The sequence below is a fragment of the Sminthopsis crassicaudata genome, chromosome 5 (genome assembly GCF_048593235.1).
Source record: "Sminthopsis crassicaudata isolate SCR6 chromosome 5, ASM4859323v1, whole genome shotgun sequence".
In the NCBI taxonomy this organism is placed as follows: domain Eukaryota; kingdom Metazoa; phylum Chordata; class Mammalia; order Dasyuromorphia; family Dasyuridae; genus Sminthopsis; species Sminthopsis crassicaudata.
The window spans coordinates 204089222-204149496 of NC_133621.1; the positions used below are offsets into that span (position 1 = coordinate 204089222).

General features: G+C 37.0%; 2 protein-coding genes across 3 annotated transcripts; one reads left to right on the forward strand and one right to left on the reverse strand.

Moving 5' to 3' along the window:
* Window positions 1-20445: 20445 nt before the first annotated feature.
* On the forward strand, window positions 20446-25623 carry LRRC10 (leucine rich repeat containing 10). The gene has a single exon (XM_074269648.1). It carries the CDS (start codon window positions 22842-22844, stop codon window positions 23688-23690), a length of 849 nt encoding a protein of 282 aa, XP_074125749.1. The 5' UTR covers window positions 20446-22841; the 3' UTR covers window positions 23691-25623.
* A 9917-nt stretch (window positions 25624-35540) lies between these two features.
* CCT2 (chaperonin containing TCP1 subunit 2) lies at window positions 35541-58446 on the reverse strand. Of its 2 annotated transcripts, none has more exons than XR_012482522.1 (16): window positions 58209-58446; window positions 57145-57219; window positions 56985-57050; window positions 56578-56689; window positions 55527-55603; window positions 54933-55045; window positions 54597-54799; window positions 54019-54119; window positions 53806-53933; window positions 52881-52984; window positions 50090-50209; window positions 46528-46656; window positions 46201-46304; window positions 45836-45957; window positions 39492-39664; window positions 35541-35838 (listed from the first exon to the last, which is right to left on the reverse strand). XR_012482522.1 is itself a non-coding variant. In XM_074269630.1 (16 exons), exons 1-16 carry the CDS (start codon window positions 58209-58211, stop codon window positions 35808-35810), a joined length of 1608 nt encoding a protein of 535 aa, XP_074125731.1. In that variant the 5' UTR covers window positions 58212-58446; the 3' UTR covers window positions 35541-35807. The 2 variants fall into 2 exon arrangements, 1 of the variants encoding a protein (XP_074125731.1); XM_074269630.1 differs by having other exon boundaries at window positions 39492-39633; window positions 45858-45957.
* Window positions 58447-60275: the final 1829 nt, after the last annotated feature.

A 60275-nucleotide genomic window follows, 5' to 3' on the forward strand; every position in this document is an offset into this window, starting at 1 on the left:
TGTTGCTTTTAAAAGAGACCAGATGAATTAAGACCAGTGTGCGTGCATGCATGTCTCTAGAAAAATGTTTATAAATAAGTGTTTTATGCATGCCATCAAAGTGTGGATAAAATAAAATACATTAGATTGTAAAGAAAGCCAATTATATTGAAAATATTTGTCAAAATATTTTTTTAAGTTCATTGATTCCAGATTAAGAACCTTAGAGATTATTTAACATAATTCTTTTATTTCATAAGTAAGAAAAACAGAGGCCCTGAGAGGTTAAGGACTTGTCCCAACCTAATTAGTGATAGATAGAATTAGACTCTAGGTTTACTGGCTTCAAATCCAGTTGTTTTTCTATTATACCATACTTAAAGAAACTTTACAATAATCTCCCTCCCTTTCTCCCTCTCCCTCTTCTTTCCTCTTTCCCTCTCCTCCCTCTCTCTTCTCTTTTCTTCTCTTCCCTTCTCTCTTTTTTTCTTTCTTCTCTCTCTGTCTCTCTGTCTCTCTCTGTCTCTCTCTGTCTTTCTCTCTCTCTCTCTCTTTCTCTCTCTTTCTCTCTCTTTCTCTCTCTCTCTCTCTCTTAATATATATAATTGAAAATCATTCTCTTGAGCTAAGTGTATTAACACCATAAATTACAAATCAAACAAACCTATGAATTTATTAGAATTAGATCAGCATATTTTTATACATTTGCTACTTTTGGTCTTAAATTATAGAATTTTACAGGACATAAAAACACAATGCCAAGTATTTAACTTAGGGATTTATTTGTACCCATTCATTTGCTGATGCTAAATGATAAAAATCTGACAATTTGTATTGTAGTTGAATTGAATAAATATGAGAATAAAAGAATAGGTGTTTTTAAGTGGGAATTCTTAGGGGACAGGAATTCTTTACTGGTTTTTTTTTTTTAATAGTCTGGTGAAGCCCATGAACATCTTTTCAGAAGATCACTGAAGTCCTTGACAACTCTAAAAATTATATGAAGGTGCTTTGATACCAATGATCATATTGCAATAATTAATTTAGAACTAGAAGAGACCTTAGAGATCATTTTGTCTAACCTCCTCATCTTAAAGATAAGCAGTCAGATTGATGAGATGCAAATGATGAGGCTAATGGTGTAAGAATTGGGATGGGGAATCCCCTCTGGTCAGCTCAGGTCCAATGCTAAAGAATTCACAAATCTGAAAATTGTGTGGCAAGAAAGGGGAATTTTATTGTTCACTAAGAAACCAGCTTTGTTAGGAAGACAGACTTCTCAGTGGGTAAAAAGGTCCTGTTAGGAAAATAGCAAAGGTTAACACTGAGAAGAAAATATCTTCACAGCGGGTAAAAGTCCTGGCAGGCAGACTTGCCAAGGAGAGAGTTTCTTTAGAAAGCATAATTCTGTTTAGGACTTCTGTAAAGATCCGGAGTTCAGAGTTGTCTTTTATTATATGAGGCTTGGCTATCAATGCTATTAATGCTATCAAGCTATCAATGTCCTGGGCCTAGATTTCCAATTGAAAAGAAAGTATTTATTTTGGAGTTTTGAGACACTCAATAGGATTATCAGGCTGAGATCTCCAACTGAATGAAACCTCTTAACTTGGGGAGGACATTGTTTGGGAAAGGTATGCTTTTCCCAGGGGAGAGCCTAGATTCTGAATCTCCCTTCTTTTACAGATTAAAGGGGACACAGTTTCAGGGTTCACCCCATCAAAAGCAGCTAGGTGATATAGTGAAGAGAGAACCAGCCCTAGAGTCGGGGTACCAGAGTTCAAATTCAGCCTCAGACACTTACTAGCCTTGTGACCTTGGACAAGACACTTAAGCCAGATCTCCTCAAAAAACAAAAACAAAACTCAAGAAGTTAAAGGACTTGCCCAGTTTCACCCAGGAAGAAATATCAGAGGAGACATTTCACCCTATGTCCTGTCTGCAAAACTAGCACGCTTTCCACCAGAACATGTTGCCTCTCTAATCTACATGACTTTGGCCCAGAAATGGCTCCCAAGGAAAGAACTAGTGGTTTTGATGTCTAGCTACTTTGCCAAGTAAACAATTGTGAGTCATACATAGACAATCTAAATTGTAAATAATTCCTCACTGTCCTCAGGCAGAATGGAGAAATAGAAATCTGTTTCCATTTATCTCATTCATTCACTTTGTGTTGTATATGTACTTATTCAGCAGGAAGGAAAACACAGGCTTCTACACCAACTCCTGATCCAACATGCTGTCAAACACCAACATAGCATCACCCCAAAACAGAGGTGGATATCCCAAGCTGAGCACACTACCAAAGTGTGCAAAGGCAACGGTCATACCAGGCTCAAATACAAACTCTCCAAATTCCTATCCCATGATGCTGATGTTTCCAAGCTGTAGATTTGTGAGAGATTTTTTTTTAAAGAGAGAGAAAGAGAGAGAAGATTAAAAAAAAAAAAAGCAAAGATTCTGATTGGAGCACCTCTATACCACATACACTAAGCATTCAAGTTCTTAGTTTGATGTTGCACTTAAAAGGAGCACCATCATTCTGGGCAATGAATGGACAGTCATAATTTTAAATTGGCCATAGAACTTTCTCCCTGCCCAAATGTACTTCATCTCCAGGCTTGTGACCTGGGTATGTAGGACAGTATCGACTATAAAAACAGAGACTCTCAGAGTAAAAAAAAAAAAAAAAAAAAAAAAAGCAAAAATGAATTTATTACTATCTCCTGAGAAAGAGTATCTCTATCTGACAAGGTGTCTGTCAGTAAAAGGAGTTCAAAGCATAAAATGAAAAACACCATATTAAATAGAACAGAACCCCTCCCCTCCACTTTGACCTTTCCTCCCATTGTTTGGGGCAATCCATGTTTACACCCTAAACCCAAAAATCTATCCCAGAAACAAAAGAATATAATTTAATAATAATAAATTCTTATTAATTTAAATTTTCCCAGAGAACTGCTATATAAGCAGATATCCTGAAATAAGAGAAATCAAAGCCATCATCAACGTTAAAAGAAGTACTTAAATGCTAATTAAGAAATGGTGGGAAATAGAAAGGTGTAGAGGGTCACAGTCAGTGGGGAAACTCTGAGTAAGGTATAAGACCCTTCAGTCCAGAGGGAACCTGCTGACAATGTCTGGTTCGGCTTTCCATCTCCCCTAAGGACTCTTGGCCTTCCTGAGAAGTCAGGGGGTGGTGACAACTTGTGTTGTGATTGAAGCAGAATGACACCAGGTAGCAAACTATGTTGTCCCACATGCTCAGAGTTGTTTTTGTTACATTATAAACAGGAGAAAGTCCTTGAAATAAAGGGACTCCATTTTTCCACTGTCCTCAGGAGTCCTGCCTCAACACTTCTCCATTAGGAAGGTATGTTTAAATCACCCCAGCATGGGGGCTCTAGAAATCAGGACTCAATATTTTAATCATCCCAACTTGGGTGTTCTAGGAAGCAGGACATAATAGGAGGGGACAAATACCTGCAACTTTTTAAGCTATAGCTCTATTTGTTATTATAAAGTCTCAAAACACAATTAAGGTATAGTTTAAGGCTATGCTCCCATAAGAGTGCCTTCACTCAGTTAATTCCACACATGGGCCATCCCATCCTCCTCTAAGGATTTGCTCAACCTGATAGCCCATCCCTGTGGAGTCTTGGGTAATCCCATTTTACTGTATCCAGTCAGCAAGCCAAGCTATGATGTCAAGCCCCAAGATGAAATTTCCTTTATAAATCTGCCCATGACCTATGATATCTTTGCTGAATCTCTTTTGGGTTAACCTGCTGGGGTGTCTTGCCTTCTGGTATCTTTTTTCCCCTCCCCTTCCCTATGCCTCATAGTGTCCTTCTTCTTATAGCTAATCCTTTTAGGATACTTAACTCCTCTATTGATTTAACCTTCCATTTTAATGGCATTCTCCCATATCATGACACATTCCACTGGACAACTTATCTTTTCAATGGTTAATTGTTAAAATTCTTCCTAACTATATGTTTTCCAGATCTATTTCATATTTATCCCTCCTGATATCTATTGTACCTTTTCAGAGTGTCCATAGCCTCTTCTCATAAATAAACCTACCTTTTGACAAAGGGGAAAACCATTGTGAATTCTTCACCTGCGAATTGCTACTGACAACTATCTTGGTTCCAGTTGCTTTCCTCAATCTCATCTCATATTTTATTACATTAATCTGAGGAGTCCAGAGCCTTCACCAGTTAATCAGTCAGTTGATAAACAGGTATTAAGCAATTACTACATGCTAAGCATTGTACTGGGGACACAAAAGGAAGCAAAAGACAGTTCCTGCCCTCAAAGAGTTAAAAATCTAATAGGGGCACAGCAAGCAAAAAGCTTATGAAAAAAACAAGCTATATGCAGAACAAATAGGAAACAATTAACAGAAGGAAGGCATTAGAATTAAGAAGGATTGGGAAAGAATTCCTCTAGAAGTTGAGATTTTAGTTAGGATTTGAAGGAAGACCAGAAAATCAGGAGGTACAGATGAGGAGAGGAGAGCATTCCAGACTCGGAGTATAGCCAGAGAAAATGCTCAGAAGTGAGAGATATTTGCAGAACACCTGAGAAGCCAGTGTCACTATGTCTAAGACAAGAAAGGTAGGGAGGAGCTGGGTTAAAAAGAGCTTTAAATGCCAAACAGAACATTTTGTATTTGTCCTGGAGGTGATAGGGTCTACCTAAGCTTTAGGAAAAAAATCATTTTGGTGACCGAATGATGGATGGTCAAGGGCATCCATGACATCCAGAAGAAGATTAGGGTTCTTGACCCCTCACTTTGCCTCCTATTCTCCTCCCTGGCATCCTTCAGGATTCAACTCAGCTCCTACCTTCTGTAGGAAGCTTTTTCTAGTTTACCATATGCCCCCAGCTCCTGAAGCCTTCCTTTTGACATATTCTATGTATAATTTATATGGTCCTGGATATCTCTCTTGCCCATTGGAAAGTATAATCCCTGAGAATGAGAACATGTGTTTAGGATTCAGAGGTTTGGATTTTTTTTTCTTTGTCCTTCAATGTATGTATTAGCACAGCATCTGGTATATATTGTTGTTCAGTTCTGTCTCTTTGTGACCCAGTGGATCTAATCTTGGCAAAGATACTAGAGTAGTTTTCCATTTTCTTTTCCAGTAGATTAAGGCAAACAGATTAAGTGACTTGCCCAGAGTCACACAACTAGAGTCTAAGGCTAGATTTGAATTCAGGCCTTATTGACTATAGATATTATTCTCCATTCCACTGCTGTCTCATAAACAAATAGAGGTTAAACATGATTTGCCAAGGTCACACAGCTAGTAAGTATCTAAGGTCAGATTTGAACTCAGTAATTATTGACCTGTCTCCTTAGCAAGTGCTATTGGAGAGAGAAGGTTGAACCTCAAAAACATATTGGGGTTTCAGGCTGGTGTCACTAGGTGTCCTAAAATAATTTGTAGGATTAGACTGTAATGTTCTCTGGTTTAGTTTTCCTGGGGGTCTCTGGAAGCAGCCTTCCTTTCAGTTCAGTAATCATCACAAGAGCAGCCAGGTGTTAAAGTCCAAATCCTTTATTATCTCTTTCAAAGTCTTGTTTCCTTTCCTGGGGCCCAGTTAGCTTTCTTAGAGGCTTATCTCTCTCCTTGATTCTGAGAACTTGAGCTCCCACCTGTCTTCTTTGCCTTCTGAATGCTTCTCCTCTATCTTTTTACCTACATTGAGCTCTCAGATGCCCAATTTTTCCACATTGAAAGCATTGGCGAGTTTCTTTAAAAGTCCTTTGCCAAGAGGGACCCTGTCTCCCCATGTTTTGCATCATAATCTGGGTATAATAAGCATTTGTGCCCACTGTGGCACAGCGTCTTATGATCTCCTCTAAAGGAGCATCTTTGTGTAGTCCCCATATAATTCTTCTGCAAACTTCATTAGCATTTTCCTTAGCCAGTTGTCTGATCATAATTCTTGTAGCTACATTTTCTCCAATGGTTCTTGTGACAGTTGTTTGCAGACGTCCCACAAAATCCACAAAGGGTTCATTAGGACCTTTCTCTATTTTTGTGAAGGCTTCCCCTTGATCTTTTCCTGGGAGGGAGCCCCATGCTTTTATTGCAGCAGTGGCAATTTGCTCATACACTGCTATGGGCAAATTAATTTGTGCTAAATTGTCTGTGTACTGACATTCACCTGCTAGTTGGTCAAAGGTGATTTGTATATTAACTTCAGTTTGCCTATTTTGTTGGGCTTCTTCTTTGTTGACCTGAAGAGTCAAGCTCTTCAATCACAGGGTATGCATGTATTACATGTATTACAGATACATCCTGTCCTTCTTTTTTAGCCTTAATTAATGCCTTTTGTAATCTTATCATAGGCTGCTTCATAGGTGGTGCTGATTGTGTTACTACCCCTTCCCCTCTTCCTTCTCCCTCCACTCATGAAGGGTTAATTGAGGGAAATAGGTCAGGGGATGGGGAATGCCCTAATGACTTCTGCTGTGAAGCACCACACTCAGAATTGTACCTAACTCCTTTCCTGTCTAATTCTTCATCCTTTTCACCTAGTTTGTCTGGATCTTTCCTCTCCTGCTCTTTCTTCTTTTTCCTTATTCTATAACTTATATAATTTCCTAAAGCCAGTTGTATTAAGTTATATGTATAGAGTATTTCTTTAGAAATTGAGTCAGGTCCATTATCATTATAGTATTCCCATAGTTGTTTTCCTACTAATTTCCACTTGTCTGGATCCAATTCTTTTTCCTTAAAGAACCAAGGAGATATGGACTGTACTATTTCCAAAAGTTCAATTATCTACTCCCAAGTTACAATCAAACCTTGGCTTTTAATGAGTTTAAGCAAGCTTTTGACAAATTTTCCTTGCAGTAGAGAAACCTCCTTTCTAAACATTTGTCCCATTTTAACTGGAATACCACTTTAGCCCTTTACAAAGTTCCCTTCTTGTACTCACCCTAATTTCTGGGTCAGGGAGACTTTTCCTCTGAAATCAGTATCAGAGGCTTTTCTACTGAACTTAGGATCGTGTTAGCCCCATGTTGGGCACCAAAATGTAATGTTCTCTATTTTGGTTTCCTGGAGTAGAAAGACTGAATTCCTTGGTGCAAGGTCCTGACAGAGAAGTAAAGCTTCTATCAGAGAAATCCCGATAGAGAGGTGTAAAGTCTTGTTAGGGAAATAGGTGAGGAAGATAAAGAGAGAGTAACGCTGAAAGAGAATATCATTTCAGGGGGCAGAGGTTGCTGCTATGCCAGGGAGAGAGAAGTTCCTTGGCATGTTAGATCCACTACAAGGACTGAGCCCCAACAGCCCTCTTTGTAATGGTCAGAAACTGGAAACTAATGGATGCCCATCAATTGGAGAATGGCTGAATAAATTGTGGTATATGAATATTATGGAATATTATTGTTCTTTAAGAAATGGCCAGCAGAAAGATTTCAGAAAGGCCTGGAGGGACTTACATGAACTGATGCTGAGTGAAATGAGCAGAACCAGGAGATCATTATAAACTTCAACAACAATACTGTATGATGATCAATTCTGATGGACATGGCTCTCTTCAACAATGAGATGAACCAAATCAATTCCAATAGAGCAGTAATGAACTGAACCAGCTACATCCAGCGAAAGAACTCTGGGAGATAACTATGAACCACTACATAGAATTCCCAATCCCTCTATTTTTGTGTGTCTGCATTTTTTATTTCCTTCCAGGTTAATGGTATACTATTTCAAAGTCTGATTCTTTTTGTACAGCAAAACAACTCTTTGGACATGTATACGTATATTGTATTTAATTTATACTTTAACATATTTAACATATATTGGTCAACCTGCCATCTGGGCAGGGGTGGGGGGTGGGGAAGGAGGGAAAAAATTGGAACAAAAGATTTGGCAATTGTCAATGCTGTAAAATTACCCATGCATATATCTGGTAAATAAAAACTATAATTAAAGAAAAGAAAAGAAAAGAAAAAGGACTGAGCCTCAAGTTGGCTCATTTTATGGCTAGAAGTTGGGGACAGTTTTTGATGGGAGCTGGGTACAGCCTGGTCTGGAAACAGATTAGAAAATCTTAGAACTGAATGGGTGTTTCTCCATTCAATGGGGTTAGAATCTCCAACTCTGGACTCAACTAGCTCCACCTAGATAACAGAATGAAGCTGTTTGTCCTGTTTCCTTCAGGTGGGGTCTTTTACAGAGGCCAGAATTCAAGGAGGAGGTCCAGGCATTCACAATGGTCATTCTCTTTGGCAAAAGGCAGGTTTACTTAGGGAAGGGGTTACAGACAAAATTATGGGATACAATAGATACCAGGAATGTAAATATGAAATAGAGTTTGGAGAGCATAGAAAGGGGTTTTAATAATTAATGATAGATAAATAATGTTCACCAGGAGAAATAAAACACCTCATGAGATTGGGCAAAATCTTTATGTGGGACAGTATCAAAAGGGTCTTTCATATGGGAAATGCTCTTTCTTGCAAAGTTGTAATAAATCCCTTTTTTCCCCATCTGACAAGGTTGTTTTTTTTTTTAATCAGTATTAAGAGAGCAAAGTAAAAACTGTAAAACATAAGATTAAATAGCATGAACTCATAAGCCCCCACTTCCCAGAAAGACCTTTTCTCCCATTGTTTGGGGGAGTCCAGGTTTACATTCTAATTCCAGAAATCTAACTCAGAAACAAAAGAATAAATTGCCTTTAAAAGGGGGTACTTAAATACTAATTAAGAGACAGTGGGAAACAGGAGGAGACAAACACATGCAATTCTTTTTTAGCTATAGATCTGATGAAGTTAGTGGTAGTTGTGATAAGGTGTGAGAATTGGGGTGGGAGATCCCCTCTAGTTAGAGGCACAGGTCCTTTCAGAAAGAATTGGCAAACCTGAAATCTGTGTGGCAAAAAAGTGGTTTATTGGTATAGAGAAGCCAGCTTGCTAAGAAAACATACTTCTTTGGATATCTTCAACATAAAGAAGATCCAACTCACTTCTAGTTGATCAATGATGGACAGAAACAACTACACCCAGAGAAGGAACACTGGGAAGTGAATGTAAATTGTTAGCACTACTGTCTATCTACCCAGGTTACTTATACCTTTGGAATCCAATTCTTAACATGCAACAAGAAAATTGGATTTACACACATATATTGTATCTAGGTTATACTGTAACACATGTAATATGTATGGGATTGCCTGTCATCTAGGGGAGGGAGTAGGAGGAGGGAGGGGAAAATTTGGAAAATTTGGAAAAAATGAATACAAGGGATAATGTTATTAAAAAAAATTACTCATGCATATGTACTGTCAAAAAATTTTTTATAATTTTATAATTATAAAATTAATTTTAAAAATGAAAAAAAAAATACTTTTTAATGAGCAAAAAGTCCTATTAGGAAGATAGCAAAATTAATACTGAGAAGAGAATATCTTCACCAGTGGGCAAAAAGTCCTGGCAGGACAGCTTGCTAAGAAGATAGCTTTCTTGGCAAGCATAATCTTGTTTAGGACTTCTGCAAAGATATCTGGGCATGTAGCTCTAGATATATTGGGGCTTGCTTTGGTCTTTGGCCCAGAGATGGGGCCAACTCCTGAGAGACTGATTTTCAATTCAATTTAAAATTGAATGAGATTACTTAATGGGAGTTTGAGCCACTGAGAGTTGTTGCAATTCAATGGAGGGTGATTGACCAAGATCTCCAATTGAATGAAACCACTTACTGGGAGTTTGCAGGTTTCCAGCCCCCCAAAAGATCTCAGTTTATGTCAGATCTACTTGTTATCATAAAGTCTCAAGTCACAAATAAGATATAGTTTAAGGCTATATTTCCATGAGAGTGTCTTCACTCAGTTAATTCCACACATCTTGAAAGGAACTTAGCACTCTAGAAGAATTAACTAGCTATAAGAAGAAGTGGGGTCAGGAGAAACCATGTGGCATAGGGAAGGGGTAAGGGGAAAGACACCACAAGGCAGAATGCTGGGGCAGACCGATCTAAAGAGGACAGGTTCAAAACCATGGGCCATATGTTGTTTTATGGGGAAAATTTAGTTTTAGGGACTTAACTTGAATTTCTGACTGGATTATTTGCAGAAGGTGGGACCATAGAACTAAACTGATTATCATAGTCTTTTTCCTGCCTGACCCAGGGAATAATTTTTATCAATTCTGCAGTTTCTCTCTGCCCACCACACCCACCATTCAGGACCTCTTCAATACTGGTCACAGTCCATTTGTGTTTACTCATCTGGTACCATTCCTGTGTGTTTCTTCCCAGAGATCCATTTTAGGAGACCCTCTCAATATGCTGGAAATGCTTATATTTTTGGGATATCCAAAGGTCAAGAAAATGATGATAGATCTAGAAGTGGAGGAGACCACAGAGTTTGTCTAGTTCAATTCCCTTCATTTTACAGCAGGTCAAGAGAATTTTTTATCCAAGGTTAAAGAGGCTGTGATTGTTATTGTTCAGTCCTCTCAGTCATGAATCTTAATGACCCTATTTGGGATTTTCTTGTCAAAGATACTGGACTGGTCTCCTTCTCTACCTCATGTTACAGATGAACAAACTGAGGCAAACAGGATTAAGTACTTTGCCCAGGATCACACAGCTAGTAAATATCTAAAGCCAGATTTGAACTAATGAAGATGACTCTTCCTGATTCAAGGCTCTATTCATATAGTATTGGTCATAGTATAAATAAGCTGGGATTAGACATATATATTTATATATTGTTGTTGTTGTTGTTTGTTAAGTTGCTTCAAATGAGCCTGACTCTTTGAGACTTTGTTTAGGACTTTCTTGGCAAAGATACTGGAATGGTCTAACATTTCATTCTCCAGCTCATTTTACAGATGAAGAATTGAGGCCAGGTAAATATCTGAGGTCAAAATTGAACTTATGAAGATGTTTTCCTGCAATCTTTGAGCCCCTTACATGTCCTGTGGCAGTAAATGGTAGAACTCATATTAAAATGCAAATTCTCTTCAAATTCAGTTCTTTCCACCACATTGTCCCTCCTAATCTTACTCTTTCAGAAAACTAAATACCTTTTTAGGTACTAGTGGAGCCTTCTAAATGTCTATCTGCTCTTTATGCCTTGCTGTTTTCTAAGCATATATTTCTTTAGTTATAACAATTATGATACTTCCTGAATATAGACTGCAATTGGAAATAGATTGCAGTTTATTTGTACCCCCCCATGCATATTTTCCATTGTCTTTTGAATCTCTGGAAATGTTAATTATTCACAGATCTAGCTGCCCCAGTTAAATCTCCTAAAATATACTTAGTCTCAAGATGGAGAACTATGTATTGGATGACTGCTGTTAGATTCTAGTTAATTAGTGATTAATTATTGTGCCACATATCTTTGATGTCAACTATCCTATTGAATCATTTTATTGATTAACTGGGTAAAAAAAGTAGGAGATATATTTACTAAAGTTGTGGATAAAAATAAATGTCCTATTCATATGTTCTTTCTTCTTCAAACTCTGGGAAAACACTGGAATGGAATGGAATAGAGGGGTAGCTAATAAGATGGATGAGAAAATAAGGCATCCCACATCAACTCAGTGATCTTGACTTACAGACTAAGTCTAAAATGAGGAATTAAACAGGGGTATATAGAAAATTTTGCACTTATATTTTAAAATTCTTTTGCACAAGAGAAGGATGGAAAAGACTTGGCTTCACAGTTCATGCAGAAAGGTTTTAAGATACTGCAAACCCAGTTTGCTCTGACTCAGCATCATGATGTTGCTGCCAAAAATGCTAATGCTACCTTGACCGCATTAATAAAAGTATAGTGTGTCCAGTAGGAAGTTAATGGACCCACTATATTTTGTGTCATTCAGACCACCTTTGGAGTATTATATTCAGTTCTGGTTATCATATTTTAAAAGTGACATTGATAAGATGAGAATCCAGTGGAGGACAAACAGGTTGGCAAGAGGATTTGAAATGTGTCATTTAAGGATTAGTTAAACAAGGAATGCTGACATTTACAAGGTAGATATTGTCCCCACCAAAAGTCCCTCTTGTTGAGGCAGCTCCAAGATGTTGTCTTAGCCATTAAGAGGTAAGGTCTGGCCCCTAGAAATCTTTCTCAAAGGAGCACCTGAGATGTTAGTCCATGGATGGAGATTATGATAATCTCAGTTGAGGGGACAATAGGCAATTAGAGAAGATGGAGTCCAATCTGTGATATGAAATTAATCTACAAGCATTTATTAAATGTTTAAAATGTGCAGACACTGTACTAGGTCCTGGGGATACAGTTACAAGAAATGAAACAATTCCTGTTGATAAAGAGTTTATATTCTAAGGGGGGAAGGGTGTGGTCAACAAGAATATGAAACAGGGAACTGACCAATAAGGCTAGTCCTGACGAACATGTTCACAGTGCTCACTTAATGATGAAATTCCTACATGGATTTTGCACTATGGACAGATATTCTCTAACTGGGACTGGTCCATTATCCATGTGATGAAAAGTAGTTTCTCTGATTGGCTGTGTAAGTGGGATGCATTCAAAAGGTATTAGTCAACCTGGGCTTGCTCCCTTTGGTCTGACTTTCTCTTACCTGAGATTAACATGTAATTAACTGTATTTGAACACGAACTTGATGGGACCAAGGTTAAGGAGAAACTTTAAGTATGAAGCAAGATCTGCTTCAACTTCAAATGCAGAGATCCATAAAGGTCACCAGCAGAATCCCAGAACCACCAGGAACAAGGATAAAGCATTGACATTGAAGATAAAGACTTAGACATGTGGAGGAGAGATTTCATATATAATGAGACTAAAATTAGAAGTGTATAAAATTTTTTTCTTCACTATGCCTGGTTAAATAGTCCACAAAATTTTTTAGGATTTCATAATCCAACAGATTTCAGAACTAAAGATTATTGGTGATTAAGGAGACTTGAGACTCTGATGAAATTATAATCAGCAAAACTAGTATTGGGCTGAATAGTCTGATAGTTGGTCTCATACTTATTTAAGACTCTATATTTTCTCCTTTTTATTTCAGAGTAATTGACGGGACAATTTTTTATCAAGTGTTCAAATAAATAATAAAAGCACTTTTATGGATCAGTCTGAATCAACTCTTGCCCCCCCCATTTCAGTGAGTTTTTCAGCATACATAAGTATGAATTTTAATTTTCTTTTAAAGAAAGAAATGCACTCAGATCCTGATTTAATCCTACTTCTATATGCCTTCCTAACAGACTAAGTCACTTAAAAGAGCCATCTCCTTATGATTTAGCAACTTGCCAAAGGATTATGAAAGCCCCAACCCAAATCAATTCCTTACACCATGCCTCACTGATACAATAGGCTATTAGGACCCAGAAATTGGATGATTCAGTATTAAACCTCAAGGTAAGTTCTGAGATAGGGTGTCAATATTTATTACAATATTGCATCTGGGAGAGAAATACACTAAACTCAAATATCACAGGAATAAACACATTTTCTATTTGTCTGCATTGGTGGTTTAATCAAGATCTATAATCCTATGGCAGAAATCTCCAATCTTATTTTCTTTTAGAAATTATTATGATACTCAGATAAATATGGTAATATAAATTTCACTCTGAAAAAATTGTAATGGCCACTATCCTGGGGAACTCTTGGCGTGGCAATCTCTCCACTGATGCAAATAGGCAACTCCTCTGACATTGTTTTTAGAACGTTGCCCATAGTCACTGAAAAATTAAAGGAACTACCTCTAGCATCTATGAGAAGCAAGATGTGAGTCCAGAGTTTTCTGACTCCAAGTCTGGCCTCTCCACTGCATCAGTCAGCTTGCTTTATATGCCTCATATTCCCCAAACCCAGAAACTAATTGGATTATCTAAAAGAATAAAAGAAATATGCATGTCAGAAAGTTTCTATATAATCTTTTTAAGTAATTTTTTCTTAGTAATATTTAGTCCATTGTTTTTTTTTCTCCATCATAGTATTTAAAACTAGAAAGCAATGGAGATATTATTGCATTTTGCAAAGTAAAGGGACAATTGCAGAGGGAAAGTGACCAGAAATCAAGCAAGTAAAATATCACAAAATCTAGATTCAAATGCAGATCTATCCACTGCAAATTCAATAACATAGAATATGAGTTGGGTTTTTTTTTTTTCCTATAGGGGGACAGAAAGTCTTTCTTCCCAATTCTCCACTGTTTCTTTTCTCTGATTTTTTTCCTCTTCCTTCAGAGGAAATCTATGTCTCTTAACAGCTAATGATTTCCCTTTTCAAATTACTTTCCTCTCTATATAACTTATATAGTTAATTATTTACATAGTTGTCTCCCCCACTAGAACGTATGCTCCATGAGTTCAGGGACTGTAATTTTGTCTTTATTATATCTCCAGTGCTTTCACAGTTTTTGGAACATAGTCATTTCTTAATAAATGCTCTCTGACTATGATGTGACAGTTTGAGTATCCAAAGGGAAGGAAAACAATTGAATCGACTAAAACTGCAGATGGGAGTCATGGTTCTTAATGAAAGATTAATTGTTGTTAGCTGTGAGAATACATCTTGTAATGTGATAACCTAATTCTTTTATATAAACAATCTCAAAGTTCGTTATGAGAAAATATTGTGTAATCTAACTTGAAGGAAAACATGCATATGAAAGAAATAAGATCCCTAATAAATTGATCATATGTACATTTGCACATATATAAACACAGTATATGTACATCATTATTATGGCAATATAAAGATATAATGTATAATATTATTATTGTTAATTATATTATTATTATAATATTATTATTGACAGAATATTTCCCTCCTGTGACTGGTCAAATATGGTTATGAATGGGGCCATCAATACTTCTCATTCCTTTTGTGGGGGTGGAGTCCTTTTAAATTGAGTTTCTGCTTCATGTCTGAAGTTTGATGAAAAACACTTGAATTGTGATGTGACTCTCGGCCCCATAGAAGGCTCTTGGGTCTGGAATGCTGCTGTGGGCATGCTTGGAATCCAGAGCTAAGCTTATCACTAGATGTGTCTCAAAGTCAATGGGTTCCCTGGAAGAAGCTTTTTCAATGTGTTGATGGAGTGTCACACTGCCCTATTTTTAGGGAAGGGTATTCGTGCCCTGACCTGCTGACAAAAGAATGAGCTTGTTTCTGTCATAAGGCAGAGCCAGGATCCAAAAAGGCTCAACAGGCTAGATTATCCTTGAAATGTAATAGGGAAAATATCAGATGCAAAGCATCGACTTCACAAGTACAAGATGAAGGAAGTCTGGACAACAGTAGTTTGAAAACTATCTGGATTTCTTGGTAGCCTGCAATCTTAACAAAAGTCATTACTGTGGATGAAAAATAGCAGTTGCATCCAGAAAGAGAACTGTGAAGACTGAATATGGATCAAAGCATAGTATTTTCACCTTTTTGTGTGTTTATTTGTTTCTTTCTCATGTTTTTGATTCTCCTTTTGGTCATTTTTCTTGCACATGGCAACTATGGAAATATATTTAAAAGGATTGCACATATTTAACTTATATCAGACTGCTTGCTGTCTTTCTTAGGAGGGGGGAGGAAGTGAAGGGAGGGACAAAAGTTCAGAATACAAAGTTTACCAAAATGAATATTTTTACATGTATTTGAAAAAGTCTATACTTTTTTTAAATTAAAAAAAAAGAAATTTTTAAAAATACACGTTTCATTTCCTTTGGGCTAATTCAATTCTACTTTGCTCACAGAGCACAGCACCTTCTCTGATGAGGGCACACATGCTGGGAAGTCCTATGCTAATGTTTTCTATGTCATAAATAGATTCTAAAGTTAAAAGATACCTTTTTCTGACCACCTTGTGAGTGCTTGCTCTGTGTGAGTTCTCCATAAAATAATTTTTTTGACAAGTGTACATTGGCCTTCAAACAATGTGACCAGCCCAACGGAATTGTGTTCTCTACAGTAGAATTCGAATGCTTTGCAGTTTAGTTTGAAAAAGCATTACTCATGGGCATCCTTAACACCCCACTGATATCCTCCCATTGTCAGAAGAAAGAGAAGTCATCCATAACAAAACAAGTCAAAAAGCATTTATTAAATATTTACCATAAGTCATTCACATGGCTAGATGGCTTTCTACAACTTGTCCAACTCATTAAATATATTTTTAAAAGAGCATTATGTGCTAGCAATATGGAGTGATATTAGCTGAACCTATAAAGTAGGTTTTGCCAGTCAGTTTTCAATTTATAAGCTATATGTTTATTCTTGATATTTCAGTTTCAATTGTTCTTTTTCCCTTTAAGGATCATTTTTACTCTTTAGCATTAACCCTTTCAGCATAGACCCCAGAAGATGGACTGCTAAGGGACCTCTGCTTCCTTGGATTAGAGATATCTAAGTCCAGATCCCTGTCATGAGTAACCTCTGAGGATGGGGTGATTGCCTCCCCACCAACTTTTGCCTCAGGCCAAACACTGGCTCTGAAGAACACACACATTCAACATATCTTCTAGCTTGTCTTAAATCTTCTACCTTCCCTTTTTTTTTCTTCAAATGGTTGGGTGAAGCAGGATGAATACAGAAAAGCTTGGAAAGACTTACATAAACTGATGCTGAGTGAAATGAGCAGAATCAAGAGATCATTATACACTTCTGAATCCAATTTTTCCTGTGCAACAAGAGTACTGTTCGGTTCTGCACACATATATTGTATCTAGGATATATTATAACATATTTAACATATATAAGACTGCCTGCCATTTAGGGGAGGGGGTGGAGGGAGGGAAGAAAAAAGTTGGAACAGAGGTGAGTGCAAGGGATAATGTTGTAAAAAATTACCCATGCATATGTACTGTCAATAAAAAGTTATAATAAAAAAAAATGGTTGGGTGAAATTCATGGCTTTTGCTTCTTATAGGATCTTGGGGATTCCTACAGAGCTAGTGCTCTGGGGAATCCCTGCAGATAGTGTTGAAGTTTGCTTGCGCTAATTGCAGTGGGCATTATGTCAGTAACTAGAGGTAAGGACATACTTAAGTAACAAAGTTCTCTGGACTTAATTTATGAAGTTCCAATCTTGTTCAGAGAGTCTGTCCTATTTTATAAGTTCAACTAACATGACTCTATATAGCTAGCACATAATACTCTTTTAAAAATATATTTAATGGGTTAGAAAAGTTTTAGAAAGCCATCTAGCCATGTGAATGACTTTGTTCTCAGCAAAACAATGATCCAAGACAAAATCAGAAAGCCATCTTGCTAGTTATGTGATCAAAAAAAAAATTCCTGAGATAAAAGGAGACATTAAATAAGTCAATGCTCATGGGTGTGCAATGCCAAAATAATAAAAAGTGAAGATGCTACTTAAATTAATTTACACACTTACTGCTTTTCCAATCAAATAACCAAGGAAACACTTTCTAGGACTAGATGAAATAAGAATAAGACTATTCTGTAGGGAAAAAAAAGTCTAAAATCTCAAGAAAAATAATGAATAAAGTAAAATGGCCAGCCAGATAGTGCAGTGTTGAACCTGTAAAGTAAGGAAGATCTGACTTCAAATTGGCCTCAGATACTTACTATGTGTGACCCTGGTCAAGTCATCCCATATGCCTCAGTTTCCTTATCTGTAAAATGAACTGGAGAAGAAAATGACAAGACATTTGAGTATCTTTGCCAAGAAAACTCCCAAATGGGATCATAAAGAGTCCTATCCAAAGTCTATTGGGATTGATTTGTATCACTGAACCACTAAGAAGAACCAAGTCTTTCATAAAAACTATTATTTATAAAAAAAAAAGATTTCACATATTTAACCTCTATCAAATTGCTTGCTGTCTTGAATGGGGGGAGGTAAAGGAAGGAAAGAGCAATAAAAATTTGAAACACAAAGTCTTACAAAAATGAATGCTAAAAACTATCTTTATATGTATTTGAAAAAATAAGATACTATTGAGGAAAAAAAGGTGAGGGGTGTTGTTATGAATGTTTTTATATACATGGGACTTTCCTCTCCTTTTGTCTCTATGATGCTTATGCCTAGCAATGATTTCAATCGATCAATACACTATACACATATAATTTTTTTGAGAGAGATTAAATGGAGCATAAATTAGAGGCATTCTCAGGGATAAAATACATAGGATTAAAGTGATGGGGTAAGGCTTCTCATCAGAAGGTGGGATTTTAGCAGAGACTTGTAGGAAGTCAGAGAAACAGGAGGTAGAGATAAGGGGGAAAGAGAATTACAAGTGTTGGGAACAGCTGCCTAGAAATACACAGAATTAGGAGATAGAGGAATAATTAGGAGATAGGGGAACATTCAAGGAGCAATAAGACCAAAGTCACTAGCTCATAGAGTAGGTGGAAGTTACGGTAAGGTATTAGAAGGGTAAGGTTTTAGAAATAAGAATGGAAAGGCAGAAAGGAGTAAGGACTTTAAAAGAAAGAGAATTTTAGATTTGATCTTGGAGTTGATAAGGGTCACAGTGTCAGACTGGGAATGGGATGTATATGACAGATATTGGGAAGGCAGAATCAAAAAAAAACTTTGCAAGAGATTGGATGTGGGAGGGAAAAGTGAGGAATAAAGAATATAGTTTTTATTATTATTTATATTTATATCTTTTTGAAAAGAACCAATGATATCACCAGTTACTTCCCCATGAGTTGGATTTAGATGAGGAAGAGTCATACAAAGTTTTCAGGCTCAATTCTTCCAGAATCATTTCAAGTTCAGTGACAAGACAAAAGGCAAACCTAACAGCTATGGCTTGGGATGCAGTGGATGACTTTGACATCTTCTATGCTTGACCAAGCTCTAAACGCTCCACAGTACCTGTTTCAGCCACCTTCATGGTCGTTGTATAACTTCCCATTCTGTCAGATGTCTTCACGTGCTTGGAGTTGTGATGTTTAAAAAGTTTCAGAGACGTAGTTTCTGAGTAATTAATCATTTTATCAATAATGTTAGCATGTTATTAATAAAATACCAAAGACCTTTCATGGAATTCATTAAGACCTTATATGCCCTTGGAAGACTGGGTATTCCTGAGGATGGCAATTAACTTGGATTGGCTAACAAATAATGAGAGAAAATCAATATTATAATGAAGATGGACCTATTCTAATGAAGGGGTTCTGAAACCAACTTTGATCTTGTCATTTACTTCCAAATTACCTTGGTGCAACTTAATCATCTCCATCCAAACCTAAGTAGAACACAATGGGCAGGAATTTACCTACATAAAATGTTCTAGATGGAATAAATTTTTGGTAATGTCTTTCAAAAGCTAGGCTTCTAATAAGAAAATAGGACAGGGAAAAAAACTTGGATCTTTCCCATCATTGGTTATTAATAATCATTTCTCTCAGGGTTGACATCCACCTAACTCACTGACAGGTTATTTTATAGAAATACACATACACACATACACATTCCATGTTAATTATATATACCTACCTATATATACATACATATATATTTATATCACAGATGAGAGTTAAATGAAAGGTGGACACCAAAGGTGGATGAGCAGCTCTGAAAAGGGCTTGACAAACTCTCACATCACAGATGCTAGTCCTCTCTGCATACTTCATACATGCCAGTAGAGGATGACATCTAGATTACAAGCCTGAGTTGAGTGACTAATAGAGTAATGGCACTCTTGACAGAAATAGGGAAGTTAAAAAGAGAAAGGGGACTGGAGGAATGGCAAAATGCAAGATATTCAATTTCCTTTTGGACATGTTTAGTTTGAGGTGTCAATGGATTATTCAGTTTACGATGTACTGAAGACAAGACTAAAAGTCAGAAGAAATTACAGATGGAGAAACTCATCTAAGAATTATCTACACTTTTCCTCCCACATTCCCTTCAATAATTGTCATTCTTGGCTTCTATTTTTGTCAAAATAATAGGTGTGACATAGATCTTTTTATTGATTTTTCTTAGTAATTAACAAAAATAAAAATATGTTTATATAATATAGATGATATGATGGATTATATATAATGGAATGTTTCTGGAATTGGTGCTCTGGATTGGACTGGGGAGGAGTCAACTGGATGAGATTAAGAGTAATGATTTAGGAAGAGGAAGCCCCAGGTAGCAGCTGCCAGGTGTGATTTTACTATTAACTTTTTTTTACTATTTTTACTTTTTTACTATTAAATTTGACTTCTGTGACAAATATCACATCTGCAGCATAAATGCAGTTTCATGAATGTCCCTGCCCATATCACGAGTCAGATGAGATTACCACATATCCTCCAGCATACAAGATATAAGCATTCCATCCAAACAAATGTTCCTCAATTATCCAAGAGCAGATACAGTACTCAGTATATTCCCTGGTTTCCTGGAGATCATCAGAGCTGTCAACAATCTCAGTTAATTCCTAACTCTGTCTCACAAGGGCAGTTCTTTAGGCATGAAGCCCTCAGGCTGATACCTTTTTCAAGTCTTTTTTTTTTTTTTTTTTCAGAGAAAAAGATCCTAATATCTCCTATAAAATTTATACTATAAATCATTATCAAAATACAACCACTGGACTATTGGTAGAAGGCAATTGGTTATACTGAGAAAGGAGTTCAAAATGTGCCTTGCAAATTCTCAAGAAAATGAGCGAAGAAGAGCAAAAGCTCCTGGCATTGTCATCCAATCAGTTAATATACATTCATTAAGCACTTAGTAAGTGCCCGGTACAGTGTTAAACCTGAGGATACAAAGAAAGATGGCAAAAGACAGTCCTTTTCTTCGAAGAGCTGACAATCTAATGGGTGAGATAACATGTACACAACTAGGTTGTTGTTGCTCCTTTTCCAAAGTGGACTTGTGTTATCACTATGATGTTTTGACTTGTACCTGAATTGGATTTAAGTGAGACAGAGTTGCTCAAAGCCACAGATCTCATTCTCTCTTCCGGATTCACTGAAGTTCTATGGCAAGACAAAAATCAAAGTGATGACTGATTCTCAGGAGAACCTGAGCTCAAATTTGCCCTCAGACACTTAACACTTCCTGGCTGGGTGACTCTGGGCAAGTCATTCAACTCCAATTGCTTCAAGGTCGGGAAGGAGGGAAGGGGGAGGAGGGAGAGGAAAAAAAAAAGAAAAAAAAAAGGATGACTGACTCTAAGCTCTCCTCCGAAGTACCCACTCCAGCCACTTTCATGGCTGTTGGAACAAATTGTTCTCATCCATCCACTGTCTTTCCATGCTTGAAGTGGACATCCCCCCAACTCACCTAGGGATTTGAGGCCTGTTGGTTGCCTTCAACCTGCTGTAGCCCAGCTGCCTGAGACAGTTTACTGAGGTGTGCTCCCTGCATTTGCTACAGCTTCTCAGAGCAGAAGGTGAGAATTAGGTAACAAGTAAATACCAAAGGTGCACAGCTGAAAAGGAATCAACAAGCCCTCACACTGGAGGTGCTAGTTGTCCTGAAAACCCTACATACCCTAGACAAAATACGGACTGTATAAACAACTGGAGATAATAGAAAGAAGGCGCTAAGATTAAGGGAGAGTAAAAGGCTTTCTTTACAAGGTGGGATTTTAGCCATGACTTAAAGAAAGCCAGGGAAACCATGAAGCAAAGACAAGGGAGGCAGAGCACTCCAGATGAATAGGAAAAATACCCCAAATCTGGAGATGGAGCATCATGAGTGAGCAGCAATAAGGAGATCAGTGTCTCTGAATCACAGAGAATATGGAGAAAGACTAAAAAAGCAGAAAGGAACCAGATTACAAAGGGCTTTGGATGTCAGCAGATTTTATATTTGATCCTAGATATAAGAGGGAGTCACTGGACTTTATTGATAATGTTGTGAGAGGACAATGTCAATTAGATCAAAGAGTAATATGGAAGGAGATGTTGTTCAGTCTTTTTGCAGTCGTGCCCGACTGTTTTCTTGGCAAAAATATTGCAATGGTTTGCCATTTCCTTCTCCGACGAATTTTAGGGATAAGGAAACTGAGGCAAACAAGGTCTCTTAGCATGAAATCGAGTCTTCTTGATTCCAAGCTCAATTCTCTGGCACTGTTCCACCCGGCAGCCCTGCATTTACGGTGATTTCAACAAAGTAAATAACGACAACACAAAAAGGGACTCGGGTCCCGGAGGGTGGACAGCACCAGTGCCCCATGTTTAAAGTTAAAGGACGTCTCTTTTCTTCGCGTTCACAAAAAGCCACGACCAATGCCATAACCTACTGGGCAGTTCCATTCAGTATTTAAGGGAACGTATTTTGGGTGCAGTGTCTCGCGCCCAATAATAATTTCATTTGTACATTTTGTTTTTTCAGAAACTGTTTAGCTTTGTTTAAAAATAGATGCCAGGATATTGGATTATTTGTCGTTTAGGGAAGGGGGTGGGGGAAAGGGAGGGAAAAAAGTTTAGAACATAAGATTTTCTAAGGATGGATGTTGAAAATTGTGAGTGTATATTTTGAAAATTTGTGAGTGTATATTTTGAAAATAAAAAGCTTTATTTAAAAAAAAAAATAGAGCCAGCCCTTGCCCCCAAGCCTTGCTGCTCGGGCCAGACAGTCAGCTGATATCGGCCCCCCAAATCTTCTCCCCCTTATCTTTGGCCAAGGACGGGTTTAGAAAGCGGAGATAAAAAGAGCTGCTTGTCGGGGAGCTGGTCTCCAAGTGGTCCTCCGCCCGTCACCCAACACTCACTCCGCTATCAGGAGCATTTTGCTGCTCTCCAGATGAATGGCTCCCGGCACATAAACTACGGGTTATAGAGGGCCAGGTCGGAATACCGGCGGAGCCATCCGGAAAGCGGGCCCCTGGCGGCCCTCGGCTCCCAGCCCGCTTCAGTGGGAGGCCGGCGGTGCTCACCATGCGCCCAGCCTCCCGATGGGGAACACCCTCCGGGCCCTCATCGCCTTCGTTCCCGCCAATGGCTGCCAGAACTACCTGCTGGGAGACCTCCAGGAGATGCCCCTGGACAAGATGGTGGACCTGAGCAGCCGGCAGCTGCGACGCTTCCCCTTGCACGTGTGCTCCTTCCGGGAGCTGGTGAAGCTCTACCTCAGCGACAACAACCTGAACAGCCTGCCCCCGGAACTGGAGCAGCTGCAGAACCTGCAGATCCTGGCCTTGGATTTCAACAATTTCCGAGCCTTGCCTCCGGTGGTGTGCACGCTGAAGCAGCTCTGCATCCTCTACCTGGGCAACAACAAGCTCCGGGACCTGCCCTTGGAGCTCAGCTTGCTGCAGAACCTCAAGACCCTGTGGATCGAGAACAACTATCTGACCCAGCTGCCCGAGGTCGTCTGTGAGCTGAGCCTGCTCAAAACCCTGCACGCGGGCTCCAACGCCCTGCGCCTCCTGCCCGGGCAGCTGAGGAGCCTGCAGGAGCTGAGGACCATCTGGCTCTCGGGCAACCTGCTGAGCGATTTCCCCGCCGTGCTGCTGCACATGCCCTTCCTAGAAGTGATCGACGTGGATCGAAACAACATCTCCTACTTTCCCAGCCTGGTTCACCTGTCGGGCCTGAAGCTCGTCATCTATGACCACAACCCCTGCAGGAACGCCCCGAAGGTGGCCAAGGGGGTGCGGCGCGTGGGGAGGTGGTCGGAGGAAACCCCCGAGCCGGACCCCAGAAAAGCCAGGCGGCTCCGGATGGCCAAGGAGGAGGCTGACCAAGGGCAGCCACCTGCTCCCCCTGCCCCTCCTCTTCCTGCTGCTGACAAACTTGACTAGTGCCTTCCTTCTGCCGTTATCTGCTCTAGTTGGTACATAGTTGTTTGCCTGTGTCCCTCCCCTCCCTCCTTCCCCCTCCCCATTAGAGATCGGGGACTGTCAAGTGCCTTTGTTGGTACCCTCGGCACTTAACACATAGCTGGCACATTTTTGTTCAAGTCCTGTCCTACTCTTGGTGATCCCGGTTGGGGTTTGCTTGGCAGAGGTACCAGGGGTTTGCCCTTTCCTCTATTTCAATGTAATTTCCTCCTCCAGCTCATTTTACATTTGAGGAAACTGAGGCAAAGTCAAGTAACTTACCCAGGGTCACACAATCAGTGTGTCTGAGGTCAGATTTGAACTCCGGTCTTCTGACTCCAGGCCCAGCACTCTGTCCACCTGGCACACAGTAGGATGCTACTAAATGCTTGTTGACTGACTTTATTTTGGACCTAATTACAGTATATTCTTGATTGTAACCAATATTCCTTCCTTGAACAATTTCTCCTGCATAAAGGAACATATGGGAAACAACTCTTATTCTCATTCAGAAGAAAATGAATATCCAAGAAGAATATGCAGTAACTAGCTTTTCTCACAACTACTTCTACCACTCTCAATCCCAGCTTACTGGAAAAAAAAAAAAAGCATAACATTATTCGATAGCACCCATCACCTTAAGCTTCTGCAATCCTGCAGCAAGGAATTTGGAAATGTATTGGAGAGCACACTGTATTGTATTTAGCTTTGTCTACATAGCATCTAGTGCTTTACACAAAATGGGAACTTTAATCAACTCTCAGGAGTTCCTGAGAGAGTGTGCCTTAAAGGGGAAGCTGTTTTATTTTAACAAATTAAACCATCACCTCTCAACTGGACAGTCTGCATCTTACTTCACTGGAACTATGGTGTTGACAGTGTCTACACTCATCCTACCTGTGGAGATCACAATCTATCTGTTTTCTCATCATGGGTGTTTTTTTTTTTTTTTGTCTAGTCCTTCTATGGAAGATCTACTCTAGATTTTACAGCAGAAAGAGCCCTAGATTTGAAGTAGATCTGCTACTTGTTGTCTTGGGCAAGTCTTCATCTGATTTTGGATTGAACTATAAAATGAGAGAAATGCACTCAATGATTTCTAAGATTCCTCTCAATTCCAAATCCTTCAAAATGAAACAAGGTAAAGACTCTATTGGGAAGGATTAATCTTCTAGTAGCTTGGGCAGGCATACGGCTCATTGTCAGAGTACCCAAAAAGAAAATATTTTCACTAGCCCATGGCTGTTTATGTAACATGCTAATATTTAGCTCATCTTCCCAGGACTGAAATTATTCTGCATTACGCATTTAGGCCACTTAAAATTGTGTTCCCAGCATTATTTTCAGAGTCAAACTCAGTCATGGAAAAATATCCTAGTGAAACAAATACTCATGAGACTTTTTCACTGTAGCTCAAAACTCACTCCATTTAATATTTTCCTTCCACCCTCATAAGTCTCAATTGACATTAATGAACTTGAAAATTGGTTTTGCCCAGTTGAGCCAATTTCCCATGAAAGGTCTGCTTATAACTCTTATGTCATTCATGATCATCTGGAAAATAGAGACTCTCTTTAGCTGTGCTCTCATTAAGGTCATGTATAGACTGGTATTCTGGCTGATACTCCAGAGCATGCTTTCTTTCTGTTTGTTTCAATAAATGAGAGGCAATTGAACCTCAGTTCTCTAGGTGCTACAGAGTAACTTCAAGAAAATTCACATCTGGTTGAAGTGGGGCTCTTAGTGGTATGTTAAACATTTATTTACTTGCTTAAGAAAATAAACAGAAGTAAATGTGAATTGCAGATTGCATTCTGCATAAGAATAGCTAATGTTTGTCTATTTAAAATTAATGTCCTATTTTGAATCTGTCTAGCATTTCAATAAGCATTTTCTATATACCTATGTAAATAAAAGGAGCATATTTGCAATTATCTTTAGATGCCTGCAAATTGTATATTTTTTTTTTCCTTTCCTCGGAAAAAAATTCATTTACTCAGTCAACTGCTGTCAGTGGCTTACTTATTTATTAGCCACACATTAACTTATTTAGTATATGAATATACTATCTCATCACAGCACTGTGTTCAGACATTCATTCTGAAAGCATTGCATGAATGTATTTTAACCTGCCAAAAAGGTTACTTTGAAGTAACATCTTCTGGAATTCTGACTTACATAAAAATCTTCTTGAGAAATGATGCTGGGTCTAGAAAGGAGTCATTCATGGAATGATTTTGCATAGATTCTTCCTTGACCTCCAGGCAAACTGGACTTTCAGCAGCTATTTGATAGTCATTTAAGTGCAATACAATTATTAATTGTAGTAATTATTTCCTAATAATTAATTATATTCACAACAGGATTCCTTTTTATGTCATAGGTCCCTCTGGCAATCTAGTGAAGCCTATGGATACTTTCTCAGAATGACTTTTTAAAAATATACAAAATAAATACATAGAAACACAAAGGAAACTAATAAAGTTCAAACAAGTTCACAGATCCCAGGTTCCTACTTTGAGGGTACTTTGTCATTTTGTCCCCAAACTATTCATTGTTTGCTAAATTCCACTAAGGTTATTCTTGCTTTGTTTTCCTATATCTGGAAAATACCCCTTCCTTGCACCTGCCTGCTAGAATCCATAACTTCCAGCAAGCCTCCTGCTTCTATTCATCCAGCAGCTAGCAGCACCCCCTCTTCACTAAAAAACAAAATTTAAAAAAAGTTGGCATTTTTATGGATTTTGCATTTCCTTATTGGTGTAAATGTCATTTTCTTGATGATTTACAATTTACAAGAATGTTAGCTCTTTGAGGGCATTTTCATTTTTCTTTTTTGTATCTAGAGCCTAGTACAGAGTCCAGTTCAGAGGGAAGTTGATACATTTTTTGCTGAATGAAATGAAAGCACTCATGACCAATGATATAAGTTATATTAAATAATATAATACTTAGTCTTGCATGATTACTATCATTGAGTTGTTTTCTTTCTTAAAAAGATTAAAAACCTCAAAGGATTCTTTTTTTTCCCAAATCCTGAGTAATTTGTTTTATCTTTACAAGAGAGAATATCACAGTCACTCTAGTTCTAAATGTGAAAAATCTAATTTTGAGATTAAATGCTTCTGCCAACCCATCCTGGCTATAATTATGTTAGGAAACACACGGATATGGTTATTAAGGAAATTCATATTCCATTTCCCTACAAGTCAATTAGAATCTTTCCCATCCATTATTATCCCAGAACTAGTATTTGACAAATTAAGCTTTTTCCTAGGACTCTGGGATTCAGTGATAACAAGACTAATGTGAAGGTGTGAGGTTTTGTTTTTTTTTTTTTGTTCTACCAGAGGCTCCAAACTTTCTCCTATTTTTTTTTCCATCTCTAACATATTCTTTTCATCTTCCAGTTTACATGCTTATTTTTACAATTTACCAATTATGGGCTTGAGGACTCAAATACTGGATAAATTTATTTCCCTTTACTAAATCGAGGTTAAAAGTATTTCCTATATGCTCTTGACCTAAAAGGATGGCAATAATATTCTTGGCAGGAATCCATGATAATAGGACCCAAAACATAGGGCAGTTGAAGAAATGGTTATGATGGACCTTTGGTTATTCTATTCTGGATGCTTTGATATATCAATGTCTTCCTTTAAACTGCAGTGAACAAAACAGAATATTGTAATATTACAACCTTCTTATTTTTCATGAAGACCATTGAAAAAATAACGTGCCTAAGGTTACAAATATAGGATTCTTTGCACTATGCTACTGCTACCTCCTTCAGAACCTTCAGAGATGATGTTTTACATTTTCAAAGCTTTGATCTCAATTGTACAGGGGGAGTCAATGCAATTCTAAACTTTTAATAATGGGGCAGCTAGGTGGTGCAGTGGATAGAGCACCAGGCCTGAAGTCAGGAGGACCCAAGTTCAAACCTGGTCTCAGACACTTAATACTTCCTAGCTGTGTGACCCTGGGCAAGTCACTTAACCCCAGCCTCAAAAAAAAAAAAAAAAAAAAAAAAAAAAAAAAAAAACCTTTTAATAACACAATTGCACTAAGACTTTTGGGACACCCTGTATTTTTAACCTCAAAAAATAACCGAGCAAAGTGAATAGATCTTTAAAAATGCCATTTCAAATTAACCAATTTGTATAGGACATGTTCACGATTTAAAAAGAAGCCTGTAACCAAAGATTTGGCAAGTATAAGGTAACACATCAGTATGCATAATTAATTACAAACCATAACTAAACATCAATAGATTTTAATAGCTGGATGACTTAAGTGTACTGTATTCCTTTTAGTAAAAATCTGAACAAGAGTTCTGTTTTGTTCTATGATAATCAAACAGACTTCTGTCTTTATGTTTGATGGGTTTTGAGGTCCCTTTAAGATTCCTTTCTAATTGCCCAACACATGGCTGACCTTGGTTCACAAATCCTGGTCAAAGGCACCCTTTGAATATCCAGGCTTAGCCCCACTATCAGCTCAGCTTCCCCCAGCCCTCACCTGATCTGAGCTAACTGAAAAGCCCGCCAAGAACTTGGAACTGCCCACAATCTTTTGGGTATAAACGAGGTGAGCCTGAACTCTCTCTTCACAGGAGCCCTCCCACCAACACATGGTGTCCTTCCAGCCATGTAAGGGTTCCTGCCCGCCCGGCGGCCACCTCTGGCCCTGGCGTCTTTCTAACTAAGCTTTACTTCCAATTTCTACAATAAACCTTTTATTTATCAATCTAGGTTTTGGGGCCTGTAAATTCATTTACAGGGGACACTGCGCCTCATGGGATCATCTTACTATCTATGCGCCGAGAAATGGGGTTCCACCTTTCCTTTCCCTCATTAGTTGGTGGCCCTCACAGGGATCCCGAAAATTGTTACCCCGAAAACTAACCTTAACCTTTTCCGGTCTCTCAGAACCAACCTTCGTCCTTAGCAGTTTTGAGCAGCTTTTGGGAAGAATATCTATGTTCCTACCCTCATCTCACTCTATCTCTAAAACATAGGGCACCCAGACCAGGTTTGGGGTGTGAGCAAAGTCCCCCATGAAGACTACAAAAAGTTCTCCTTTTGTCTCACTCTGTCTTTAGAGGCTGCTTTTCCAAGGCATTTCTAATCCCTTTACCTTGCCAGAAAAGCCTGCCCTCAGGCCGCAACTCTGAGACACAGGAGAAAGTGTCTCTTCTTCACCCCTCTCCCCACCACATGGCCATCCCTCTTGGGTCCCAGGCCAGCAGTCTCCTTGATCTCTTCTGGGGGAGAAATCTGTGTTTGAGCCCCTCTCGCACTCCACCGTAGTGGTCAGGCTGTAGCCACGAGAAGACAGTCAATGGATCCGGCGAACTTGGAGATGTGTCTCTACCCAACTGCGTGAGCCTTCACCTTCAACACCAGAGAAGTACTGGGTAAGATAACATCTCTCCCTTCCCCTATCCTCTCTCTTTTCCAACCTCTCCCATGTGGCTTAACCTGTCATTTAAATTCTCCCATCCTGTCCCCTTCTTGGGGTACAGTGGGGAGATATGGGGGCTCTTTTCTTTTTTTTGTTTTTTGTTTTTATTTGTTTTTAATTAATTTTTATAATTATAACATTTTCTTTGACAGTACATATGCAAAGGTAATTTTTTTTTTTTTTACATTATCCCTTGTACTCCCTTCTGTTCCGAGTTTTTCCCTCCTTCCCTTCACCCCCTCCTCTAGACGGCAGGCATTCCCATACATATTAAATATCTTATAGTATATCCTAGGTACAATATATATGTGCAGAACCGAATTTTGTTGTTGTTTTTGTTGCAAAGGAAGGATTGTATTTGCAAGGTAAAAATAATCTGGGAAGAGAAACAAAACAAAACAAAACATGATACTGATACCTAAACCAGGTAGATTGAAAACTGAGAAAGAAAACTATAGACCAATTTCCTTAATGAATATTGATGCTAAAATCTTAAATAAGATATTAGCAAAAAGACTTCAGAAAATCATCCCCAGGATAATACACTATGACCAAGTGGGATTTATACCAGAAATGCAGGGCTGGTTTAACATTAGGAAAACTATTAGTATAATTGACCATATTAATAATCAAATTAATAAAAACCATATGATCATCTAAATAGATGCAGAAAAAGCATTTGATAAAATCCAACATTCATTCCTACTAAAAACGCTTGAGAGTATAGGAATAAATGGACTATTCCTTAAAATAATAAGGAGCATATATTTAAAACCTTCAGTAAACATCGTATGTAATGGCGATAAACTAGAACTGCCCTATAAGATCAGGAGTGAAACAAGGTTGCCCACTATCACCATTACTATTCAATATAGTACTAGAAACTCTAGCCTCGGCAATAAGAGCTGAGAAAGAGATTCAAGGAATTAGAGTAGGAAATGAGGAAATCAAATTATCACTCTTTGCAGATGACATGATGGTATACTTAGAGAACCCCAAAGACTCTGCTAAAAAGCTATTAGAAATAATTCAGAATTTTAGCAAAGTTGCAGGATACAAAATAAATCCACATAAATCCTCAGCATTTTTATACATTACTAACACAATCCAACAGCAAGAGATACAAAGAGAAATTCCATTCAAAATAACGGTCGATAGTATAAAATATTTGGGAATATATCTACCAAAGGAGAGTCAGGAGTTATATGAGCAAAATTACAAAATACTTGCCACAAAAATAAAGTCAGATTTAAATAATTGGAAAGACATTCAGTGCTCTTGGATAGGCCGAGCGAATATAAGATGACAATACTCCCCAAACTAATCTATTTATTTAGTGCTATACCAATCAGACTCCCAAGAAACTATTTTAATGACCTAGAAAAAATAACAACAGAATTCATATGGAACAATAAAAGGTCGAGAATTTCAAGAGAAGTAATGAAAAAAAAAATTAAATGAAGGTGGTCTAGCTGTACCTGATCTAGAAGTATATTATAAAGCAACAGTCACCAAAACCATTTGGTATTGGCTAAGAAATAGACTAGTTGATCAGTGGCATAGGTTAGGTTCACAGGGCAAGACAGTGAATAAAAATAGCAATCTAGTGTTTGACAAACCCAAAGATCCCAAATTTTGGGATAAGAATTCATTATTTGACAAAAACTGCTGGGAAAACTGGAAATTAGTATGGCAGAAACTAGGCATGAACCCACATTTAACACCACATACTAAGATAAGATCAAAATGGGTCCAAGATTTAGGCAAAAAGAACGAAATCATAAATAAATTGGGGACTCTTTTCAAGATCTCTAGAAATGTCCCTCCTATAGCTTTTACCTGGCTTTAAAGGCTTCCAGCCCTCTCAGAGAACTAGCTTGTCCCATACATTTTAAAATGGGACTCGGTTTCCTGAATTAGTCATCCTGCATTAGAACATGCTCTCTAGACTGGATATAGGATTTTCTAAGCCTCAGGGCATACTTACCTGCTCTCTAAAGCCTAGACAGAGAATTTAAACTGCTCAAGCTTTTCTCTGTCTCAGGAGCTCCTAGTGCACTCTTCTATTCCTCTGGATTGGCATCCTATGCCCCATATGCCAATAATTAAAAGCTTCTTTTCTGAAGTGCAGCTTTGGCCACGCTGTCATTTCAGAAAGGAGATCTTTGTAATTTTGGCTTGGGAACTAAATTCCAAATCCAGGCAAATTAATTGTTAAGAGAGTGAAAATAATTTCTTTTGATTTCTCTTTTTTTCCCCCATCCTGACTGCAGGCAGGCAGGAGTGAATTAAAAAGAAATTGAAACTATTTAAACACTCCTTAACTACTTTTAATTTGGCGCCTTGCTAGAATCTTTCTCTGTTCTGGTGTGTGACAGTTCTTTTTTTTACTGCCTCAGTTTCCTTAAACTGTCTCTCTCATGCCTCAATTTCTCTGGCTTCAGTCCAGGAAGTCCAGGGATATAGAATAGGAATAGACTCTCCCTCAAGCTGCCTTTTAGAGAATGACTAAATTAAACCTGAATTCTATGTATCGTTTCAATCTCTCTCTACTCACCCAACCCCCAACTCTCTTTTCAGGAGTCCAGTATCTCCAATTAGAGTCTGACTGCCCCAAACGCCCCACACCCTAATCACTAGAAGATGGGTGGGGGTAGAGTCTTTTGTCTTTGACTCAACCACTATTTTCTGCATTAAGTACCTCGTAGTCTGAGGTAAATGCTAACTGCCTTCTTCTCCCTCTGCCTCTTCTAACAGAGTAGGGAGGGACCACATGGGATTTCTCTTCCACAGAGAAGGTTTTGAGATGGGCTCGCTTGTTAAAACTGGGGGACTTGCTAAACTGTTTGACTATTGTTCTGTATGAGAAAAAAAGTTTCTGAAGTCTACAGGAAGAAAGTGTTGGTTTAACACAAGGTTATTTTAAGATTATTTTAAGGTTATTTATTTAAGATTGTGAAATTGACAAAATGTATGCAATTTCCCTATGTCCCTTTACAGGAACAATGCAAATGCCATACCTACACTATGGTACTAGGTAGGTACACAGACACTTGTTGAGATTTTGGAATTGTAGAAGCATTGATTAAATTACATTGCCTTTGCATGTAACCTTTAATGTCAAGTCTCCCATTAGGGTAATTGTGAGATCTAGCAGTGGTCAGATTTCAAGTAAACACCTTTCAAAGTTCTAAAAGTGCACCAGAAGGGATAATGAAAAAATACCAAAAAGAATAATAATGAGCTCCTCCATTCAGTCCAGAAATCCTGGTAAAGAATGCCAAAATCCTACAGAAGCTCTAATCAGACAAATCAGAGCAGGTGGAAGGCAAAAGAGCTAACGAGCTTAGTCTCACAGCAACTGATGGGAGCTGGACCATATCATTACCTAATCAGCCCCTACCAAGACAAGGGACAGGGCCAGAGTAGTGTCCAGTGTTGGGCCCAGGCAAGCTGGGTGTGAGCAACTATAGGAGACAGGGCCTAGGTGGTCCATGCTTGAGCCATAGCTAGAGAAAGGGCCAAAGCAGCACCAGAGAAACAAAGGAGGTTCTTCTGAGAGTTCTGCTCTTAACACAATCAGCCTCTGTTTAGGGCCTACCAAGGTCCCAATAATGGATATTGGCAATTCCAAGTATGAGATCCCACAGAAAGGAAAACAAAATAGCCAAAGCCAAAAATCCAATTCAAGTCCCCACTTGACCGAGTCAAAATTCAGAATTTTTTTTTTTTTTGGGGGGGAAGTATGAAGCAATTGGGTTTAAGTGATTTGCCCAGGATCACACAGCTAGTTGGGGCACATTTGAATTCAGGTTCAAATAGGGAGTTATTATCCAGGGGGCAAGAAAGACTCCAGAGTTGGCCAAACACTGCCCATTGGTCAGATATCACCACCACAATTTCCAGCCTTTCAGTAGTGAATGAATCTTCACTGCAACAAGAAAGCAGACTTCAGGGCTGGTGCTCTGTCCACTTTGCCATCCAGCTATTCCTAAAACTCAGAATTCCCAAAAAAGGAAGGTCCTAGTCTTGTCCATGGCAAAAAGGACCAAGGAGGGCCTTCCTATAACATCCAAGAATATTGGTGCTAAGATCTAGCCCAAAGCAGAACACTAGAATCCAGAAACTAACACTGGAGTTAAGAGTAAACCTAAGAAAATACTGAACACAATGAAGAACTATGTGGACTAGAGGTCCAAGAAATAAACCCGAATGAAAAAAAAACCTATGACAAATAGAACATGAAAGAACAAATTCCTGGCCACAAGAACTAGAGTATCTGTAATAAGTTAAATAAAAGATACAGAATATTATAGGAAATTTTGGGTGAGAAAAAGAATGGCAGGAATAGAATCGAACTCTCTGAAATTAAGTTTGGAATAATAAAAAACAATGACTGAGAAAAAAGATGTTAAAGGCAAAAGAAAATATAAGATATAGGGGCAGCTAGGATGGCATAATGGATAAGACTACTAGCCCTGGAATCCTCAGACATACTAGCTATGTGACTTTTTGTTTCCAAAAGAGAGAGGGCAGAGTAGAGTGAATGAGAAAATATAAGATAAATTATATTAACAAAATAAGTCAAGAAGAGATAACCTAAGAATCAGACTACCTGAACATCACAGGCCTCCAAAGGTTCAGATATCATATTTCAAAATCTATCTCAGAAGTTTCTTCAAACCTGTTATGTGCCATTCTCCAATGAGAAGGAATTTACAAAATCCACAAAAGATCCATTTTCTTCTCTCCCCTTTCAAAAAATATCAAAGTGAAAAGTAAAGGCAGGATGCTTAAGGAAGGCCTCAGTTCAAATACCCTTCTGACTCTCATAAACTGTAATCCTAAATCACTATTTCCTTCAGGAAATTTCCCAGGATTTTTTTTTTTTTTTTTGTTGTTGTTGTTGAAGTGAAGATCATTCACCACTGAAAGGCTGGGAAGTGTGATGGTGAAATTTGACCAATGGTCAGTTTGGCCAACTCTCTGGAATCTTTTTTGCCCCTCTCACCCCCTAGATAAATATATATTCCTGGAGGATAGTGCTATCACTGTGTTTTAAACATTAATTTCAAAACTGTCCTGATTCCTTTATTTTCTTCTGATCTCTTTTGCATTTTAATATAAATTATACTTTTGCTTTTTCTTATCCCTTCTTTATTGTGAGGGCAAGAAAAGGAAGGAAAAGAAAAAGCAGAACTCTTGTAGTGTATGCATAGTCAAGGAAAAACATTACTGCATTAACCATATCAAAAAAAATCTGGCTCACTCCACATCTTGAATGCCTTATTATCTCCATCAGGAGGTAGGGAGCATGTTTCAACATCAGTATTCTATATAAAAAACAAAAAATATCTTACCAGGAACTCCATGGATGTTGATGAATGCAGCAAAGATTTATTTTACCTTCTTGCAAGAATGAGTCCAGGGCTTATTTCAAGTCAAGCTAAATCAGATTCTTTTAAATCGAGGCATCTTGTTCTCTCAAAAGGTAACTTTTTACTATCATGATAGTCATTACAGCTGGCTAACTCAAAAAGGAATTTCAATTGTAAAGGTTTTATATCAAAAAGTTGGAGGGCTTGAATAAGCCTGGTGGAACACCACTTATCACTAAATTTTCCAGGCTTCTTGTACTAGTGAAACTTAAAAGCATCTTAACTAGTTAAATTTCTCAACAAAGTTATTAGTAAGGGTAGCTAGGTGGTACAGTGGCTAGAGCACTAGATCTGAAGTCAGGAGGACCAGAGTTCGAATTTAGCCTCAGACACTTAACACTTCCTAGTGTGTGACCCTGGGGCAAGTCACTTAATGCTCATTACTCCTCAGGAAAAAAAATAAAATTAACAGTAACCAATGCCTATATTGTATTCGAAAGAGCACAGATCTGAGAATCAAGATAACTTGAACTCAAATCTTCTTCAGGTGCTCACTGGTTGTGACTGGGAAAGTTTCCCTCAGTTTCCTCAAGTGTAAAACAGCAATAACAGCACCTACCTCTCCAAGGATTGTGAGGATTAGATGAGTGATATTTATAAAATGTGTTTAACACAATGTCTAGCACATTAGGCACTATATAAATAAATCTTCCCCTCCCCATTTCAGTTTAGAAACTAAATAATAATAAAGCATAACATAAATTATGTGGAATGATTTGCCAGAACACTGAAGCAATAATTGGATCTTGATTTATTGAATATTTCGATTTTAGTTGATAACAAAGTAATGAACCAAATAACTAACTCACACGTGGCTGGTGGTAAGACTATCATTAATCTATCTAAACTTTAAACTACAGAAGCTTTTCTGCAATTATTTTTTACATTAGGGAGTTAACACAGAACTTATGATAACACAAGACAAAAGCAAGGTAAACAATTGGAAATTTTATTTCAGTGCACAGTAGGAGGAAATGAACTTTTAAAAAATCAACTCTATATTTTGTCTGAAAATGAAACAGCAAATAAATTAGACCCATGTTGAAATAGAAGAGTCAGTTTAAATGTCAAATTCATAGATATGCTTTATCTCAGATAAGCTTCTGTTCCTTGTTGTCCTTAGAAGGTGCATTTCTCTCCAACAACTTTGTTACTGAAATGGTTGGCCCCAGAGTCCTCTGGGATTTGGGAATGTCTAACATGGATGGTGATCTGGTACACGTTTTCTGTTAAAAAAAAAAAAAAAAAAGAAAAAAAGAAACATATTAAGAAAAAGTCTTGTATTAGTTTTTCTCGATAAATCCTAAGAATTCTTTCCCTTCTCCACTCTGCCTTTAAAAAAACAACAAAAAAACCTGAATCAACTATGAGGCAATTCATGTATTCATGTAAAGTTATAGGAAATGTAAAAAAAAAAAAAAGGACATGGTTTTAATCAGGCTTTCCTCACAAAACTTGGCCTTTAAAAAAACTTTTTTCATACCCATAACACTATTCCTGCTGTGGGTATCAAAAAATCTCAATATAGACATCTGATGTTCAAGATTTTCTAAGTTCTTGTTCAAATAGTAGACTATATTTAATAAAGACCGACAAGATATAACATGGAAAAACAGCCATAGTGGGCAGGGCCAGGATTGCAATTTTCACTCTTTTTAGTACCTTTTATATCACATAGTTCACAGACCCATTGCTCTACTGGTTTTCTTTTGAAGAGGTAGCCTTGCTTAAATATATAAGCAATGCTAAAATAGGCAAAAGAAAATTAGCCTTACTTTATACAAGTTGGATATAACTTTACTTGGAGTAAAGGAATAGCAGTTAGTAGCAGATAATACCAGAAGTAAGAGAAATCAAAGGAGAAAATAATGAAAACCAGATATATAAACCTAAAAATGGAGGAAATTAGATCAGTGCCATTTAGTAGGACAGGAATCTTCAAGCAGCCTACAACTGAAGGGCCATCAGTGCACTATAAATTGTAGTTTATATAATTAACAACCATAACATTTTCATTATTTACAAAATCCTTTTCTTCACAACAAACCTGTGACAGAGAGAAAGGATTAAGTAATTCTTTAAATATGTGCTCATTGCTTAATGTATGCCAGACTCTGCTAAGTTGAGAGGAAGAATATTTTGGGGTGAGAAGAAAAAATGTCCCTGTTCTTAATGAAATTTCATTCTAAAAGGAAAATAAGGACAATACTAGCAAAATATATACAGCTAGGTAGGAGACAATCACTTAAGGACTTCTACCTCCATCCTAACAATAGATCCTAACCACATACTATGTGAGCTTAAAAAAGGATTAGCTCTCCTGCAGCATAGGCAGCTGAGCTGCTTGAATAAAGGAAGGGCTAGCAGCCAGAAGGCAATGCTGAAGCAGAGAGATATCACTGAGACAGGACACAAAGCATGATGAAGTCTGATGAAGTGAGAGAGTGGAGGATGGAAACAAGTCAATGCCAGAATAAGGAGTCTGGGCTTGATTCTTCATACTAAGTGCCGAGGAACCACAGATAATCAGCACTAATTATCAAAGCTATATCATTGTTATAGATAGATTCATCTAGAATGAATTAGAATATGGAAATGGTTTGGAAATGTTATCTGTGAAATTCATTTAAGTGAAACTAGAGACCTACACAATATAAATGAGGTACATACACTATTTGTATATGGTACTTCAAGGGGTGTTTAGGTTCATTTGTTTACATTGGAAACTATGAACCAGCAGTTAGACATTGGGCAGTCTTCATCATTTCTAAAACAAGAGAGTTGTCAGTCCCCCAAATCCTGCAATCCTATGCTGCCATGTCATTTTACCCTCCTTCACCCCAAAATTTCAAAATCTATTAAAATTTCTACAAAATCATTAATGTAAAACAATAAAACTTTTAAAAGATTTAGTTTTTAAACTGTTTTTAGTTAACTGCACTGAAACTAGTCCTTTGTACTATATGCTCCCAACTCATTTATTCCTAAATCTAACATATTCCATATAAATTTTGCCTACATAAACAAAAACAACAGCAATAATGATTCCATAGCAATAACTTAAAAAAAAAATTAATTGCAACACAGCAATGCTTGTTTTTCCCATTAGACTAAATTGCTATACAAAACCAATCTAAAAATGTAGTTTTTATTAGTCACCAGCATATAGTACAATGAAAGTTCTGTAACTGTTCACTGAACACACATTAAATTCAGTGAGCACTGAAGGCTCATTTAATTACTTATTGAACTTCTCACTCCTCACCAAAATACAGATTTATATAGGAAACTAAATATGCTTCTTTGGTTGAAATCTGTTTGGTTGACTTAACTACAACTTTGTGACATATGAATCCCAAATTATTTAGCAGAATCAATGTTATTTTTCCCTCAGCAAGATACCCACCTTTCTTACAAGATGAACCATGTGAAATATTTTAATTAGCCTTAAAATTACTTCTATAATCTGAAGTACATGAAGGTTTTGTTCTCTGTTTGTGAGCAAATCTTACCAGTTATCTGAGGCTACATGATTATATCAGAAAACTAATTTCCAGCAGACCAGAAGCCACTTTGGATGTCCAGACAAAGGAATGAGGATTTGTACAGCCACAAAGCTATGATGTACCTGATGGCCCTCAAATTCCAAATCCAATGTTCCTTCTATTTAAACCATGCTGAGAATATTTTAATCATGTAACAATTTCATTTGTTTTGATGCCCCCTTTCAAGTTAAAGGACAAAAGTGAAATATGAAAAGGTCTTAAAGAATGATAAATGGACTCAACTGTCACCTGCCAGTCATGACTTGCCTCCTGGACATCTCAAGAATAATCCCCAGAGGAACTACTGGTGGCACATTTCTCTGGGTTTTCTCAGTTGCCTCCTCCATTTCAACCCCCTAAATCAAAGGTCACAGAGCCATTTTGTCCAGCGTCTATTCTGCACATGAGCAAACACCAGAAGCCAGGATCCCTTCTGAGAGCCTCACACTCCACTTGGGAGCAGAGTTCAGCCTGGTGTTCAAGTTCTTTAGTGCTGCTGCTATGAAACTTCACTATAGTATGGTAATTATGGAATATAGTATAATAAACATTTCCATTTATACCCCTTTCTTTCTTCATTAATCCCTGAATATTGGGTTTTGTCTCCTTTCAAAGCCCAAGTCATTTAAAGAGAAAACTCTTTAAAGACAATGTAAGAAAACTAGCCTACTTAAGTATTTCCTTAAATAAAATTCTAAATAACCCATGAGATAAGAGTATTACTTTTAAAGTAAGGAAGTAATAACAAACAGGTTTTTTTCAGATTTACTAATGGATTCAAGGAACTCATTTCTCTAAGTGGGCAAGGAGTTCTCCTAGTCAAACCAATTAGGTTTGCTGAAATTAGATCTTGGGCAGAAAAGCAGGGAGTATTTAAAGTTTTAGATTCTAAACAAAGAAAATCTTGGCATGATCCAATCTGTTTTTCTCTTATTCACAAATTTTAAAACTTGTTTTGTGGCTATCACCTTACAGTGATTATAAATGTTCTCTCTAGGCAACATCATCTTTATTTTTTTTTTTGGGGGGGGGAATACCAATTTTGTCTAATGAAGTTATTTTTTTCAGAATTTGACACGCATCTAAGAAAAACCACTTAAAAGGAAAAGCAGCATGTTAAAGAATATTTAACATGCTTAAGAATTCTGTAGATCTATCTTTTATCTATGTAATTTTTGGGAGTCTAGAAGTTAACATGCTCTCTCTGGGCAGGGTCTATGTCTTATTTGTCTTTCCCAGTACCTAGCACGGTGTAAGATTCTTAATACATTTAGAGTGAATGAATAATGGCATATTTCTAAATACTGTGCCAATAATTCACAAATGTGTGATACCTTGGTGCTGCCTTAATAATGTTATCTACACGAAGAATTACTTCTGCTGCTTCAGCCGCACTCAGCAAAACTTGTCTCTTCACTTGGAAACTTTCTGTTATACCAAGCACAGCCATATCTCCAATGGTACCTTGCTTCATGTCTTAAAGAGAATAAAAATATTAGATTACAATCTTAGTTAAAAAGTTTGAAAACCTTCACTTTTTACCACACAAAGTGATATTTAAAAGTTCTCAGATTTCTTTTTAAATAATTTTAAGACTAAACTCCCTCCACCCCCATATTATACTTAAGAGGCTATGATCATTACTAATTCTAAGGTCACCTAGGGAAATTGACTTTCGAATAGTCATACATACTAAATGCCAAGTAATGTCTTAAGTACTAGAGATACAAAGGGAAGAGAGAGAAAGCTCCTATCCACAGAAAATTCACACTCAAACTGGGGAAGACAATGTAACTCCAGGGCAGAACAAAGGCAAAGCCCAACTGGGCATAAAATGAGACGGTAAGGTAGATGGAAGCATACCTTCTATAGTAGCCCAACAGTTTCTTACTCCCAATCATCAGAAGGTGACAAAGGACTTTGGCAGCAAGAGTTACAGGAAATGAAACCAGACTGCTTGATTTAAGTAAATTCAGTATCTACCCCAAATTATAAATTTTACAGACACTATATTGCTAATATTGTTACAAAGCTAATATTCCTAGAGGAATCTTAATGATCTGAAAACAATTCCATAAGACTGGCTTTGAGATTACACTAGCTCCTAGTTTATAAACTTTAATTAGAGTCAAGTCTATGGATTCTGCACACATAGCTTCTGAGTCTATGGAGTTTTCTAGGACAGCTGCTCATGGCAAGAGCACCATCAGCAAAGTCCCATTGTTGCAGGAGTCACTTGTCAACTATACAATCCAAAATGAGTTAAATTCAGATTTATTTTCTAAATCATTCAAGGATATTTGGGTATGCTTTTCCTCTCAAGAAGTTATATTTTCTGATCAACAGGATGAATACAGAGAGGCTTGGAGAGACTTACATCAACTGATGCTGAGTGAAATGAGCAGAACTAGGAGATCATTATACACTTCAACAATGCTATCATATGAGGATATATTCTGATGGAAGTGGATATCTTCAACACAAAGAGGAGCTAACCCAATTCCAATTGATCAATGATGGACAGAATCAGCTACACCCAGAAAAGGAACACTGGGAAATGAGTGTAAACTGTTAGCATCTTTTTGTTTTTCTCCCCAGGCTATTTTTACCTTCTGAATCCAATTCTTCCTTTGCAACAACAACAACAACAACAACAACAACAACAACAACAACAACAACAACAACAACAACAACAACAACAAAATTCGGTTCTGCACATATATATTGTACCTAGAATATACTTTAACATATTTAATATGTATGGGAATGCCTGCCATCTAAGGGAGGGGGTGGAGGGAAGGAGGGGAAAAATTCAGAACAGAAGGGAGTACAAGGGATAATGTTGTAAAAAATTATCTATGCATATGTACTGTCAAAAAATGTTTTAATTATAAAATTAATAATAAAAAAGTTATATTTTTAAATTATCTAAGATTTATACAACCACGAAACTAACAGCAACTTTGAGGTTCAATCTCCCTAATGCAGAAATTCTGATTATTCTTCACAAGCTGTCATCTAGTTTCTGTTCCAACATTCCCATTAGTGGGATTATAATGGAACACAGTATCAAAAGATCTAGAATTGGAAGAGACTCTATAGGTCAGCACTTAATTCAACCACTTCCCTGGCGAGGAAACTGACAAATGCCCACACAGACAAACATGGCAGAAAAAATATGAATTCAGACCAGATCACTCCTTAGTTCAGTCAACTTTTTACTCTCCCAGGCAGTCTTCCTATGCCAGTACTGACCAGTTCTGGACAAAGTCCTCCATAATGAACTTTCCAAAGACTTTCACCCAATGTCCAAGATCTGCTCCCTCATACAGTTTTTCTCTCTTTCACATGATAGCCTTTCAATTATCTAAAACGAGACATAATTCTCCTCTAAACCTTCAAGTCAAGCATACTCAATTATCTAAATTGGTTTCCATATGGCATTTTTCAAATGTTTAGCCATGTCCATGTTAATGGACTCAACATTGATGCCGATTTCTAAGTGACAAAAGTCAGTGTCATGCTTTGATCACTTGATGTGTTTAAAACTGATCATTTGCAATCTGGAAAAGTGACTTCTAAGAAATGACAAAAACTCTCTAAAATAAAATAAATATAAAATTCTGCAAAAGTAGTGCTGACCTATGCAAACAATACTCTGTGCCAGACAAACATATACAAATTGTTTCAGTTATTTTATTCTCTGCATTTTTTAAGGGCTTTTAAAAATATGTAGGAATTCAGAGTGCTTTTTAATAAAAATGATATAAAAAGTACAAATGCCTTGTTTCTTGTTTAAACTGAATGCTATTTCTCTGTTCTTCAATCTTGACAAAAGATAAATCAAATAGGCTTAAAGCATTAATTAAACTGTTGCAAGATAAGTGACAGGGCTGAATAAATAAATGAGACACTTGAAGTTTGAGATCAGTACTAGATCATTAGATAATTGTTTGGACTTCAATACCTTTAATTATGAACATGAAGACAATTTGCTACCTAAGATTTATGATTTACTTTGAATTTCAAAATGCAAAGAACAAAAAAAGACTATATGAAATTCATTTCCCCTACCATTACTAACACCCAGCATTTGTCCCTGAAACTGATCTCCTCTTATTCTCTTCAGCCCAAAAGCAATGATAGTGTCAAGCAAATAAATTCATACAGTAATTATATTTGAAAATGAAAATAACTTTTTTTTTTTTTTTAACCCCTAGTCCACCACATCTCTTATCAAGAGACATAAAGCAAGCTTCATCATTAGTCTGCTGAAGACAAGACTGGTCAATATTGACCAGAATTAAGTCTTCCCAAAATGTTTCCCTTTACACTACTCCAATTGTTTTATAAGTTTGGTTTTTTTTGGGGGGGAAGAGGAGGGAGGAGCGTCTGCTCACTTCATTCAAGCCTCTCTGATGTCTGACATGTTCCACTGTTATAGATAGGACAGGTCTATTTCATTATATTTACAGATTAAATTTTGTCCAGCCATTCCCTGAGTGATAGATAGTCTGTACTGTGTCCAGCTGCACCAAATGTACCAGTGTATTTATATCCCATAATACTGAATTGACAAATGTAGGGTAGAACCTCAGAAGTTAGCTTAATTAGCAAAATTAACTATTGATTGTGATCATTTTTCATTTGGTTGACAACTTTCACCTCCCCTCTCCCAAACAGCCTGGATCCTCAACCTCAGGCCCTTAGCCTTAACAACTGCTTCTTTCTGTCGAAAGAACTAGAGGGCTGGAAAAGGTAAGGAGGATTCTGGGGTCTCAACTCTCAGTATAGGGTTGCAACTGATGAGCCTTTGTTGAGCTGAACAGGAGCTCCAAAACTTATTTCAAGATGGTATCATCCTTAGGCATGAAATACTGAATATATTGGGGAAGTGTCAGATGAGATTAGTGCAGTTCTAGTAGTAGCAGATATGTGCTTTTGGTACATAATTATGGAAAGGAAGAAGCAGTAAAAAAAAGTCTATTGTTCTGATGTTAAGTTAGGAAACATTCATTTAAAGAATTCTTTCCTACAAGGCTTATCTTAAGCTGAATGGAAGAATCTACAACTCAGAGAGAGACCAACCTCGCCCCAGGTTTCAATACAGGTGCACTCCCAAAAACTTTATCTTTGCAAATAATCATCAATGAGGATGCCTTGGATGCAAACTCTTTACTAGAAGGGATAAGGATATACAGATGTCAGATTTCTTATTTCCAAGAAAAGAACACTCAAATTATTCCATGTCATTCTCTAATCATTAGAAGATGACACTATTGAACTTGAAGCAAGTTAGAATTGACCCTCCAACAATTAGGTTACAGGACACAAGGTAATCATCTTTCATTGATATGTCACATGAGATGTCTACTTTCTGTGTTAATAAGATCACTGCTTAGTTCTTCCTATAGTATGAAATAAAACTGGGCTCTCCCCACAAAAAATACCCTTTTTTTGTTGTCTATCAGAGAGATTATTTTTAAAGTTTTATCCTTTGTTTTGAATTTGAATACCAAAAAAGAATTTTCACATACATATAGTAGAGCACCAGGGAAGGATTACACACAAAATCATATTTTCCCCTTTAATAGTCAAGATTACAATTTTTGTGCTAAAAAAGTTTATTGCTTTTCTACTTAATTTAACAGCACCATCAATTAATTGCTTTGTTCTTTCTCAATGTGTTGATATAAGAGTTCCAAGTGACGCTTTGGCTGTATTCCAAAACATTTAACCCAGCCCAGGAAAGCAGAAAGGAGAACCAATGTTTTATTTTCTTTCCAAATCAGACCTGCAAATACTGCCCTTTATTTTGAACCAGCTTGGAGGAATTGGCAGAGCTGAAAGTCCTTCTGCTTTCCAACAATTAATCTATCATCCATGCCTACCACTAGGCTTGTAAATTCCTGTCACTTTCACTCTATCTCTATATTACACCAACTACATAGGAATGAATCATGCCCCAATTCCCCAACTTTGTTTTCCCATCCCCATCCTTTTTCAACCTAATCCACTTAGCCTTCACTTAAAAGTATTAAGTCTTTCTCCAAATGACTTTTATTACTTCATTCTACTTATAAAGGATGTGTTTACTATTTGTTTCTCTGCATATACTTTGAGGGTTTTTGGTGAAGAAGCCTACAGATAAAGCACTTTTCTTCCAATTGCCATTTAGTGATCACCAATGGCTCATCATTATTTCTTTTTTTGGCAAGGCAATCAGGGATAAGTGTCTTCCCCAGGGTCACACAAATGATGTTGTGTTTCAGCCTGGATAAGAATAAAGGTTCCCCTGTCTCCAGGACCACTGTTCTATCCATTGCATCACCTAGCTGTTCCCATTATTAACTTCTGAAAAACTATCTTCAGGTCTTTAAATTTTTTCTTATTTAATAATAGCTTGTTAGATTTGTCTAGTTCTGTGATGAGTACACTAAAATGTCTATTAGTTTTGTTGTCCATTTGCATTGATTCGTTTATTTGTCATACTTAGATGCTATGACATTTTCTAATTTCACTTTTTTCCTGCCTTAATTTCCCCTAAGATTTAGAAATTGTTATAACTAACCTATTGAAGTGATGTATGGGGTGGCTTGGAGACCCTAATATCTATATATCTCGATTCTGCCTTTGTCTCCTAGTGGCCCAATGCAGATTAGCTGGTACGAGGACCATCTCTTTGCCCAGGCATCAACTAACAGTTCCATTCCCTGCTACATCCCAGATATACTGAGTGGATTGCAAGTATTTTTGTTGTCTGTCTGGTGCAGGACATCCAGGAACTACATAATTTCTTTCCAAAAACAGGTCATCTGGGACAGACACATCATGGGCTTGGACTTGTGGTGGTAGGTTTTTTTTTTTTTTTTTTTTTTTTTTTTTTTGTGGCTCCCAAGGGAGTGCTGATTTCAGGACTTTTGGAGGCTCTGAGGAGTATGCATACCACCTATTCTGGAGTTCTCATTCTTTTTTTTTTTTTGGCTGAGGCAATTGGTACTAAGTGACTTGCCCAGGGTCACACAGCTAGAAAGTGTTAAGTGTCTGAGATCAAATTTGAACTCAGGTCCTCCTGATTTCAGGGCTGGTGCTCTATCTACTGTGCCACCTAGCTGCCCCACATTCTTTTTTTCTGAAGCTATACTTGTACTATATTCTCCATCTGAGCATATCTTTTGGGGTTCTCTTAACCCATGGTAATTAGACTCTGTGTTCACCCCCAAGTCTCTTCTTCTTCTCTAGGCCCAATTCTTAGAAAAAGTCATTTGTACTCACTGCATCCACACCCCCTCTTTTTACTACACAATCATTTTCTAAGTTGTTTGTTACAGGAGCTGGGCCCCCATCTCTCCTAATATTTTGCTTAATTTTCCTCTCAACCAATAACTCTAAATTAATAATAATAGTTTGTTTAAATACAAGTAAATTATGCAAGGATGATTTCTGAGAAAATGTATAAGTTTTTCATAGAATTTGAAGTACAACACCTAACTCCACAAGTAAAATGAATGACCGCACCAAAGGTCATATTAAGTGGGGATAATGATAACAATTCTCCTTAACATTGTTTCTGGGTTATAAGACAACAGCAGAATAGGTATTTGTAAAGTATTCTTGGCATTTAAATGACAGATTTCATTTAGTCATCCCAGTATAAAGCTTCAAAAGTTCATTCAACCAAATAAATATTGTTTTCTTACCAAGTCCGTATGTTTTTTGGCCTTCACTGTGGGCAGCACGGAGTTGAGCCACCAAATCTGCACTGTCATATCCAGCATTGTCAGCTATAATGGTTGGCAGCTATACAAAGAAAATGTGCAAACAATGAATGTTTGCTTCACACTAAAAAGTCCATTTGTCTTAATGAATCAACATAGTATTTTATAACCAATAAGTCAAGAGCTTAGATCCCTTCTCTCTAAAGAGGAATAAGACAATCTCCCTTTTTAGTCTTTACTACATGTCTTCTATTATTGATGGATGCACTCTGGCTAAAATTTTAAAACCATGAAAACAATGCTACTTCTGTAACACATGACTTACCATTCTCAAAGCTTTAGCAAAAGACTCCATTGCAACAGCTTCTTTGCCTGGTGTTCTGTTAGCAAGTTCTGTAACAGCATGGGCCATCAGCATCTCAGAACAACCTAAATATCAAGAGAAAAAAATTCCTCCTATTCTTTTCTTTACACATAGGGTCAGTGAGAAATGGAGTTTTCAGATGAATCCTTCCCTTAAAATATTCTGTAAAGCAGTATTAAAAAAACCCAAAGAAATAAAAATTCCTATAAGGAAATAATAAAAGTACATAAGAGTTGTTATAATCCTGAAAAGATAATACAATACTAAGAAACAATATATGATACTCACCACCACCATAAACAGTTCTGGAATCTTTCACGGTCTGAGCAAGAACACAAAGGGCATCATGCAAGGATCTTTCTGCTTCATCCAAAATCTGCTGTGTGGCACCTCGCAGAACAATGGTGCAAGCCTCACCTAAGGAGAAAAAACAAAAGAATCAACAGAACAAGTGCTCTATTAAAAAAAAAATAAAATAAAAATAAAAAAAATAAAAATAAATAAATTTACCTATCCAAAGTTTCTATATAAAAATTATAAAAGAACATCTTTTAACATTCTGAGTTCTAAATTCTATCCCTCTTCTCCCTGAAAGTAAGCAATCTAACAAAGTTATTCAAGAGCAATTATATAAAATGTCTTTTCCATATTAATTATTTTGTGAAAGAAAACTCAAATGAGAAAGAAAAGGACTTTAAAATATAAAGACACTTTCATCATCTCAAATATTACCATTCCTACTTCTTCCTTTATTTCCTTTCACATCTATTTAACTTTATTTAACTTTGGATCAAAAATTCCACCCAAAAGTTAACCTTAACGCTTTAGATTTTAGACTAACCCAGTACCAAAGCATCTATCTGTTCTTCCAGCCAAAATTTTTTTTTTCAATTTATTCCTCTCATAGCTAAATCTGAGGCAAAAATTTCCAAGTATGAGGATTTTAAAAAGGCCTTTGTGTTCCTTCTTCCTAATTTCTATGAGGGAACAAAAACCTATAACCTTAAGAAGGAAATGATTTTCCATTCTATTTTATGAAAGGAAATGTACTCATCTATCCCCTCTTATATAAAACTTTTGACTCAAAATTTGAAGTCACCCTACCTCTTTTAATACTACAGAAAATGTAATTAGTTGTATAGGAAACACAACAAAAGGACTTGAAGCCCAAGGACAGCATTAATTTTGAATTTAAAACTGAATATTCAGAATTCAAATCCTACCTAACTTACTGGTTATGTGACACTAGGTAAGCTTCAGTTTCCTCCTCTGTAAAAGAGGAATAATTACTTTTCTTGTCACAGGATTTCTGTGAAAATCAAATCTGTAAAATATGTAAAACTCTTTGCATACTTTAAAACCTATATGAATATTAGCTTTTATTTAAAATAGTATCAATAATTTATCCAGTTTGCAGAAAAAATGAAGCATATGCCTTATTAATGTCATAGTTAAATGACAATTTCTGATAAGCTGATCATCTTTGCATTATCAGGCAAATTAGTCACTCTCAAAATTAAATACTTGGTAAAATGGAACATTCCTATAATAGTTCTTCTGAAGGACAAGCAAATAACTAAAACAGATTAAGTTTTATCAATGGAAATGAAATATTAACGCCTACCTTACTACTGTACTCTAAAGAAGTTAAAAACAAAACAAAACAAAACAAAAACCCCCAACAACTACCTTCTATTTGGCCCAACAGCTGAAATCTCCTATCTCTGACTTAAATTGTATAGAGGACAGGAATTATCTCTGCTTTTCTATTTGTATTCCCAGTACTTAGCATAATGCTTTATACAAGAACTATTTACTATTTTTTAATCATTCTTCTTTAATACCTGCTTAGTGATGTCTAAAAAGTTAGCAAATATCCAAAAAAATCAAGAAAATAAATGTAGATTTCTTAAAATATGAAGATGGGCAATCGCAAAAACAAAGACATGATACAATGAAAAACCTTCCCTCTGAAAATATTCAAGGTAAGAAATACAGTTACTTAGACTCTCTATATGTCAATATCCTTTCCTATTATCTATCTTTAAGATGAAAGGAATCTAAATTTCTTTAAAGTCTCTTAGCCATAACTTTCTTTCAATCTGTGATAAACTATACATAATTACATGTTGAGGAGATGGGGAAAATAAGGAGGAAAAGAGGATTATTTTTGCTAGAGAGAAACAATGGCAAATTAAGCTATCCTATACTTCAAAAACCCAAGGGCACTTGTAAGGATACTTTCAATGCAATATTTACTTCAAAGTACAAAGACACTTTAAGCACTACAGCTGACCAGAAAATGATGTGGGTTTCAACAATGGAACATGTCTTTGCTTTACTAAATGAGGGGAAAAAAATGAACTAATGACAGAGATATCTTTAAAGGACACCTCTGCTACTAAGTAGCTTCTCTGTCCAGGTATTCTAGGAAGAATCCAATAATAAAAACCATGATCATAGAAAATGGGAGAATGGTATTGAGGTGATCAAGTATGAAACTTACTTTGATAAACAGGACAATCAATTAGTCTTTATTCTAGTTCTAGGCTAGTTTTGTCCCTAATTGTAGAGCAGGGAATAATCTTAATATAGCGAAAATTAAGACTATTTTAAAAAAGCGACAGGAAGATTATGTGAGGTATTGAAAAAAAGTTCAACCTCCCTTCCCCTTTGAAGTACATACCACTTTATGCTACTGGCAAAAAGGTATAATAAAAAGTATACAAATTTTAAATCAAGAGGAGCCAATTAAATTCTTGGCTGTGCTTGCTATATTAGTTTTGCCACTCAATTTCCCTATTTATATAAAAAGAGTAGGGAGAGATTTGGCTACTCATTTTTTCTAGTTTTAAATCTTATACTTTGTCCACATGAACAATACACCTCTATTCTTACAGGTATATTATTACATACAATACTCAAGGATCTATGACTCCATCAGTGAAGATGCATTCCCCACTGAAGCAGAATGCAGCCCTTCACCTTCGTTTTTTTTTTAGTTGCTCTGACTGAAAGAATTCATCATCTGGTGACCAACCCGAAGACATTAAGACTCCAGAAAACCTGAATTCAAGTAACTGTTATTATAGACAAGCCTCTACTGGTTTTCGTTTCTGTAAAAGGATTACTGTGACAGTTCTTGTTTTACATAAATGTTCATTATGCAAGTGTGATGCTGAAGATACTGAAGCAAAGATACTGAAGATACTGAAGTGGTAGAAGATAGGGTAATGTGGTGCTCCTAGAAGGATGGGGGAGAAGTTTCAGAAAAGTTCTGTATTATGGAAAGATTTACTAATACTTAGTGAGAACTGGTTGTGTCTATCTAAGAGAGCTTTGGTGAGGGCTCAAATGTAAAGTGCTTTATAAATTTTAAAGCACACACAAATTTCACTTATTTAACAATTAACAATCCTCATAATATTGTTCCTAAATGATCAAGAAAATATTTCCCCTTATATTCTATGAATAGGAAACTGATTTTATGTTTTTTAACAGAGATTCTTAACCTGATGTCTATGAACTTGTTTCTATGTTTTGATAGCTATAGGCCAACATAATTAAATTTCCTTTGTAAGCTCACAAATTTTATGTATTTAAAAACTCGATTCTGAGGAGTCCATAGATTTCACCACACTGCCAAAGGGGTCCAGGGCACAAAAAAAACTTGGTTATGAAAGAAAATTTTAAAAAGTTATCAAATCAATTTGCATGCTTCAACAGTTAATTTCAGTTGTGTAGAAAACTCAATTCCAACCGATTTTGTACAACCAGAAAGCTTTAAAACTGCCTTATAGTAGCAAAATTTTTGTGACACTATAATTACATTCTTAAAATATATATTTACCCAGTGCTACTCCAGAAAAATGGATGAGTTTGTCTTCTCCAATCATAACTTCTTCAATAAGTTTGCAACTTCCTAGCTTTACCAGTTCTGGATGATCAAAAGTTGAGGCGATTTCACCACCTATAAATAAAAATTTGCGCTGATTATTAAATGCATGGCATTTATTTTAAAATTCTTCTTTAGTAATGGATGCCCAAATATGGATGAACACTTCTAAGTATGACTGGTTATGATATGTATCACATTAATTATCTGATGATTAACGTAAGAAATTATCATTAAGTACTAACAGTTAATGATCCCCCCCCCCCATCCAGTTAATGATCTCTTAAATATCAAATCCATCAGTTTTTCCTCTGTCCTCATTCTTGACTTTTGGGAAGCTTATACACATTATTCATTATACTCTTTCTGGATACCCTCTCTTGTCCAGGTTTTCCTGACACTACTTTCTCTCTTGGTGGTTCTTTCTGTCTTTTCTCTTTTGTCAGATCATCGTTCATATCTCCATCTTAAAAGGCAGCACATTTCCCTTTCCATTTTGTGCCCCTCCTCAAAAGTCTGTCCTCTAGCTTTTATCTCTCTATGCTCTCATCATCTCCCTTGGAACCATGTGTCATCTGAATGCAGGATTTTCAGTTCAAGAATATAATCAGTATATCTAGCCCCAGGCACTCCCAGGAGCTGTATTTCCATACCACCATCCAATCCCAGAGGCATCTCAAACATACAGCATGTCCAAAACAGAACTATCTTTTCAACCAAACCTACTCATCTTCTTAATATCCCAATTTCTTTTAGAAACACTTGTCACTCAAATTTGTTAACCTCACTAGCATCCTCACTTTCCCTTTAGCTCCCAAAGCTTATCAGTTGCCAAATCTTGTCAATTCCACCTCCACATTCTTTTCAAACCGTCCTTGTTTAACAACCTTGGTCAGGTCTTTATCATCTCTCACCAGGACTACTGTTAATAATTTCCTAACTGATCTTCCTAATTGGAGACAGAGGGTGGCAAAGTGGCTAAAAGTATTGCAGTTGGAGTCAGAAGAGTTGAGTTCAAATCCAATCTGAGACACTTATTAGTTGGATGACCCTGGGCAAGTCAATCTGTCTGAATCAGTTTCCTCACCTGTAAAATGAGGATAATAGCAACAACCTCACAACACTGTAATGAGGATCAAATAAAATATTTGTAAAAAGCTCAACACAGTTATATTTCACACAACAAACAGGCCCAATATAAATGTTCCCCTGATATCCAGCTAGTTTTTCCCCTTTCCAATATATCCTTCCTATACATTTTAAGTCAAAATGTAGTCCAGAGATCCTTGGCTGTTCTCAAGACTTTTTCAGGAGGTCCAAGAAGTCAAAACTATTTTCACAAAATATTAAGAAGCCTCAATAAATAGCAATAGATATAATCCACTCTGGTGATCCTCAATAATTTAAGAGTGTGAAAGGGTTCTACAATCAAAAAATTTTGAGAATCATTGATGTGACATTTCTAAAGGTACAGCTCTAATTAGGCATGTCACTCTGACTTAAAAGCTTCCAGTAGATTAATAGAGGGCTTAGCTAAGATTTTTATCCTAGATCAAAGCTTCTTACACTGTTCGTCATGAAATCATGATTTCTTATAAGTAAATATTTGATTTGTATAACCATTTTATAAATTTATATGCCTGTAGTTGAATAAAAACTTTTCTGACAAAAAGGGGTTGTGAGTAGAAAATTTTGTCAATCTGTTACAAGACATTGACAACCCTTCACAATGTTCACCAGCCTATTCTTTGATGGTTTTTACATATTAATATCCCCTTCACATACTCCACAGTGCAAACTGACTACTTGCTATTCCCTCATACCCAACTTTTCACCTTTTCCTCTACTCCTTAATTTAGGCTGGCTGATCCTTGGGCTTAGAAGAAACCTCCCCCCCTTCTAAACATCTTCCTTAGAATTCTTTGCCTCTTTCAAAATTGAGCTTAAGGGAACCTCTCAAATCAAGCCTTTGCTAACCCTAACTACACAGTAAGCTCAAAAACAAAACTATTCAATTTTAAAATGTTTTATGCTTATTCACAATGCAGATGTTATCTTCTCTTGACACATATAAGCTCTTTAAGGCAGATGACAATTTTATTTTTGTAGTTTGTAAACCCAACATATAGCACACTGTCTCTCACATGGTTTTTGTATAATGGTTAACAAATGCTTATTGATTAATCAGTTATTTTCCCTGAATCCAACATTAATAATAGATTTTTTACAAGTAAATTTAATGTATTTAAAATTTAATATATAATCATTTAACTATACATTTTTCATAAAACTACTTTCTTCTTTTAAATTAAACAAACATGAAATGCCTTTTTTTGCTTTCCTCCCCCCCTCCCATTTTGAGAGAAAATTGGGGTGCAATGACTTGCCCACGATCACACAGCTAGGAAGTATTAAATGTCTGAGACCACATTTGAACTCAGTCTTCCTGACTTCAAGACCAGTGCTCTATTCACTATGCAATCCAGCTGCTTTTTGAAACGTCTATTGTGAGGAAGGCCTGCCTGAGCCAATTACTGAACATTAAAGTGGTCAAAAATAAACACTCCCTATTTCAAGGACCTCAAAGGTCTTTAGTTTTCTACACTGTTATCTATGCAGATAATTTCAGAAGTGACATGTAACCGTTAAGCTACCTCTATTTTTAGCAGTTTTCAACAAGTATTCAGAAATAAATACTCTACTGATTAAAACAAAAGATGAATAAAGTTCAATGTCTTTTCCATACCTGTAACAAGGGCCAGACGTTCCACACCTGCAAAGTCTGCATGTTCAATTGCCATGACACCAGCAGCACCAAATAACTGTTCAGGATAATTATAAATCAGCTGCCTGCAAATAAAATTATGATATTAAAACCTCCTAGGTATGTACAAGTATTGAATTAAGAGTGGCATAAAACATTCATACCAGAACCAAAAGAACAAATATCAAATATGTACTTTTCACAAGTCATCAAATGTTTTGACCTACAATTAAATGTGACGTTCTCAAAGACACTGATTATTACTACTTTACTTTGCTCTTAAGGTATAGTGCTTAAGATATAAATTACAAAATCTTCCAATATTAATTTTTCCTTGGAAGACTTTCACTTTTATATTCTTACTCTTTGCCTTCCCATTTTCCTAAATAATTTCAAATATTATTTAGAGCTGTAATCACACTAATTCAATTGTCATTTTTTAAGCCTTCCTCCCAAGCCTTCAATTTTCAGAAATTACCTTTCAGTGCATGAAATCATATACTAACGACATGAGGGCTAACTGTAATTTCCTAATTGCCTGACTTAACATATGATATAAAGTTATTCTTTCCACATCTTGACCTTTCCCATCAAGGTAGCACTCTACAATGGCACCTGAAGGGAAGCAGAAGACAGTTCAGAAACTCAGAAATGCATAAAATGTATGTAAGATAGTATTGTATAATTTCAATGTATTTTATCTTTTAATACTATAAATATACCTAAATTTTACAATAAGGTACTATTCAGTAACCCATTAAGAAAAAAAAAAAAAAAGAAAGAAAATCTTATGTGGATTTCCAAATCATGGAAGGCATTGTATTCTTAACTCCTGTGATAGGAAATAGGTAACCACAGAGTTTATGAAGTTGGTGAAATAATTACTGGTCCCTTCAACCAAACATACCTGTTGATAAAGCAATTTATTCCATGCTTCAAGATGCGGTCAACTTTCTCCTTCATTTTTTCTTTTTCAGCCTGTTCTATTTCTGCAACCTTTGCTGTAGAGTCAACTCTTACTCGGGAACCAAATATCTAAGTAAAAAGGAAGTATAAAATTACTTGGATTATAAATTTTAAAGAGTTATAATTGAAACATTAAGAAATGTAAATCACATACTTTTATTTTGTCTGTGTCCATCCCAGTATTTGCAATAAGAATTTTTGCATTTTCAATTCGCTTTGGTTGATTTACTCCAATTTTCTTATCCAGCAAAAAACCTAAATTGAAAAAACAAAAGCTAGTTGTTTTGACTTCATGATGACTTTTGGATTTCATAGCCGAAAACTATTCTTCACAGTGTATCTTAATTCCACAGTTTGAGACTATTTGAGAATATATGCATTCTTCTTAGGGTATAAACAGGGTAATACTGGAAGCGCTAAGGCTGAACAAGGTATACATGACTTTGTTTAGGGTTTCATCATCTGTCTAATGTCACTTTAAATGGGATTCTGAATCTAACTTTAAGGTACTAATTAAATGGGTACCATAGGTATTACAGAGAAATATGTCTCAACTTAGAAAAATAAGCTGTTGCTAAGAAAATCACAATTTTTTGGAATAGACTTTTTTCCTTAAAGATATACAAAACTGTATAAAGAGAATAACCACCAATATAAACAGAAACTGTTAACATTAAATAATTAGCATCTAATGAAAAGACTTTATAATATAATATTGCAAACACAGCACACCTTCATCTAAATAGGAATCTGCCAAACTTCCTCCCAGTTTCTTGATGATGTGTATAGCTTCAAGATTGCCAGAGCCTTTCAGTCTAAGAACAGCTTCTACAGCTAACTTAGTGAAGTGGTCTTTATGATGAGTTAGGAGTTTTGAGGACAATGTAGTTCCAGCAATGTTTATTAAATCTTCACGGAATGCTGCTTCATCGTAACTAAATGGGAGGGAGGAAGAAAGCAGAAATAAAAACCATCCTAAGGAATACACTTAAAAAAATTCATTCTACTTTCAATATGTATTAAGGATTATTTGATGTTGATTTAAAAAAATCATTTTAAGGTACGAACCCATGATCAACTGTGGATAACAACAAAGCCTCTCTTGCTGCTTTTGTAGCTTCTCTCCAACCAGCAATAATAGTTTGAGGATGAATTTTTTTTGCAACCAAAGACTCTGCTTCCTTAGTAAATTAAAAACAAAAAAACAAAAACCCAGCTAAGTAATAACATCAATTAAAGTGGAAGTTTTGTGGTTTTTTTCCCCCCCTTTAGGGGAAGGAGCATCCAATTCTGGTTAATTTTTTGTGTTAAAATAAAATGTTAACAGCAGTCACAATATAAAATGTAAAACTATCATTTCTATTTTCTTCTTGGAGCTGTGATTTAACTGGTCTAGTTTTTAACCTAGTTTTCAGTTTGTCATTACCTGTGGTTGCCTAAGCAAATAATTTCACAGGTCTCCAAGCCAGATGACCATCCCTGGTCTAGGAGAACCCCAAAGAGTACATTCTTTTGTAAAAGGAGATTCTACAACTTATTTAGGTCAGGTTAAATGATTTTTTCCCCCACAGGGCCACTGTGTCATTCTTGATGGACATCATATTAAGCTGCATTGCATATATCTTATATATAACAGAAATAATTAAAAATGGACTTTCTCACCCTTAACAACTCAGCTGCTAACACAGTTACAGAAGTAGTACCATCACCAACTTCATCATCTTGAACTCTTGACATATCTTAAAAACAAAACAAAAAAAACACACCTTATTTACACAATTTAATTTATATAATCTTGTAAAAATGTTTTATACATACCTCCTAAATCTGACTCAGGATCACACCTTACAATTGACCCTTCCTCATATCATAATACATTAAGCAATTTTTATCATGAAGAACTATAAATTATCAGTAAGATGTAGAGAACTGGGCACAAAATCCACTCTTGAGAAGCCTAAATTCTAGAATTTGTCTTACCACTCTAAATTAAACTTAACAAATATTTATTAAATCACTATGTGTAAACAGAGAATTAGCTAACACCCCAGAAAAACAGAACTTCTCTAATACTCTTCACACGTATGCCCTTTTTTACTACCTACTAACTGGAATATTCTTCCTCTGCTTTGCCCCTTTGAAATTCAGTTCAAATGATACTTCTACCATGAAATTTGTCCTATGCCTCCCAATGTTGTCTTTTCCCTCATAGTGATAATAACTCTAGTTCATATTTGAAATGTGGGAAAATGGGAATGCAATTGAATAAGAATATAAAAAATGAAGTTTTTCAATCTGACCAGAATGTAAACTACATAAAGAGTAACATGAAAAAATACAGAGGTTCGTATGAATCAGATTTTCAATGCAGGTTTTTTTTTTTTTTTTTTGGGGGGGGGGTGATAGTGAAGCAATTGGGGCTAAGTGACTTGCCCAGGGTCACACAGCTAGGAAGTGTTAAGTGTCAGAGGCCAGATTTGAACTCATCCTCCTGACTTCAGGGCTAGTGCTCTATCCACTGTGCCATTTAACTGCACCTAGAACATAAGTAAGTTACTTGAGAAGAGATCATTTCATTCTTTTGTTTATAACCCTAGCACTGCATATGATACATGTTAAAAAATTTTAAATTAATGATTAAAAGAAAAAAGACATTTCATAGGAACCATAGTCAAAGTACAAACAAAATGTCAAAAGTTGTCTCTAGACTCACCAACTAAAACTTTGGCTGCTGGATTGTCAACACCAATAGATTTTAAAATGGTTGCACCATCATTGGTTACCATGAGAGAAGCATCTCTTCCACTGCTTAGAAGAATCTTGTCCTGAAAAGAACAAATTAGTTCATAGTTTGCTCAACCCCTTCCCTTCTCCCCCAATATCTATACCCTTTACTTTCAAACAGTAATATTATGGCAAAAATAATTTTTAGAAGATCTATTTTTAGTAGTATTTTAAATAGCATATATAGCTATTTTTTAATAAGCAAAACCTTGCAAAAAAAATAAACAAAACCTTGCACCATAAAATCCTAATGGATATTAAACTATTGTATATCATCCCCCCCCCCAAAAAAAATCTTTGAAAAATGTTGACATAAAATTGTTTTATTTTTCTTACCATGCCCTTGGGTCCTAAAGTGCTCTTTACTAAGTCTCCAATGGCAATGGCACCAATGAAAGAAGACTAGGGTTTTAAAAAAGAGAAACCAGAAATTACTACAAATAATCAAAGTGATAATTCAGAAAAGAAAATAATAGCAGCAGAAAAGCAGACTTACCAAACGGGCTGTTTCAGCCCTTTCTTCATCAGCACCAGCTTTGAAGATATTAACAGGTGCAAGTGAAAGGGATGCCTAAAAAACAAACAAACAAAAAAACCCCCAATGAAACGTAAAATACATAATGTATCCCATAAAGGATATAGAAACGGAAGACCTTATCTAGCATACATACATTTAAATGTTGTACATATATCATGTGGATTGAAAGAATAAAATCTGAACTCTTTTCCTATTCCTGTATCATGAAAATAAAATTGCAGCATCCTACAACCTTAATCAAGTCCAACCAGATCCCCGTTCATAAAATGAAAAAAAATTTAAACTATGAAGCTTTAAAATGTTCCCAAGAAAGCAAGCCTGTAATTAGAAAGAAAGGCTACTAAGTATATTTTTTCTGGTGGGGCGCGCTGCTCGAGGCAAGGGGGTACCTAAATTTAAGGTCAGTTTTTACATCACGGTTCATCAGATTTTCCAGAGAGGAAAAAAGTGCCAAACACAATGCTTAGAACCTAACACATTTTAGCGCATTTTATTAAATTTGTGCGACGGGCGTTAGAGCTCGTTTTTCCGGAGTGGGACGTGTCTGGAGCTCAGCCGGGAGGGTGCCAGCGCCCACGAAGCCCAGGGCAGGAGCCACAGTAGCGGGAAAGAAGGCTCCCTCTAGCCCCAGCCCCGGGCTGCAGGCCCCGCCTCCTGCACGCACACACTAGAAGTTTCTTTCCTCTAGGCCTGGCCCAGCCCAGCCCAGCCTCGGAGCCCGGGGAGTGGGGGAGGGGACGCCGGCCTCCCCCTCCCGCAGAGATGCCGCTACCGCCGCCCCGCGCCGCGCCGCCCCGCACTCCCCAGACCCGTTCGACGATAAAGGCCCGAGCCCGCAGGGCCGCGCCTGAAGCGGGCCCCGGGATAGGCCACACCGCCCGCCCCGCCCCAGCGGCCATGTGCGGGAAGACTCCGGGCCCGCGTGAGTCTCAGAGAAAAAGGAAGACGATGGGAATGGGGGGGCAGCGCGGGAGTCCAGGCCTCTCCCGTGACGGGGCAACGGAGCCAAATCGGGGCCTTACCATGATTCCTAAGTCGCCGGCGACACTTCACAAGCTCGCTTAGAGGCCGTCCGAGTCAGGTCTTTGGGACGGGAGGACGAGACGGAAGTGACGTACCGGAAGCTGCCGGAAAAGGAACGGCAGCTTGCGCGTGCTCTACGCCGGCTCTGTGCCGGCTGCAGCCATTAATGCTTTGCCTCTCTACCAACCCATGGAGAGATAAGAGGGGAAGGGTGGGGCTATGACGAAATTTTTGAGTGAGGCATTATGGGATTTGGAGTCTGACGGCCGGAGGACAAAGGGAAACTTTGCTTGGCAGTTGCTATAGCAACATGGTCTCTGCAGAGAAGGATGCTTCCTTGTAAGTATCCCTCCTCCCTTCTCCTCTCCTTCCCCCCCAGAAGAGGACCAACTCATAACTGCTTCTCCCGAGTCTCAGCCTTTGGGGCAGTTTTTTTTTTCTTTTTAATTATTTTAATTTTGACTTCTTACTGTTTGTACATAAAATCACACGTTCTGAAGAATCAACCACTCCTACCTCTCTCTGAAATAAAAATTGGTAATTAACAGATTTTTTTAAAACTTATACTGCCCTAGCGATGATCCGGAGTAGAAATGCCATAAGACTTTTCTGTAGGGCATCTTTATACAATAAAGCAGCAAAATCAAACGTCAACAAGCATTTATTATGCAGTTTTTATGTACCAGGCACTCTCTTAAGCACAGGGGATATAAGGAAAGGCAAAAACAATGCCCCTGCCTTCAAGAACCTGACATTCTCATGGCAACATGCAAATGCACAAAACTACTAGATGGTGTCAACCAATGAGCATTTATTAAGCACTTACTGTGTACACTGTGGGTCACTAGGTGGCACAGAGGATTCAAATGCTGAGATTCCCATCAGGGAGATTCATTTTCCAGAGTGCAAATCCTGCACCAGACACCAATTAGCAATGTGACTCTGGACAAGTCTCTTCCATCCACCCTGTTTGCCTCAGTTTCCTCATCTGTAAATTGAGCTGAAGAAGGAAATAGCAAATCACTCCAGTATCTTTGCCAAAAAAAACCCCAGATGGGGATCAAAAAGAGTTAAACAGGACTGAGCAACAACAAATGTACAGAAAAGAAATAGGAACAAAAGTTACTAGATAATATCAGTCAACAAGCACTTATTAAAGCACCTGTTATATGAAAAGGCACTGTGCTTAGCCTTGGAGATTCCAAGAAAGGCAAAAAATAGTTCTTATTTTTAAGAATTCCATAGTTTAATGGGAAAGATAACATGCAAACATCCACATGTAAACAAGATATATACAGGATTAATCAGCTATCAACAAAGAGAAAGTACTAAGATTAAGGCCTGGGAAAGACTTCTTGCAAGAGGTAGGATGTTAGCAGAGATAAGGAGGGAGAGAGTTCTAGGAATGAGACATTCAGTGAAAATGGGATCCAGCTGGGAAATGGAGTCATGTGAGTACATAAAAGAGGTCAATGTCATTAGATTTCAGAGTATGGGAGGAAAAGAGTAAGATGTAAGATAACAGAAAGGTAAGAAGAAGCTAAGATACAAAACTTTAAAAGCTAACAGAAAATTTTATTTCTGACCCTGGAGGTAATAGGGAACCATTGGAATTTATTGAATAGGAGGGAGCTAACATGGCCAGACCTACTTTTCAGAAAGATTAGACAGCAAAGTAGTGCATGATGTGAAGTAGAGAAAATTCAATTCATTAACAAGCTATAAGAGGAATATATAGGAGTAGGAAAGGGAAAAAAGAAAAGGAGTAAGAAAAGAATGGAATAAGCTTTTATATAGTATCTACTATGTGCCAGGCACCGTGCTAAAAGCTTTACAAATATCTAATTCCTTCCCCCCACAATCCTGGGAGATACTATTATTATATCCATTTTATGGCTGACAAAACTAAGATCTACAGAATTTAAATGACTTGTTCAGAATAATGAAGCTATTAAGTATCTGAGGTTAAATTTGAACTCAGGTTTTCTTGACTCCAAGTCCAGCCAGCACTTTATATACTACTCTACTTTAGTAAAAATATCAATCCAAAGTACAGGGAGTTGTTT

Bases quoted from the DNA above. Each gene is read 5' to 3' on its own strand.
- CCT2 (XM_074269630.1), bottom strand. The intron at 46,657-50,089 runs GTAAATATATAT...TTTTCTCCTTAG, and splicing joins TTTTTCTGGAGTAGCACTGG to GTGAGGCTTGCACCATTGTT. The intron at 39,634-45,857 runs GTAAGAAAACAA...ATTCTCTTTAAG, and splicing joins CCAAAAAACATACGGACTTG to ACATGAAGCAAGGTACCATT.
- LRRC10 (XM_074269648.1), top strand. From the start codon at position 22,842: ATGGGGAACACCCTCCGGGCCCTCATCGCCTTCGTTCCCGCCAATGGC.